This window comes from Simochromis diagramma, unplaced genomic scaffold (assembly GCF_900408965.1).
Source record: "Simochromis diagramma unplaced genomic scaffold, fSimDia1.1 OVJJ01000030.1, whole genome shotgun sequence".
Taxonomy (NCBI): domain Eukaryota; kingdom Metazoa; phylum Chordata; class Actinopteri; order Cichliformes; family Cichlidae; genus Simochromis; species Simochromis diagramma.
The window spans coordinates 1-53,896 of NW_024387340.1; the positions used below are offsets into that span (position 1 = coordinate 1).

General features: G+C 46.4%; 2 protein-coding genes and 1 long non-coding RNA gene across 6 annotated transcripts; 2 read left to right on the plus strand and 1 right to left on the minus strand.

Moving 5' to 3' along the window:
* Positions 1 to 4,714: 4,714 nt before the first annotated feature.
* On the minus strand, positions 4,715 to 17,637 carry LOC120718232 (cyclic AMP-dependent transcription factor ATF-6 beta-like). Its single transcript, XM_040006668.1, is given in 20 exon segments — positions 4,715 to 7,112; positions 7,115 to 7,233; positions 7,488 to 7,515; positions 7,517 to 7,573; positions 7,723 to 7,822; positions 8,121 to 8,188; positions 8,302 to 8,398; positions 8,541 to 8,560; positions 8,562 to 8,649; positions 9,191 to 9,397; positions 9,484 to 9,566; positions 10,057 to 10,236; positions 10,400 to 10,569; positions 10,901 to 11,065; positions 12,850 to 13,057; positions 13,157 to 13,236; positions 13,318 to 13,377; positions 13,476 to 13,557; positions 15,367 to 15,446; positions 17,158 to 17,637. Coding segments are annotated over 20 exon segments (2,139 nt in total). The 5' UTR covers positions 17,231 to 17,637; the 3' UTR covers positions 4,715 to 6,938.
* A 164-nt stretch (positions 17,638 to 17,801) lies between these two features.
* LOC120718239 lies at positions 17,802 to 21,044 on the plus strand. Of its 2 annotated transcripts, none has more exons than XR_005692430.1 (4): positions 17,802 to 18,479; positions 19,037 to 19,194; positions 19,370 to 20,318; positions 20,471 to 21,044. It is a non-coding gene; the product is annotated as an uncharacterized LOC120718239 (long non-coding RNA). The 2 variants fall into 2 exon arrangements; XR_005692431.1 differs by having other exon boundaries at positions 17,802 to 18,381.
* Positions 21,045 to 25,961: 4,917 nt separating this feature from the next.
* On the plus strand, positions 25,962 to 38,763 carry LOC120718238. Of its 3 annotated transcripts, XM_040006678.1 has the most exons (6): positions 25,962 to 27,122; positions 27,331 to 27,606; positions 28,624 to 28,875; positions 37,364 to 37,462; positions 37,678 to 37,773; positions 38,056 to 38,763. In XM_040006678.1, the coding sequence occupies exons 1-6, from the start codon at positions 27,089 to 27,091 to the stop codon at positions 38,100 to 38,102; spliced, it is 804 nt and encodes a 267-aa protein (XP_039862612.1). In that variant the 5' UTR covers positions 25,962 to 27,088; the 3' UTR covers positions 38,103 to 38,763. The 3 variants fall into 3 exon arrangements, with proteins under 3 accessions (XP_039862612.1, XP_039862611.1, XP_039862613.1); XM_040006677.1 differs by having other exon boundaries at positions 25,962 to 27,606; XM_040006679.1 differs by lacking the exons at positions 25,962 to 27,122; positions 27,331 to 27,606; positions 28,624 to 28,875 and adding exons at positions 32,045 to 33,281; positions 33,365 to 33,637 and having other exon boundaries at positions 38,056 to 38,762.
* Positions 38,764 to 53,896: the final 15,133 nt, after the last annotated feature.

The window sequence follows — 53,896 nt, forward strand, 5'->3', positions numbered from 1 at the left end:
AGAGCAGATTATATACAGATGTGCTGTGAATTATCCACAGGAGTGGAGGCGTGCTGTGACAGGGACTGTGTCCGTAGCAGAGCTGTGCTGTGTGCGTACGGCTGGAATATGAGGAGGAAAACACTCAGACTGGGAAGTTGAAGCACACGGCTCATCTCGTCAGTTCTGTTTAGTATTGAAATTAAAGTTAACAGATTTATCATTCACTGTTGTTGACGTGTTTAATGTGCAGGTTGGCTCTAACAGTAAAACCCAGAGGAAGCTGATGTCACAGATTCATATTCCCAGTATTCCCAGTTTGTCTCATCTGTCTCTACTTTAGGACAAATGCTTGCCAGCTTCTCCCAGAACCCCTGATTCACTGTGACTTTCACTCTGAGTCATCGTGTAGTAGCTGCTCGTTTCCATCATGACGCCGTATTTCAGGCTGGAATAAACGTCTCCATCCCGTGGGCCCAGCTCCGGGCTAAACTCGACCCATCCCGCTACGACTCCGGTCTTTTCATCTGCTCGTATTAAACGCTCCAATCAGCAGCAGCGCCTCACGCATCGCCACCAGAATTGGGAGGACGTTTCCAGAGGACGAGCGTGCGGCTCTGCAGATTACCGTCAAATAAAATCCTCGTCTCCTCTTTTATTTTTCCACTGCAGCTCGAACTGCTCCTTCCTCCTACATCATCATCATCATCAGAAAACCAAACCACATCTGGATTTACATCCACTGTGGGTGAAAATTAGATCGAGTTACTTCCACATTGATTAAACCAAGTGATCAAAACGACAGAGTTTCCAGCGCCGGCCCAGGCTTCAGATTACCCAGAAAACAACAACAGCTGGATGATTTCATAGTGTCGTCACTGCTGGCAGGAAACAGAAGCTGTGAAATCATCGATGGCGTTTGCCCACATGGATGCACGCACGTGCCGGCGTGACCATCAGCTACAAACATCGAGGTCCACGCCGGCCGTAGTGAAACATGGACCCAAAGGCTTTACAACACAATGTTTGGAGCATCAGGTGATCGCAGAGAGAGAACAGGCACCTCTGTGGATCCACCGGGGTCAGCTGATAATTGAGCAGGTGTATTAGTGGGAGTGACACGTGATAACTTACTGGGGAACGGGGAGCACGTGGTCCTGTCAAGGGGAAGGATGCTCGGAGGTGAATCCGTCCAGGGTCTGAGAGTCCAGGGAGGTCCAGGAGGGCAGGCTCGTGCAGAACTGAAGGTCAGGTTCAGACACGAGCCACGACAAGGGACAAAAAAGGCAACGAGGGACCAGGTGAGCGAAACAGGTAACATAGTGGATTCTGAGCCCAGGCCAAGGTAACCTGCAGACAACAAGGGCAACACAGGAGAGGCAAGACATTGAGCTAACGACACGGCGCACAAACGCTACATCAGAAAGCAGCAGGCAATCTGGTGAGGAGAGGGCTGCTGCAGCTGCTCCTTAAATACTGGCTCTGATTGTGAGCTGATGGAGCACAGGTGTGCCCGGCCCCCCGACGGGAGGAGAGCCACGCCCACCTGGGAAACACTCAGAGATCCTAGTGGTTCTATAAAGGTTTAGGCAACAAAACACACTTTGTGAGGTTCAGAGAAACATGATGACTGAACCATGACACGATGCAGGAAGCATAAAAGACTCCCCACGTACCCTAAATCATTATTATTTCAATCTGATGGCTGTTTTATGTGGACTGGTTGGTGTTTGGTCGATGCTGATGCTTCTGCACACTTTCCAGGTCTGGTCTGGATGACTGTGCAGTTACGTTCAGCCTCCTGCAGACGGACTCTGATGATTTTGTTCTGCGAGCAGGCAAAGAGAAAATACGACTTCATTTCCTCTTTAAAGCCGCAGGACCAGATTAGCACCGATTTACACGCGTCAGCTGCCAGACGCTCGCTGCCTTGTTTCCACCGCACCTCTCTTTCCTCCCCTCCTTTAAATCGCAGCCAGAGACCGTGAGCTCGGCTCGTCTTTGGCGTCTGTGGCAGGTGAGACACCTGCTGCGACGGGCAGAACGCCGGGCCTCGGGCCGTCAGCACCACGGGGTCGATGTCGTCTCGTGACACCGTGTGCGCGTCCTTGAGGTTTGCAGGAGTCCCTCATAAAACAAACTGCCGTGTGTTTTCATTCCCTCCTCGCTTCGTTCCTCTCGCTGACCTTCATATTATTGCTCGCTGGAAACACTCGCGATGGACTCGGAAACTCGGGACACCGAACTGTCGTCTTGCGTCTGGTAGCCTGATGAGTTTTTCATCTGAAGCCTCGGAGATGGACGAAGACGTCACTCGCGCCGACACTAAAACACGTCTGTCCTGGCGTCTCCGGCCTCGCTCCGTCTATAAAAGACTTTCACTCAGGACGAGACAAACTGTGCTCTGCGGTTTATATGAGCGACTGTTAAGCTGCTCCGTCTGAGGCCGGCAGCTATGATGGGATGTAGACCCGTGATCTCAGAGCACAGACAAGGATCAGACTGAATGAAATCTGGTGCACAGAGTTTTACAAACAGCACTTTGAATGAGGGGGAAGGTCAGGGCTCATCTTCAAACCTTCACAGTCTCAATGTGTTTTTGGCCTTAATGATTTTTGCAGCCCGTTTCATGTCAGGACTGCTGCTCCTCCCCGTCTACGTTCACGCCAGCACGTCTCAGTTACAGACAAAAGCTTCTGTTTGAGGGTGGAGTCCAGAGCTGGCAGCACTCGGGCCCGGGACGCTCTGCTGGAGGTATAAACTGCTGCCTGACAGGTGTGGCCGCAGGTGTGTTCACAGCCTACCTGATGCGTATGCAGGCGCTTCCCTCTCAGACATTTGGAGAAGAAAGCAGCTGAGCTGGTATAAAGAGTCGTACTTTGTGCCCGCGGCTCTGACAGTTGTTTATTTGCGTTGTGGACGTGGTGCTAAAGCTTCGGCTCTTCACAGAGCTCCGCCCCAAATGTCAGAAACAAAACTAAACAGCTGTTTAACAGCAGCGCACACACAGAGCTCTGCGACATCACCAGCAGCTTTCACTGAGCCTCAGTCCTGCAGAAACGTCTTTAAAATGTGGTTATAAACATGACTGGTGTTTGGTTCACGGCTGGATGCTTCCACGTGCTCGATTCTTTGCTTTTACGCTCGGTCACGTCCACTGACCGAGCGCGGCTCAGGATTGGATGATGTTTTGTGAAGACTTCCGTCTGGACGGCCGGCCCAAAGTCGACCTAACACAGCAGAGTTCCACCAAAACAGATTCTCCTTCAGCTGTGTGCGACTACCGCGGTCACACAACTGTCTCCCACACAAACACTGCTAACAAACAGGCGCCGGCTGCTGACGTCACCCCGAGCCAGTAAATTCTCCTTTTACTCCTTTAATTGCTGTTTGTTTTTTAACAGGCTGGTAATTACGAGTATTATGTTTACGAACAGCCAGTCAGGAAACGTCTTAAAGAATAAAGAATTAGTTTGTCCTGATTATCCTGTAACAGGGAGCCGTATATGCGAACACTGCATGTGGACGATTTTCCATTATAAACACAGCGTCTCACTGAAGGAGCAAATAAACATCCACGCTGGGACTGCGTGCCAGATAAGCCTGAAGCATCAGCACGCTGAAGTGCTCAGCATCTATTCCACGGACCGTCATGAGGAAACACGCAGCTGTACAGTAAACCACAAACACCACCCAGGTATTAGATCTGAATTTAGAGGGAAGCTTAAAAATATTTTATCTTTATGTCTTCAGATTCTTCCATCTGTAGTTTTTCACATTAACGGAACATCAAACTGACACGTTTTGAGTTTTGGTCTCTGAAACTGAGGCTAAACTAAACATCACAGCAGGTCACGTGACTGAGTGACGACCCCATGCTGCTGGAGTCTTTGTCTCCTATGACAGGTGACTTTAAGTGTTTGATTGTTTTTGTAATGTAAGCAGGCACACTTCACGTTTCAGGTGAGGCGGCCCCGCCTTTCACTACACGTGTATTCATGCCACACGTGGACAAAATAGTCCTAAAGGCTGGAGCTGCCCTGTGGAGCATGTGGATGTGGCCCTCGCTGTGCCGGAAGAGCGAAGCCGCCCTCAAAAGGATAAAAAGTAAATCAAAGAGTGACGCTGGATCTCAGACCCGCGTCCGTGTGTTAGCGACAAGATCATCTCGTCTCTTCACTGAGCTTCTCGCGCTGTGACAGACTCCGCCTCCTCTCCACGGTGAGCTCAGAGTAGCTGAGGGAGCGCCACCTCACTGCTCCGTGTCTGCGCTGTGACTCAGTCTGCGACAGGCAACTGCAGCCGTAACTGATTTACACGCTCACACAAACACTTCTGTGAATCAGGTCGTCGCTTCAGGTTGAGCTTCCTCACCTGCACAGGTAAAGCCTCCGTCAGTGTTCTTCTTTCATGGAGTGTCAGTCTGCAGCACTCTGGCGCCCTCTGCTGGATGGACAGACTTTTCTCCTGTCTGTTCCTCAACCTGCTTTCTTTTCTCCCTGACTTATGAAATTAAATGTGAACAATTAATTTTTTTTAAAATCCAGTGTGAGCAGTGAGAAAAATAAAAGTCCCCTTTGAGTCTGTGATGTGAAAGGTCAGTGAGTGAGGGGTCAGTGAAAGGTCAGTGAGTCTTCCGGCTTCCTCGGAGCTCGCAGCTCTGAACCTTCAGCCGTCTGATTCTGATTCATTTCCTGCTAACATGAAGGCAGCGACCAATCAGCAGGAGCCTGTGAAATATTTACACATTCATGATTTTATTCCCTTTAAATAAAAAAGGACAGTTTACATTTTCATATGTGCAGCTTCAGCGAGCTCACATTCTGGTTTGTACAAGAACAGGCTGCAGAGCAGACGGGGGCTCTTAAAGCGGGTCAAAGGTCGGAGTTTTGAATAAAACTACGTCTGAACCACATTTAGAATTCAAACGTCATTCTTGTGATGAACAGACACAAACCAGAACATTTCCTGAGGATTCATCTCTAAATGCATGATGTCATAATGTCAGCTGATCAACAAGCACCCCAAAGGTTCAGTAACAGCTTTCAGTGCGTTTTCAGATTACAGAAACCAGGAAGTGAAACACGAGCCGACTGTGTGTGAAAGAACCAACGAGCAGCTGACAAATCTCGTTTTTCTGCTCCATCAGTGTTTTAAAACTCAAACCACCATTAAAAGGAAAAGTTCACCTTCATATCCTCCACGTTCCTCTCTGCACACATGAAGAGTAACATCAGTATAAAAGGAAAACACCATGAAGTGAAACGACATTAACACAGGAGGAAGTTTTCCCACATGTTCACTGTAAGAAAGGCTGCAGATACTACATTTCCCATAATGCTGAGCAAACGTGACCCTGATGGGTGAAAACTTGGGCGCTTTAAACTTTTTAAACGATTGAAAATTTTGTACATACTCAAAAACAAATCACACCGTCGGCTCAGCGGGGCGGAGCTATTCTGTACATTTGGGGGTTGCTTTCATCCGCCAGGTCTCTTGCCCCGCCCTCCGTGCTCGTGGTAAACACAAGCATATGTGCACTAATGGACAATCGTCCTATGATCAAGGAGCTCAAATGGAAAATTTCAGCAGTTTTTTTCTCCTTGTGGCTCTGGATGATGTCACAAAGAAAGCATCCCTAATATGGTCATCTCAGCCACAGAAGCCCCACCCAAAATTCAAAAGAAAGGTTAAAGGGGAGTGGCCAAAGCAGCTTTTTATTTTTCCACACAGAGGATAAACTGGCCCCGTATCAGATAAAGAAGGATTATTATGAACTGTGGATCATGCAAAGCTGCTCTGTTAGAGTCTAAACAAAAAAAAGAAAAAAAAGACAGGAAGTGAGCAGAACAGGCCAAGATTTTTCACAATAAAACAAATTGTATGAAGTTTTCTACACGTTAATTCTGTACAATAATAAAGATCAAAAATCTGCATATATATCCATAAATATTTTAGATCAGGAGATAATCCCGAGTTCAGACGACCAGCACAGAGTCACGCCGGACCGTCCGACAAATACAAAATATTTTTGTTTGTTTTTTTACTTTTTGTTGTGAAAAAACAAAAATTAGAAAAAGTAAAAAGGTGACAAAATATCTACACTCATATTTACAACTATTAAATAACCGCACCAAAACAAGCATAAAAAACAAAACATTGATAAAGGCGACGGCTGACGCACGACGCAGAAACGATTTCACTGCTGTACCACAGAAATCCAAAAGTACCAAACGAGCTGCTTTTGTTTCACTCTCAGTGGATTTTTATTGGTTTGGCTTTTTGCTGGCGATATTTTAGATGCCACACCTCGCGCCGTACGGACGCCGTCACATCTTTGCGGCTCCTGCTTCATGCAGCAGCTGCCGGACTGACAGCTGCGACGCGCTGCAGCTCCTCTGGGCTTCTGTATCTCATAATTACGACTCACTAAAACGTGAAAAACACGCTGGCGCCGGTTAACGTCTCAGCGCTGTGCTCTGTGTCTCTGAAGGATGAACGTTACACTTGATCCTGTAAATGAGCTGAATTTATTCTTTAAAGTTTATTTCTGACGTTTACTCGGATCTTTCAGAGCATTAGAACGGACTTCCTGTTTGTACGTGAAAGAAGAAGCTCAGCTCGTCCTCTGTCTGAATTATGAGGTACAGAAGGCGGAGCTTAGGTGACAGATGTGTGGCTGTGGGCGCTTGATGGAGCAGCTTCTCCACGCTGCGTTCTCGCTGTTAAACATTAAAACGCAGCATGCACGCCGCTGTCGTTCTTACAAACATGCTGGCGTTTGTGGGACGTCCTCACGTTCAATTTGTTTTCTTGAATTTTCACCTTTTGGGAAACGGCAGGAAGCTCGACTTGTGTGCGGAGAGGAGCTTCCTGTTTGCTGGAGGAGGAACTGTTACCTGGTGCAGGGACAGTGAGGTTATACTTCAAGTCTTTCTCCAACCTTTAACCTCCGACCTTCAGACTCCTTCTGATTGGCTGATTAAGTATTCAGCTGTCCGTCGGCGGGCGGGTAAAGGCTGCCTCTGAGACGGAGAGGAAGAGGAGGGGTGGTGCTGGTGGCGTCCTCGGAGCGAGGTGTGGTTGCTGTGGTGATGGTTGGAGCTGCCGTGGGAGGAGGGGGGAGGCGGGGGGGCGGGTCTCGGAGCGAGGGGGGGACGGCGGACGACTTGATGGGGACGATCCGAGTGTCCATGACCTCGCAGTCGACCTGCATCATCATCTCGTAGCCCTGAGATGAGTTATAGAGGCTCTCTGAGGAAGAGGAGGGAGATGGAGGAAGAGCGGCTGGTTAATGATAATAACAGTAACCATCATCATCATCATCATCAGGACAGCTGTATCAATAAGGAGAAGAACAGCAGCTGAGCCAATGACAGCCTTTTATCTTCACCATGAGGGCGCGGCGCTCGCTGGGCCGCCGTGACCGAGTCAGCTGTGCACGGCGGCGCTCGCCGAGTGATTCACAGCTGCACTGCAGCCTGTCGCGCCACAGCGTGCACACTCACCGTTTACAGACATGGCCGGCATCACCAGGGGACATCTTGGGCCGGCTGGTTTTGTTGTGGCTGATGGCCGGAAGCAGGAGGTGATCCTGCAGGAAGACACGCCGTTTAACACGCACAGCTGTGAGAGCCTGCTGCTGTGTGTGTGTGTGTGTGTGTGTGTGTGTGTGTGTGTGTGTGTGTGTGTGTGTGTGTGTGTGTGTGTGTGTGTGTGTGTGTGTGTGCGCGCGCGTCATACCCGTCTGAACGAGACCACGTAGAACGTGTCCTCTCTGCGGTCGATGGCGTCCAGGAAGTCGCTGTAGGTGACCTCAGGACCAGGAAGCACCTGCAGCTGACTGCAGCAGGGAGAGACTCATCAGGCTGGACAGTAACCAACTTTAATGCAACAACACAGCAAAAATGTCTCTCAGCTAAAATGAGCTCACGTTATAATAAAAGTTGTTTTTTAAACAATCAGCACAAATATTTTATAACTGAGTTTCAGCAGCACAGAAACATTCAGCGATTTAAGCTTTGGATGTTTTTAAAGAATCTTTAAACGATGGTCATGTATGTCACTTCCTGTCTGACTCGCTGAGGCTGACTGCTGCACCATCAGCAGGTCTGCGCTCAGCGATGAAGAGCGCGTCGTACCTTTCTATGGAGCGGTGAGTCTGGATCGGCAGATATCTGGAGAAGTTGGTTTTCCTCTGCTGAGCTTTCTGCTGCAGAACGAGACACAAGTGACACAAACCACAGATCCCAGTGAGCTGAAGACCAACTACTGTTCTCCAGTAAAGGATTAAAACTCTGGGAGATGAAGACGACTCCTCACCTGGGCGACTTTGGCCTTCTTGGCCATCTTCGGCTTTCCGGACTTCTTGCGATCGATCTGGTGTCGATGGACCCATCCTCTCAGCTCGTCCGCCAGCCTGCAAAATTCAGAAGAAGCAAAGAAACAGAAGCAGGAAGGTTTAAATACAGCTGCAGCTCCTCACATCAGCGCGAGCCACAGCGCGAGCCACAGCGCGAGTCACAGCGTGAGCGTGGAGATCCTAACACAGTCAGACTCACCTGAGAGACTCGGAGCGGTTTGAACTGCCGGCAGTCAGAGGAGGTGAAGTAACGGTCGATGTCCTGCAGAACCAGGTCCTTCACATCACTGAACACGTCGCTCAGGTTTCTGCACACACACACACACGCACACACACAGACACACACGCACGCACACACACGCACGCACACACACACAGACACGCGCACACACAGACACACACGCACGCACACACGCACGCACGCACGCACACACACACACGCACGCACGCACGCACGCACGCACGCACACACACGCACGCACGCACGCACACACAGACACACACGCACACACACACACGCACACACACACACACACACACACACACACGTTTGTTTCAGTGTGGAGAGAAACGGTCTGATGCAGGCGAGCTTCTGTTAAACGTGTCTGTCAGCTGATAACTGTGACAGCGTGGACACTTTCACACACACCCACTGGTGTATCAGTGGGTGTGTGTGCTGCTGTGGCGGGCGGCTGGGTGTTTGGCCCTTGACCTCTCTGTGTGATAAAGCTCCGCCTCTGCTGAAGCGCTCTGTATTCAGAGCTGCTCCTGTGGTGTGATGGCAGCACAAACACTCAAAGCCGACAGTCGCAGTGATGTCACAAAACGCCGACATCAGCTTCCTCTCACCTGAACTGATACGGCTCTGCGGCGTATTTCGCCTCCGCTCTCTTCCATCGCTCGTCTCCTCCGTCCTCCTCCGTCTCCGTCTTGTCCTCCACCTCGTTGGTAAGCGGGGGCGGCGCCTGCTGGCGCTGTTCGATCTCCAGCAGCCGCCGTCCTGTAAACGACACCACGTCTTCGTGCAGACCCGTCGCCAGCTTCCTGTCTGTGATGCTGTGATGCAGAACAGAACGTGCTGATCAAAAGCGGCGCCGACATCTGCGGCGGCAAATATTTTCACGACGAGTCGCAAACGATACCTGACGGGTCCGAAGCTGAAGGTCATGAAGAGGAGGACGACCATGACGCACACTGCTCTCTTGTTACTCGCCGATTCGGCGCCCTGAAATGACACGAACACGATGAGAGAATGACCCTGAACGCTGACGCAGCAGGTCCATCTGACTCTGTTCTTATTCGTCTGACTCCTCCCCTTTTGTCTCAGTTACTTCCTGTTGGTGGTTTTGGCTCCCTCAGCAGATCATTCAGTGTCGTTACGCAGAGACGCTGCGTCTCACAGAACGTTCCTCACTCAGCAGCAGGTTGAGCGACATTACGCTGAACGCCACGCTTGGCGCTCTGATGCTGCTGCCACGCATCAGATCCTTATCACAAGGCTGAGGAATGGCGTGAAGCTGAAGAGCTGAGAGGGAAAACACGAACAACCAGAACGTCCAGCTCGCAGGACTCCACCAACCGGTGTGTCCGCTGCTGTCCTGCTGCTCCCGGCGTTTACAGTTTAACAGCAGGCAGAAAGGTTCACGCGCGGTTTCTAATCCTGATCCTCCATCAAACCTTTCACTCGTGTGTTGTGATGTTTCTTGGAGTCTCACCTCCTTCCCTGCCAGTCTCTCCCTCAGTGCCTGGTTCTCCTTGCGGAGCCGTTCGTTCTCCTGCTGGGCCTCCCTCAGCTGAGCCTCCAGGTTCTGCAGGTACTCCTTCTTCTTCTTCCTCGACTGGCAGGCCGACTCGCGGTTCTTTATCATCCTCTGCTGCCGCTTCAGCACTTTCATCTGAGGAGGAGGAGGTGGTCAGTGAGGGGAAACAGGAAGGAGGAAGTTAAAAAGAGAGGACAGGAAGAAGAGGAGGAGCCGTGTGAAAGTTGTGTGATGTAATCTGTTCACAGGCTCACAGAGGAATTCTGGGTACTGGCTGTAACGTCAGTGCTGTACTCACATCGATGTCGTTCGAGCTGTTGCCGGGCAAAGTCGTGGTCGCTGGGACGATGGGTTTGCTGGTGGGCGGGGCCGTGGGGCTGGAGCAGTGCTGGGGGATGCTGGGAGAGACGGGCTCCATTTTGACGATGGCCGGCGTGGAGCCGAGGCAGACGGACGGAGAGATGACGACTGGAGGAGGAAGAGGAGAAGATGAAGACGAATCCGCTCAGAGCATCCTCGACACACGAGAACTGAACACATGACTGTTTAGGAACGTTAACGGTCGGACTCCAGCATCCCTCCGTCATCACTCATTCCCCGACTACGTTATTAAATCAGCTGCACAAAGTGAAACGCCACGAAAAGCAAAGGCAGAAATAAATTAATATATTAACTTATAATAATAATAATAAATTAAATTATTTAGATATGAAACATAAAAGTAGATATGTATAAAAGAAACTGATGGGAAAGGAAATAAACAGAAGGATTAGTAAAGGAAGAAACAGGATGTTGTTACCAGGTCTGGTCTGGTCCATGGAGGGGAGGCCCTGCAGTATGAGCGCCTTGGCCGGCGTGGCGGTCTGGGAGACGGGGAGGGTGGCGACGCACACGGGTCGGGGCTGGATGGGGGGTTTGGTGCTCAGGATGGTGTTGGCCTTTAACGTGGCCGAGCTCGGCAAGACTGAAAGAGACAAAGAGGCGGCGTCAGAGGTTAAAACGGCGCCGTTTAACAGAGGCCGCAGCGGCGCTCACAGGTCAGACTGGAGCCTCGCGGCTCTTTGGTTAAACGACAGCGTGAGTGAAACCCGACGCCAAGGCTCAGCATGCAAACAGGACGGAGCGCGCACGCTGCAGTTAATCCAAAGGACACAAACAGGTTTGTTAGCGTGCGTCGTTTGCATGCTCGCACAGAACAACCGGTGTGGAGGCGCTGCAGAGCTGCAGAGCTGCAGAGCTGCAGGCGTGCCGTCCACAACAGAGCAGGAAATGCTCCAAACTTTTAATGACAAACTTGATTTTAGAAGATAAACACAGCAGTTTGAGTTCAATCACTCAGAAACTTCTGGAAACATATTTCACTCAGTGATGTCCTCTCGCTGTCATGGTTACCCGACGATCTGACCCTGAGCAGGATTTAAACTCCTCCGCATCCTGCTGACCGAGCGCACACACGCATACAGAGGTAAGCTAACGTGACACCAGCGTGTGCTTTCATACAGCCATCACTGCCAGGATTTATAATCCAAACCCTCTGATGTTCATTAGAGACACTTTAAGGTGAGCGGCAAGCCTCAGAGTGAGTCGCTGTGGTGATGATGATGATGATGATACACTCGCCTTTTCTCTGCCTTTAACCAGGATCAGGTTGCAGCAGATGAGACATTCATGTCTGTTGGGACTGACCTATTATGTTCAGGCTCCACCTCCATGTCGCCCAGTAAACTGAGAGCTTTCCCTTCAGGCAGAGCCCAAACATGAAAGCTCGAGCGACCCGCCGACGCTCCGTTTTCCCCACAGTTCAGATAAAAGCTGCTTTCAGCTGCTGCCTTATTCACACCGGCTCTCTGAGCAGGCTTACACCTGGAAACAGCAGAGAGCCACTGAGGCAGAGCTCACACACCTGAACTCTTTCACCTCTCACACAAAGGGCCGGTGCTGTGCTCGCTGACTCGTCCACAGCTGCTTCACACTGAAGTGCAGCTCAGAGCCAAAGTTAACCAGCACGGGAACATCCTGTTTTTAGACCGACGTGTGCAGCGGCCTACGAACAAACAACACCAAGCAGGATACAATCTGCACAGACATTCGCTCATTTTTGCAGCTCGTATGACGTCGCCTGCCTAAAAATAACTTTTATGTTTAAAGTGCAGTTATGCAAAACAAGAGACCCGACCTCCCCTATAGGTGTGTATCAGTGTGCACACACACGCACACACACCTCTAACAGCCTCCCTGCAGCGACGCTTTCTGCCTGCTGGTTATTTGTCATTACTGAACATCAGGCTTGAATCAGCAGCTCGTCATCAGCCTGCAGGTTGATGAACTCTGAACGCGTCGCTGTTACATCACTCCATGGCCATCAGCTGATCACAGCTCATTAAACTGAGAACCCTGAATCAGACTTTGAGCTTCAGATTGTCCATCACTGTGTCAAAAGGCTAAAGTCTGACCTCAGCGTCACAGCAGCTAACCAGGCGCCTCCGAGACGTTCTTCTTGTTTTGGTCTGATTCTTGGACAAAGGTTACATTTGATTACACGAAGCTGGAGAAGCAGGCCTGATGTTTCTGATGCTTCCTGACGTGGAGCATGACTCCCAGCCAGGGAAGCTGCTCATTAAGCTAACACTGGTCCTCTGTAGCCACACCTGGAAAACTTGCGCTCGTGCACCAATCACCAAAGCAACCAAACCACACCCAGCTTTCCCATTGGCTGCTTTCAGTGGATAAGCGGGCGAGCGGTCGTACCTGTAGCCTGCGTCTGTAACCCGCCGATGACCGCCGGGATCGGCGTCGTCAGCGGCGCCTGGAGCTGCGTCTGTGTCACCGCAGCAATCTGGGTTTGTGTTGGGGGTGCTGTTGTTGCTACGGTAACCTCCATGGACCCTAGAGGAGGCGACAGCACGTCTCCGTACATGTAGGGAGGAGTCGGAGGATTTTCGCCTTTAACGGTGATCTGAGCAGGAGAGAGAAACGAGGACATCTTTTTAACCGCCATAACAAACCCGTCTGTGTTCATTAGCTTTCTGTAATATACCCACTGACTGAGACACACCTGTGGGTCAGGTGGAGAGGCCGAGCACTCGGACTCGAGCGAGGACGGGGGCGAGGGAGGCTCTGCTTTCACCTGAAACACTGCACACGACAAACAGTGAAACCACAGGAAACATACAAACGATCCAAAACCCGATGAAAAGAAACCCGGCAGGGACTTACACATCTCCACCGGCAGCGGCTGCGTTATTGTCATTTCATTTTTAATGGCCGGAGCGTCAGCTTCAAAGAAAACACACACAGGAAACAGCTCATTTACATCAAACTCACACTAAACTGTGGTGGTTTAAGGTCGCCACGGTCCGCTGACCGCCATGTACCTGTGAGAAGGTTGTCGTCAAGGTGTCGCCAGGGCGACGTAGGGTTGTCAGGATCGAGGGTGAGCACGAGGTCATTGTCGAACTGGCAGAGAGAGAGAGAGAGAGAGAGAGAGAGAGAGAGAGAGAGAGAGAGAGAGAGAGCAAAGAAAGTAAACAATCAGTCCCAGCAACTGTGTGTGTGTGCGTGCGCCTGTTTAGATATCTTTGTGGGGACCAACAGCCCAAACGTGCCCATCTTCACGAGTTTGCATGTTTGAGACTTGAAGTGTGGGGTTAGTGTCAGGGTCACAGTTGGGTTAGGCATTCATATTTAACGGTTAGCAGATAGGGAACGCCTATGTCAATTAGATGTCCTCACTAAGATACCAAAACGAGAGTGTGTGTGTGTCTCATTATCACACCGCTGTCACCAAAGCAGCAAAGTGGGCGGAGCTGTGATCTGCAGCTACAACAACTCAGACAAAAACTTGAGTTTCTGTGAGGACGTAAATCTGCTGAAGCATGAAGCATCAGGAGCTGTGATGTGGAAACTCAATTCAGGTCAAAGGTCACAGGAAGCAGGTGATAAACATGAAGCAAACATTTCTCCTCACTGAGGGCCAAAGCAGCACGCCAAATATTTCCATCGTTATTTTAAGGTGGGACGTTTGCAGAAACTGTTTGCAATTCAGTAAACTTGTCGGTCACGTCCTGCAGATCACAGATAACAAAACACCAGGAAACATCCTGCTGAACCTGCAGCTTCAACCAGGAAGCAGCTCCGCAACACACGCCACGTCACCGCTGATCGTTAAAGTCATAACAATTATTAATCACCATCTGCAGCACTTTAAGCTCACAGCTAAACTAGCAAACACTGCATTCACAGCAGCTTGCTAACCAAAACAGTCATGTGTCAGTCTGTTTCAGAGACTTTTAATCTGAAGAACCAAAATCCAGAAAAACAAACTTTTACTTTGAAAGTTTCGTTTTTTTCTATTTAAAAAACAAACAAACAAAGCAAACAAAGATTCTGGTGTTAAAAAAAGCTTCTTCTGCTTTTCTTTGTCTTCCTGACTGTGCAGCTACGATGGCTGATGTAGATATTAAACATGTCTAGAAGTCTCAGCTGTTTCCCACTCTTGATGCATCTGAAGCCACAGAGGGGAAATATTCCTTATATGGAGGTCTCGGCCACAGAAACCACGCCCCTGCTCTTCAAACCTGTTTGTGGGGCAAACTCAAACTGTTCACTTCAGACAGCTTATGAACTGAGCAGCTGCAGTGAGGTCCAGTGGAAGTATAAGAAGGCTTATTTTTAAACCGTCACTCATGCAAAGCTGCTGTAGTTGAGCAAAATCAATTTATCTGTTAAAACTCAAATGATCCCTACTTCAGAAATTATTTGTCCGTTTATTCTTGTACATGTTGATCTCCTGCTATCCAGGATGTGTTTGTTTTCCTCTGGAAACGGGTCATGTGATAGTGGAGTGACGAATCAGGGAAGCAGTGCAGCAACTCGAAAGATCCAATCAGGCAGCGATCGCTGGGCTCAGCGTCGTCATTTTCATACATATCAGACAGTCAAATAATGAGCTCACAGCTCTGTGAGGCTACGCAAATGTGCCCAGCGAGTCACAGCAGGCCCGGTCCCAGAGGCAGAGCCCACACAGCCCTGCAGGCTCACAGCCGTCTTCACTGCTCAGTATCAGGCAGGTGGTTTTAATGTTGCGGCTGAACACTTTGGTCTTACATCATCTGACAGTGCTGATGATCTAGGATTAGCTGTAAGTGTAGCAGCAGAGCTACACACTGGATTTCATCACCGTGTGAAAGTGCTGGTCGCAGGGTGTCGGGTTCAATGTGAGGCGTGCACAGAAAGCAGAGCGTGAGCTTTGTGTGTCGAACGTACCGATGCGTCGTATTTCAAGCCTCGGCCGAAGTCCCCGTCCTCGCCCTCCTCCATGCTCTCACACTGGAACAGGCAGGCATCTGCAGGAGACACGAGTCCACATACATGAGAGAAAACAAAACCAGCTTCAACCACGCACACACCGCGATGGTGTCAACTCTGCTTCTCCCGTCATGCTTTCCTCACACCTCTGGAGTTTGAAGCCACATGCTGTCAGAGCAGCACTCAAAAAATCTGCATGTGACCTTTACTTTTTATGAATCCTCCAGATCTCTGCACAGGATTTGTGACAGAAGGACAGCAGCAGGTTTAAAGATGGAGGTGAGACCTGCTGTGATGGTTTGGAGACGGGAGGCGGAGCTGAAGTGTGAGCAGATGGACAGGACTAGAAATTAGTCCATCAGCTCAGCCGGAGACGGCGTAAAGTATTCGAGTATCCCAGAACTCGAGCTCAGAGACGCTACGATCACAGATTTTAAAATGATTTACTGACTAATACAGGATATTTTTGTGATTAAAAAAGATTAAATGTTCTGATAGCTGTTATCAACGAGGAAGCTGCAGAGTGCCCCCTTGTGGACAAACTATGCACCATTAACACACAGCAGGGCTGAATGGTGTTTCTCATGTCTCATCTTACTGTTTTGTCATGTTTATAGATGCTGATACCATTTTATTTTCTAGAAGCTGATAAATACACACTGATCTGTGGATAATAATAGCAGAGTTTCTCTTACCAACAAAATAAAAAAACTAAACTTTTTACACACAGAAGTTTATATTTGATGACTCCGCCTCCTGTGCTGCTGTGTGCATACTTACAGCATGCATGCACTTTGGTCAGAAATAGCTGTGTTTTACACGTTATTGTCCTTTATAAGCGTCTCTTGTTCTCAGGTGTATTCACTCTTCCTGCTGCTGCTCTGACCCACTTCTCTCAGGGGGATCATTAAAGTTTCATCTAATCTCACCTGAGATTAGATGAAACTGTATTTACCGCAGCGGCAGGGCGCTATAAGTTCTGTGGTCTAACAGCTACAATAAAACGGGTTGTAAACCTACTTCACTGTTTAACAGGCAGGTAAATCCTGGAAACGTGTTTTTTTATTTAAAAATGTTAACATAACAGACAGAGCTACATCTACAGCACGGCTGTTCTGACTGGTTATCCATGACATGTTATTCTAACAAAGGGAACTCAGGACAGCACACCCTCCACCTGCCTACACCACCTTTCTCGGGGTTATTGTGAAGCTGGAGATAAGAGGAGGCTGATGAGGTTTTTTAACCAGTTTCCAGCAGATATCGCGATAACAGCGTGCGCTGATCACGACAGTCGTGACAGCCCTCTTCCTCCCCCTGACTGCGGCTCGAGCTTTGCCCTGAAACATGTCAACAGTACGCGGTTTAATGCGGGGTTTTTAGCGGAAATGGGGGAACAACACGCAGAGGGCGAAGTGTGCGGTTAAATTAAAGCGAGCTCACGTTTCCAGCCAACGTGTTGAACACACCGGCGCGTCCGGGCGAGCAGGCTGAAGGAGGAAGCGCGTGCACAGGACAGCCCTGCAGTCGCGTGCGCTCTAACACAACCCAAAAATCATCATATACGAATATATTTGACCAGTTCTGTCGTGAACACAGATGTCACGGTGGGAACAATGAGCGCCGAAGACGCTTCGACGACCCCGTTTGCGTCGCCTCGCCTTCTCGATGCATCCACACCCCCGCTATCACGTCAGCCTCCTCTGAATGCTTCAGCCTCACCCTTAATGCTTCAAAATGCTGCCTCACCCCAGTCTTCGCTCGTCAGCAGGTTATCCGCGAAGAAGCGGCTGTCCAAGTCCGACAACAGATCCGTACTCATCGCCCCGCAGGCGGTGTGTTTGAAGAGCAGGAGGCTCGATAGCAGCTAGCTAAACAAACAGACAGATTAGCGCCTCCAGCGTCCGCATCAAGATAGCTGGGCGGTGTGATGTAAAGATATCATTTATAATTCAAACTAATCAAATATATATTTGCTCTAAATTTCCTTATTTATGTCAACTTTCTGTATCCGCTTGAACTGTAGGTCCTTCCCTTTTACGTCGCATATGACAGCACAAGGAAACGCTTCTTTTGGGCAGAGCTACCACCCACGTCTGCTAGAGAAGCCAATCACAGCACAGGGATGTGTGATTGACTAAATATTGGGCCAATAGGAGGATTCAGGGACTACTATTGGGTTGCCAGGGAGCCTATCGTTGAGAAGAACAAGTGAGGAAGGGCTTTAAAGGTGATTCGGTCCAATCGAATTGTCGTATTTTGATTGACATGTGTAGCAAGCCAGTGAACGCTAGGAATGTCAGGGTTTGACAGGCAAGGGGAGCCAATCACGGCTTGGAAGTAGAAAAACAGTTTTGGTGAACTCACGTGGATCCAGGCAAAGAGATGTGATTTCTGCGTTATGTCCAGTTTGTGGACGAATTTAAGAAGAAGCCGGTGTGCACACATAAACAAAACAACCCGCGTGGTAGTAAACGATGCTAGCGGGGCTGGCATGGGGCTCTCATTTTTAGTTTTGGGGATGAAGCGTGGGAGTCGTTACATAACAGTGCAGCGTGAGTGGGGACAAAGCGGCAGCTTGCAGCCCCTCACGAGGGTTCTGTTTTTATTAACCACGGGGAGCACACCTGAGGATGGCGCAGGTGCTGCGCGCTGCAGGGGGAAGTTTTAATGAGGAACTCAGAGAGCTGCAGCTGCTTTCCGGTGTACTGCTGTGGCTTTTATGTGGAAGGTGGAGCACAGCGCCTCCTAGTGACGCACTCGGAGCGTTAATAAAAATAAATAAAAGTTTCCAGCTGTAAAATAAAATGGTGTGTGAGCAGACATGTCAGGTGATCACAGGTGTGCTGTGATCTGCTGCAGACAAACAGGAATTTCAAAAACATGTTTTTGCCGTCTGTTCCTGGATTTTCCTGTAAGGGACTGTTTCAAGGTGAAAATGGGACTAAACACAGAGACTTTCACAGGACCAAGGTCAGTGTGACAGCACAGACCAAACACATGCACCTGGTTTTGTTGTCGCACTAAACTAACCCAGCGGTCTAACCTGTGCTGTGCACTGAAGGTCTGTGGTGAGTGAGCTCATGTGGTTTTTCTGAGAGCAAATGAACGTGCACGCTCTATTTCACAGCTCGGACTATTGAAACCTTTATACGTGCAAATGACTGACAGTCACATCACAGTAATTTTGTTGATGAATGAAATCTGGTGCAGCAGAAACGATGTATCCATTATTATAATCAAAGAATCCTAAATTTAAGAGTCTGAAAACATGGTGGTAGATGCTTCCATAGTGGAACAAGGTTTCAAACCTCTACTTGGACTAAAATGATTCTACACATGCAGCTTATACGAGTATGTCCTGTAGATCACTGAGATTAAAGTTGGTAAGGTTATGATTCATAATAAGCACCTGGATGCAGAGTCACGTGACTTGGTTTTCTGTTTCACTTTGTTGAGTAGAAATCTTTGCGTTTCTTCAGTTAATTGCTGGAAAACCAGACTCAGTCAAAGAATCAGGACAGTGTCCAACCCCGAGATCTGTGACACCAACAGAAACAATCGTACATATGTGTGTCCACCTTTAGTGTCACACCAACACTGCACACTGTGTTTTGTTGTGGTTTAGATGCTATGTATAAAAAGAGCTCACACCAGAGACCTACATATGTGACCACAGAGTTCCTGTTGTCGGCCTTTCGTGAATCATTTCTGTCCATCCTGACATGAAGGTGAACATCATCTGCAGTCTTTTTGTCTTCATTCTTGGCTCTAATGTCACTAAAGGTAAGAACTTTGCACATTTACTGAAACCAAACAGTTTAATCTGCTCCTTGTTTCACTGTTTTCATGACGGTCTGTGTTAAACTGTGAGCTCTTGGTTTGTACTGGCGGACTCTATGTCCTCTCGCTGCATCGGGCAGGTAAATGGTCAGTCTTGTTACGAATTCTGTGTTTGCAGGTTTCATCCATGAAGCCGTTCAGGAGAATCAGCAGGTCATTCTGAGCTGCCGTCGCTCTGTAAGGGGCAAAGTGACGTGGAGCAGAGAGAGTGCTGGAAGGCGGGTCGGTGTACTTACAGCTTACGGTTCCTGGAACACGAAACACGATGATCGATTTAAACATTACAGTGTGTTTGCAGACAAGTCCCTGTACATTCAGAGAGCTGCCGTCTCAGACTCGGGGACAGCTGACCGTGATCCCATCAGGTAACATCAAGCTCTTTTATTGAGGACGTGTAATTATAAAATGAGAAGGGGGAAAGAGTCCTTGTTGTGGTTTGTATATTCCAGCTGTGCATTATGCCTCCTTTATCTCTGACAGGATAGACCTATGTATCCTTGGATGTAGCTCCTCCTCATTCATTTTAGGAAATAAGACATCCTTCAGCATGAGGCAAAAAAGGGAAATACCCGAGGTGGCAGAGAAAAGCAGCGAGCGAAATAAAACAGGAAGTGGAAACAAAGAAACTAACACGTGCAAAGAATGGCTGGGGGCGAGTGGGGGAGGGTGTACTTTACTATTCAGTTGTGATACCAGATGTTTTTGTTGCACATCACACAATTCATGTTGTGACTGCTGTTATCTCCTGGTTCCACGGTCATTCAAAAACACTTTGATACCTCAAACTGCTGTTTCTGCCTCCTGACAAACTGTGGAGCTGGAAGGAAAAAGGCACCACCTCCACCACCCCAACTGCCCCCACCTCCACCTCCACCAGCCCCACCTCCACCACGCCCATCTCCACCACCTCCAAATCCAAATCCTGGTGTGGTGGATGAGGCTCTGATTCCAGATGTTTCTTTGTCTTCCAGCTGCTGATCACCTGTGTCACATGACTGTCCGCACACTGATTGGACTGCTCTGCTTCATCATCATGATCAGCATCCCTGCTGTTACCTGGAGGAAAGGTGGACGAGCTCAAAGAGCCTCTGTGCTCTCATCATCACTGTTTCAGACTCATTGAGGTGTAACATGATTCAGCTTTACTGCAGATGTTTGTTGGTTTTCTAAGGTGCTTTGTGATCATCCAACATCTTATATTCATTTCTGTCTCTTGCAGCTCGACGGGTAGAGAAACAGAAGAGAGACAGAGGAGCAGAAAGCGACCTGTGATCCTCCATCACACAGAAACAAGAGGCGTACAGACTGAACTGGGATCAGTTCACCGTCATCCAGCCACACAGCAAACAGCCAGTCTGAACATCAGAGTGACGACAGATTCTTCAGCATGTGATCCAGACCTTCAGTACATGCAAAGTATTTGCTGCTCTGCCCTCTCAACGTCCTGCAGCTCAACAGTTTCTGTCCCGTCACAGTCTCATTTCTTTGTCTTTGCTGTTTCTGGAGCTGTGCTGTATTTAGTCAACAGGCGTTAAAAACACGTTAGAAGCTCAGTTAATTTTACATGTGTTACATTCACTGTTTTGCAAATAGAGTGAGTCCATTTTTGATTTGAGTTGTTTGTGTAGATGTTGTTTGAGTAAAAAAGTAAACTTACTTTACTTTTTAAGTTCATTCTGCTGACAGGAGGCACGAAACTAGACAAACAAATTCAATAATCAAATAAATGAATGCTTTCATATTTGTATTGACCACAGCAGCCACAGAAACAACAAGAAAACAAGAAAACGAGGCTACAGACCACAGGCTGTCACAACAGGACACAGTGTCCGCTCTGACCTGTGGTATGCAAATAAGGACATGAATTAAAAACAAAAATCTCGGCATTACAACTAAAGATTACATGATTACATAAAGATTACATGATTACATAAAGATTACATGATTACATAAAGATTACATGCCGAGATTACAACGAAAGAAATGACTAAATCTATCGGTGTATTACAAATGGTAAGAGTGCAGACCCAGATGGGTTTACAAACAGTTTAAGATCAAACTTGCTCCATATCTGTTTTAAACTGTACAACCATGCATACAAAGTGGGCACCTTACCACCAACATTGAATGAAGCAGTTATTACTGTACTCCCCAAAAAAGGTAAAGTCTTGGAGGAAGTGGGATCATATAGACCTATCTCTTTATTAAATTTGGATCAGAACGTCCTGGCTGCAACACTAGCGAGTAGACTCAGTATGGTGATAGATAAACTGGTACATTCAGATCAAACAGGCTTTATACCAGATAGGAGTTCCTTTAATAATCTAAGGCGTCTATTTAATATAATTCACTCCTCTAAGGTGCAACAGGATCTACTTATACTCAGCTTAGATGCCGAAAAGGCATTTGATCATGTGGAGTGGCCCTATCTCTTAATTGGGACAAGATTTGGCCCCTTCGCCGGTTACAGGATCAACTGGGGAAAAGTGAAGTATTGCCCATCAAATCTGAAAGTAGTGAGTGGCTTACATCTCTACCATTTAAAATAACTTGTGGAAAAATTACATATCTGGGCATCTCAATAACAAGAAAATGTAGTTCACTAGTGAAAGAAAACTGTCTCCCTCTACTGGAGAAGCTAAAAAACAACATCCAGTTTTGGAGGACGCTCCCTATCTCATTTATAGGAAGAGTGAACTCAATAAGGTCTTTCTCCCGCAATATCTGTACCTGGTCCGAAATATCCCGATTTTTGCCCAAATCTTTCTTCAAAAAGTTGGATGCCATTATTATGTCGTTTATATGGAACTGGAAAACGCATAGAATAAAGAAAGAACATCTTTGTAAAGGCCTTGGAGGACTTGCACTGCCTGCATTATTACTGGGCATCAAATTTAAGAATAAGTTCCCTCTTACTTGATGATACAGCGTTACTCCCCCACGGTCTGCAGGACTGCCTTCCTTACTGTGTTGGTGGAATATTACTTCTACTCCCTTGACAAGTGCACACTATAATTATAACCAGTGATCCATACCACCACTATCGATGAGTATGTTACAGCTAACCCCTCTTTCCTTCCATCATGTGCAGACGGAGCTTTCAACGTGTGGCAGGAACTGGGAATTCGTAAATTAAAAGACTTGTATTCAAACGATGCCTTCATGTCATTTCAACAATTAACAGATAGATTTGGACTACAGCGCAGCCATTTTTTTTAGATATCTTCAACTACGGAATAATATCCGCACACGTCGTCCGACACCTTGGATAGAAGCCTTAGTGATAGCCGGGGTCCGAACAGAGAATCTCATTATTCTATGACGCACTACAGGAGATGAGTGCACCTTCAACTCATTCATCCAAAAGGAATTTGGGATTTCCCTATCGGAAGATTTTTGGCTTTTTATTAATTCCCGTCACTGCCTAATTCAGTATAAAATTGTATACAAGTTACATTACTCAAGGGAAAGACTTCACAAAATGTACCCAGACTGCTCTCCCCTCTGTGAAAAACGTATGACACATTATGGAAATGCACTTTGTCCGAGGCTTCAGGGTTTTTGGTGACATCTTCACCTGTCTGTCTAATATTCTTAAAACCAAGATTGATCCAAATCCACCAGTAATTATCTTTGGGATCTCCAAAGAAGCACAAAGCTTACAACATGCTCAAAAAAGTCTTGTGGGAGTCATGGAAAGGTCGCTAGAAAAACCGCAACCACCAAGTACCTGCAGAGGGTCAGGCAAGTCCTGAGGAGTCAGCTGAACGATAAGAACAAGACCTGGGCCATCAACACCTGCCCTGATGTGACCAGGTACCCTGCTGGGATAATAAGCTGCCCAAAGAAGGAGATAGAAGCCACTGACATCAAGACCAGGAAGCTCTTGACCAGGCATGGAGGGTTTCACCCCAAGTCCAGCACCCTGAGGCTGGTTGGTTAGTTGTTGGTGGTACTAATGTTCACGATGCAGCAGCTGCATCTATTTTTAGTTTCTGTTCATGCTTTCCTCTCTCTCAGCTTTTCAGCTCCACCTTTTCGACACTTCTTCCACGAGGGCTGAGTGGGGATGTGTGACTCAGGCAGGTGTTGATGATGCCGTGCTTCCTTTTCACATTCAGCTACACCGTCTGGACCGGCAGCCTTGTAATTTGGACTTCATCACTATGACCAAATTAATTATCACAATTATTTTCATCAATATTTGATTCCAATTATTTGTTACAATAATTATTGATTTTAGTGGCAAAATATTGCGGTGCTGTCTCATAGACGTAACCCTGCTTTCACAGCCATGCTGTGCTGCTTTCCTGCTGTTAGACAAATTCTATTCAATTTCATTGTAGCAACAAATCACAAGAGCAGGCACCTCAGCATGCTCTGTATGGTAAGATAAAGACTACACTAATACAGAGAAACCATCTGGGGCCGAGAGGAGGAAGACAGGACAAAGACACGCTGTGAAGACTGCCACAGATTAAAAATAACTAATGCAGAGAGGTCTATAAATACATAGTGACTGAACAATAAACTCCCAGTGCATCATGGGAATCCCCCAGCAGCCTACAGCTATATGTTTTGAGAGCAAAGTGCTGATATGGTACTACAAGGCCATTAAGATAAGATGGGCCTGAATATTCAATATCTTGTATGTGAGGAGCAGGTTTCAGTGCACCTGCATGATCGATGTACCACACAGCTGAGGAGTCCTCTCTTCGTCTTCTGCTGTTGCAGACATTTGAATTCTGTTGTATTCTTTACTTGCGCAGACTAGACGGAGGAAACGTCACAGTGTCTGATGGCTGTTCACACATCATCTGTATGCGTCTAAAAAGACACTGTGGTGTGCTGAGGACGTGCAAACACGACCGCACACTTCCTGTTTTCAGCTTAAAGTAAAAATAACACATGAGTCAGTTTGAGTTAGCAGAGCTGCTCTTTGAGATATTAAACAAGAAACAAAACCATCCACGAACTTTAGTTTAGCTGAGTTGTGGATGGACAGGTTTTTTTGACCTTGTATATAAAGCACCTCTTTCTCTGTGGTTATGTGTGGGCAAACCACACATAACCACAGAGTTCCTGCTCTCAGCCCAAAGTATTAGCTCAGATGCTAATCTGAGTACAGAATGATGGTGACAGTGAACATCTCCTGCTGTGTTGTTATAGGCTCTCACTGTCATGGTCTCCGTGCCCGGCCGGCCCCACAGGGCTACATGTGTTGTTTGGTTCTCTCTCTCTCTGCCTGGGCGGAGCTCACTGTGGGCTCCGCCCTTGGCCCACACACCTGTCAACAATCAGCGGTCATCACCTGGAGCACTATTTGAGGCTGGAACACAGATCCTCTCGTCGCTGGGTGATTGTACTACAGACGTTAGTGTTTCTCCCAGCTCTTGTGAACCTGTGATTCGTGTGTGACTTCCCTCACTTCTGCGACAGACTCCCCGTACCTGTGACCCCCCAGTCGTGTGAACATGTGTGAGTTTGGGCAAGAAGACGTGAGCGAGTGTGAGCGAGCTTCCCCGTGGTTCCCTGGAGTTTGGATTCCCCTCCACTGTATATATCGTGCACTGGTGCTGTGAATAAACTGTTTTTTGGAGACGCCTACGGCTCTGCGCTTGAGTTCCTACTACCAGACACTCACACTCACTGCATTTTGTCTTTTGTGTTTAAATGTGTTTGTAAGATTTAATCTATGAAGTAACTGAGGACAAGCAGGACATTGTTCAGAGGGTAATGTTTAGTTTAATGTCTAAACACGATGTGTAAAATATGTCCTCTGACTGTGCCGACTGCAATCCAACATTAACTATGTAACATGGGGGAGGCTGCGAGCTGTCTCAGCCTCCTGCATCAGCACTGCGGTAAAGTGAGCCGTCATTTGTGAGCCGCGGTCAAGCCAGCCGCCTCCTATCCGCCGCATAAATTTCCTTGCGCTTTTACACCAGTCTTTACGGTAGCGCCTTTTCGCTTTATATCCTGATTGAAAGCCTAGGAGGCGACCGTGGCTCAGGGGGTTGGGAATCGCATCTGTAACCGGAAGGTCGCCGGTTCGATCCCTGGGCTCTCTGTCCTGGTCGTTGTGTCCCTGGGCAAGACACTTTACCCTACTTGCCTACTGGTGTTGGCCAGAGGGGCCGATGGCGCGATATGGCAGCCTCGCTTCTGTCAGTCTGCCCCAGGGCAGCTGTGGCTACAACCGTAGCTGCCTCCACCAGTGTATGAATGTGAGAGTGAATGAATAGTGGCATTGTAAAGCGCTTTGGGTGCCTTGAAAAGCGCTATATAAATCCAATCCATTATTATTATTAGACTCGCGCACACGTGCACGCGCATGAACAGTCACACACGCGCGCGCACACAAATTACAATGGAACAGCCCAATACAGCCATCGTGACAGTCTGGTTGCATATTCAAAAATTCATTAAAAATCATTCTTAAAAGTTGATGCCAAGCTTTCAACACAATCCTCTTCTCGGACACCTACTTTACCTCTGGGCCAGTTTTTACCCAGATTTACTGTAATATTACTCAGAAATCACAGTAAACTCATATTCAGTGCAATACAGTCAATGCACTACAATTATGTTTATTTCAAAAATTCATTAAAAGTCATCCTGAGTAGTTGAGGTCCAACTTTCAACACATCCCTCCTCTGGGACACCTACTGTACCTGTGTGCCAATTTTCATCCAGATTTACTGTAGAATTCCTCAGAAATTAAAGGAAACTTATATTCAATTCAATACAGTCAATACAATAGAATTATGTCAATTTTCAGAAATTCATTAAAAATCATCCTGAGTAGTTGATGTACAACTTTCAACAGATTCCTTCTCTGGGACACCTACTGTACCTGTGTGCCAAGTTTCATCCAGATTTACTGTAGAATTCCTCAGAAATTAAAGGGTACTTGTATCCAATGCAGTCGGCCAATACAGTAGAATTTGATTGATTTGATGATTTTTCATGAATTTTTGAAAATTGACATAATTCTATTGTACTGACTGTATTAGATTGAATAAATGTTTCCATTAATTTCTGAGGAATTCTACAGTAAATCTGGATGAAACTTGGCACACAGGTACAGTAGGTGTCCCAAAGAAGGAATCTGTTGAAAGTTGGACCTCAACTACTCAGGATGATTTTTAATGAATTTCTGACATTTCCATAACTGTATTGACTGTATCGGGCTGTTACATTGTAATCTGTGCGCGCGCATGCGCGCGCGACTGTTCGCGCGCGTGCATGTGTGCGCGGGTATAGGCTTTCAATCGGCACATAAAGCGAAAAGGCGCTACCGTAAAGACTGGTGTAAAAGCGCAAGGAAATTTATGCGGCGGATAGGAGGCGGCTGGCTTGACCGCGGCTCACAAATGACGGCTCACTTTACCGCGGTGCATCAGCTGGGAGCTCGAGCGAGCGTATCCAGCCGGCCACAAACTCCACGTCGCTCCCTGAGCTTCAGAAGCGTCCTGAGCACGCTGCGCGTCCTGCACAGCTGCAGCTAGTTCTGTCTCACCAGAGGTTTCCACACCGTCTGGTCCATTTGCGTCTCCGCCCGACCGGTCATCTGTCCCACTCTGCTCCTGGGTCTCTGCTGCCATCAGCCAGTTTCTGATGCAGGTTTCTTTAAATCCTCTTTGTGTTTCAGAAGTCACACTTCCCTGAACGCCTTTAGCACCAACACTGTATTTGCACACGTTCATGCGCACAAAACAGGAAACACTATTAAAAGACAGTGAGAGGTGTTAAGGACGTTCCTAAATAACTCCTGATCCTCTTCTCATGAAGAAAAGATGAAGTCAGAGTTTAAATCTTTTCTGTCTGTATCAGGATGGCAGCAAACATCAGCTGTAAAGTCACTGCAGGTAAGAACCGTTTACTTTCATTCTGAACATGTTGACCTAAATGTTTAAACTTGTTCTTTACACCTTAATGATAAGTTTGTATATTGAAGCCTGTGTCAGTGGTGTGTGGTGCAGCTGATTTAATTTAAAAAAACCTCAGTAAAGATTGAATCTTAATCCAGCTGCAGCCAAATGTTCACTTATATTTTTATGATATTGTGTTTTGCAGGTTTGATGCATGAAGTGGCTGAAGAAGAGCGCTCCGTTGTTCTGAGGTGTCCTCTCTCCGAGGAGCGCAGAGTGACGTGGAGCAGAGAGAGAAATGACAGCAGAGAGGAGATCCTGACAGCCGATGGCGGACATTTAATAAGACACGATGACATCACCAAGCAGTACACTACATACCACGACCTGTCGCTCTACATTTACAGAGCTGCTGTCTCGCACTCGGGAACCTACTTCTGTGACGATAAAGCTGCTGTGACGCTCACAGTGATCCCGTCAGGTGACAGCAAACTTATTCGATTTTTCAGTCTTCAGTTGGGTTTTTCCCAACATGATGTGGATATTTTCTCAGTGCTGAGGTCATAACAGTCTCTGTGAGTCAGATGTTGCTCACATCTGAGCAGTCAGTGTGGGTCAGAGGTTAGCTTAGCTTCCCCGCTGACATCACCTGCTGGGCCAAAACTGGCTGCACTGGTGCAACTACAAAAACTGATAAATGGTTAAGAAATGACACGATGTCTTCTCCACATACCGAGAATTATTGTTATAGTAGTAGTTTATTATTAGGAAAGCCTGCTTTTCAAAAGAAACCCTTATGACGTTGCATCGTTATGTAAATTTCCTGTACATCTAAATTTGCATAATGAACGTTGGCTCACTGGTGTGGCTCTGCTGGTGAGCAGGTAACATGTGCCGCACGGCCCAAGTGTAGCTGCGTGTCTGCCACAAAAAGCATCTGAAACAGCACAGACTAGAAACGCTTTGCCTCTCTGACCGTTACATCAGCCCAGGCTTATGACCCTGAACTCAGGTCTGAATATGTGAGGTCATGTGACCATGTTTCTCTGTCTCTCGAGAACATTTCATTTTGTTTAGAGAGGTGCACTGAAGGTGGAAGACAGGAGTGGCAGAGAAGTGAGGGTGGTGCGACTCATGTATAAGGGCAGAGAGACGGGGGTGAGGTGTGAAGGTGGAGGTGGGATTACATCAGGGATCGGCTTTTAGCTCCTTCCTGTTTGCAGTGATGGAAAGACTGACAGATGAGGTCAGGCCGGAGTCTCTGTGGACTCTGATGTTTGCAGACGACACTGTGGTCTGCAGTGAGAGCAGGGAGCAGGTGGAGGAGAGCCTGGAGCAGGTGGAGGAGAGCCTGGAGAGGTGGAGGAGAGCCTGGAGCAGGTGGAGGAGAGCCTGGAGAGGAGAATGAAAGTCAGAAGACAGACCGAATGCATGTGTGTGAACCTTAGACAGGTGTGCCAGGTGCTGACCCCATAATGTTCGTGTTTACTGTGCACAGGAACAATGAGACTCGCTGTTGTGGGGGGGAGGAACGTCACTCTGAGATGCCCTCATGCTGGTCGAAGATCAGGAAGTCCATCGTGGAGCAGAAGTTTTGCTGGAAAACAACAGATAGTCTGCCCTCATGCTTCCACTGTGGGCCAGATGTTGATTATTCCAGATGTTCAGCTTGCTGACTCTGGACTGTACCACTGTGATGGAAAAGCAGCTGCTTATCTAAAAGTGATCAAGGAGGAGAAATCTGACAGCGGTGAGAATAAGACAGTGAATATAAAATATCTCATGGTACTGACCTTGTGGCGGGGTGTGGTTTGTGGCTCAGCTGCCTGGGAGGGGTGGAGCAATGGATTCAGGGTGTGGTGTCAGGGGAGGTTTACTCACACACGTGACCTAATTATCCAATCATGTTGCTGGGACCTGAGATACCTGTGTGTGACACAGAAGGAGGGCAGCTGGAAAGCTGGAAAATAAAAGACATTTAAGAAGTGCAACTCTGCTTGGCCAGATGGCCAAGCTGGCAGCCATGCAGCAGCCATGCAGCAGCCATGCAGCAGCCATGCAGCAGGAGCAGCCTCCAACCTGCGATGTGACCTGAAAAAATCTGAAATGAGAGGAGGGTCAAGTATGAACGAACGTGTCACGGTCCTGGGTCGGTGACCCAGTGTTTTGTGTTTTTGAATTATTATATAGCTTTGAGTTCATGATTTATCCCCGCTCGTCTCCCAGTTTCTCTCAGGAGAGCATCTGATCTGTCAGGGCTCTGTGTGCAGGCGGAGGGAGAGGAGGACCCTGAATACAACTCCAAACCTCAGCTTTATTGCTGGCACGGAAACAAAACATGAAGTGAACACTGAATACTGTCACAGGCATAATCTGATGGTACGACGCGACACAGGAGGGAGACACAGCTGGGAGGGATAACGAGACGGGGAGCAAAACTGCACACACTAACATAAGACAGACTTTCACAATAAAACAGGAAACCACTAAACAAAGACGCAGACACAACACAGAGAGACAGACTACACACTGAACTAAACCTGCGATAAACATGAGAACACAAAAGCTAAGAACCTAAGAAGTCTTTCCGTTGGTCTGAGGGTGGTAGCCAGAACTGAGGCTGACCTGGTCCCCTAAAGAGCAAAATGACTTCCAACCCTGTGATGTGAACTGGGGTCCTCTGCTGGAGGTGATCTCGGATTGAGCTCTTGTGGCGCTTGAAGATGAAGCGACCAAAAGTTTAGCGGTTTCAGTAGCTGTGGGGAGTTTGTCCAAGGCTATAAAGTCAGTGGCTTTGGAGAATCTATCAATTACAGAGAGAATTACGGATTTACCTGCCGAGATGAGCAAACTGGTGACGAAGTCCAGACAGATGTGTGACCAAGTGCAGGAAGGTATGGCTAATGGCTGCAGTAGTCTGGTTTTGCTCCTGGTGCAGGTCTCGCAGGCGGAGACGTACTCCCGTGCACGTTTCCCACCAGAAGTGGCGCTTCGGTAAGGCGATGGTTCAACCTGCTCTGTGGTGACAGGAGAATTTAGATATGTGAGCCCGAACGTGGGAACAAAACGGCAATCTGGAGGTTGGAGGAGGTCAGGGTTAGGGGAGCGCATCTGTAACCGGAAGGTCGCCGGTTCGATCCCCGGGCTCTCTGTCCTGGTCGTTGTGTCCTTGGGCAAGACACTTCACCTACCGCCTGCTGGTGTTGGCCAGAGGGGCCGATGGCGCGATATGACAGCCTGGCTTCTGTCAGTCTGCCCCAGGGCAGCTGTGGCTACACCTGTAGCTGCCTCCACCAGTGTGTGGATGTGAGAGTGAATGAATAGTGGCATTGTAAAGCGCTTTGGGTGCCTTGAAAAGCGCTATATAAATCCAATCCATTATTATCATCATCCCGTAGCGCCTGCCGGATGCTCTCCTCGATTCTGCCTCCCTGGCTGCTGTGTCAGTGGGGATGGTGTTCGCTCTGTGTTGCGTCCTGATGACGCCCAGTTTGAGCTCCAGTGGATGATGAGAGTCAAACCTTAGATACTGATCCATATGTGTAGGCTTACGGTACACGTCAGCTTGTAGATGTCCCCCATTACTGATGGAAATCTCACAGTCTAAGAAGGCTAACCTGCCACTGTTCATATCCTCTCTGGATATCCTCTCTGGTGAATTTGATGTGTCGGTCCACCGAGTTAATGTGATCCGTGAAATGTGGAACGTCCTGAGATTTGATTGTCACCCAGGTGTCATCCACATACCTGAACCAATGGCTTGGTGGTGTTCCAGGGTACGAGAGACAAAATGAGTAAAAAAGTTTCATTTTTAAAGAATTTATTTGCAAATTATGGTGGAAAATAAGTATTTGGTCGCCTACAAACAAGCAAGATTTCTGGCTCTCACAGACCTGTAACTTCTTCTGTAAGAGGCTCCTCTGTCCTCCTCTTGTTACCTGTATTAATAGCACCTGTTTTTGCTCGTTATCAGGATAAAAGACACACGTCCACAGCCTCAAACAGTCACACTCCAAACTCCACTATGGCCAAGACCAAAGAGCTGTCAAAGGACACCAGAAACAAAATTGTAGATCTGCAGCGGGCTGGGAAGACTGAATCTGCAATAGGTAAGCAGCTTGGTGTGAAGAAATCAACTGTGGGAGCAAGACCACTGATAATCTCCGTCGACCTGGGGCTCCATGGAAGCTCTCACCCCGTGGGGTCGATCACATGAACGGTGAGCAAAGATCCCAGAACCACACGGGGGGCGCGAGCGAATGACCTGCAGAGAGCTGGGACCAAAGTAACAAAGGCTAACGAAGCCGCGAGGGACTCAAATCCTGCAGTGCCAGACGTGTCGCTCTGATTAAGCCGGTGCACGCCCAGGCCCGTCTGAAGTTTGCTAGAAAGCATTTGGATCCAGAAGAGGATTGAGAGAATGTCATATGTTCAGATGAATCCAAAATAGATCTTTTTGGTAAAAAGTCTAATTGTTGTGTTTGGAGGAGAAAGAATGCTGAGTTGCATCCAAAGAACAGCATACCTGCTGTGAAGCATGGTGGGGACATCAGGCTTTGGGGCAACAGTGCAGAGGTGGGACCAAGTCATTGTTTTGCAAGTCTCAAGTAAGTCTCAAGTCTTTATCCTCAATTAACAAGTCAAGTCTCAAGTAATGTCAGGCAAGTCAGAGTCGAGTCTCAAGTCACTGTAAAAGTCACGAGTCTGAAACTTTGAATTTCAAGTCTTAAAAAAACAACGAAAAAAGCATGTTGCAGTTATGCTAAGTGTAAATATTAGACCATGTGATTTATAAATCTGTGTTTTTCTCAACACATGACAAAATAGTGAACTTAGAAAATATACACAAATTGTGAAATTGCACCTCTTTAAAATGCAGCTCAATTAAACCTAGCTCCAAGAATAATTTTCACCGACAGTTCTGAGATAAGCTGCATGTTATTCTTGGATGCGGTTGTAGGACCGGCTTTAAAATCACATGACAAAAATATCATACACATTAAAAAAAAACTGTATCACCAACGGAGCCTGGACAAGATTTGCTAGTTAGATGAAGTCATGAAGCACTGCCTACCGTTCTTTATGCAACTTCAACTGTTGGAAGTTGTTCCATCTCTGTCTGTGATTCTCTGCTTGCATGTTTTGCATGTTGCATTTCGTTTTTTTGTTGACTACTTCATAGTTTATGTACCTGGAAAAAATAACATTTCTGAGCGTTTTTTTTTTCTTCTTAAAAAAGAAATCTGGTTAATTTGATTGGCTGTGCTACAGCTCACGCACACATACGTACGGAGTGTGGTTGGAATAAATGGATGAATGAACTGAATTAATGGTGCACACTTTCTATATAATATGCGTGTTAAATTTTAGATTTGGGGTGAAATATCAAGTCTTTTCAAGTAAACCGGTTCAAGTCCGATTCAAGTCCCAGGTCACTGGTGTAAAAGTCCAAGTCAAGTCACAGTCTTAGAACATTTTTTCAAGTCAAGTCTAAAGTCATGAAATGAATGACTCGAGTCCAAGTCATGTGACTCGAGTCCACACCTCTGCAACAGTGTGTGAAAACCTCGCTAAGACTTACAGGAAACATTTGACCTCTGTCATTGCCAACAAAGGGTATATAACAAAGTACTGAGATCAACTTTTGTTACTCACCAAATACTTATTTTCCACCACGATTTACAAATCAGTTCTTTAAAAATGAGACGATGTGATCTTTGTCCTCATTTTGTCTCATAGTTGACGCATACCTGTGATGGAAGAACTCTCATCTTTTGAAGTGGGAGAACTTGCACAATTGGTGGCTGACTAAATACTTTTTTGCCCCACTGTAGCTGTGGCGTAGTGTGTCTGATTGTTCACAGAAAAGTAATTTTCACTTTCCAGTACAGACACAGTTTTGTTGTTGTCGGTAGTCAACAACAAATCCTGAGGAAATATTAACAGGAAACATTAATATTCATTTCCTATAAAAAGACTCTGAGATGTGCAGAAGATGTGCGTGTAAACCACACAGTTCCTGTAAACCACACAGTTCCTGTTCTCAGCAGAAACAGAAGCCTGGGTCAGCTGTTGCACAGTTATTTCAGTGCATCAGGATGTGGGTGAACGTTTGCTGTCTTTGTGCTTTTATTCTGGGCTCTGATGTCTCTGCAGGTACAGGCTTCTAACACTCCGCCTTTCATGTGTAAACAGATAATTTGGTATTGTTAGATATTTTCATAGATTATGTTTCACAGATTTAATCTATAGAGAAGCTGAGGAGCAGCAGCCCATCACTCTGCCCTGTCCTCGCCCTCAGGGCAACGTGACCTGGAGCAGAGAGACCGAAGAGAGGAAAGTTATCATACTTACAGTTTTTAATGACGGTGTAATGAGACACGATGATCCAGGAAAACATTACCATGCATTCGTGGATAAGTCACTGCACATTCGTGGAGCTGCTGTCTCAGACTCTGGAACATACCTGTGCAATAACGAAACGGCTGCAGAGCTGAGGGTGATCCCGTCAGGTAACGTCAAACTTTCACTTCCCTTTTTCTGTTTTTGAATCTTAAACCCAGACGTAATATTAGAATCGTTTTCTGTTGACATGTCCCAGAGAGGATGTGAATAACTGTCCTCTTCATGACGTGATGCACTTTAGAAAGCGCTGTTACAAAGGTAGATTTTCACTTCATTGCTCTCTACTGTAAGTCGTGCAGAGTTACATGTTGAGACTGAATCACCTCACATCTGTACAGTAAGCCAGTCAGCATAGACCCCAATGAGGACTGGACACAGAACAAACCGAGTTCGACTGTTCACGTGAACCAGCGTTTTGAGTATTTTGTATTTTCTAATGTTAGATTCAATTAACGCAAAGTTCTGGTGTTATTATTTGGTTATGGTTAAGTCGAGTATTATTCTAGTTTATGTTTAATCAATGTCCAGGTGTTCATGAGTCTTTTCCTGTTTGTGAAGTCTGATCAAACAGTGACCCCACATGCCGCTGACACTCTTGTTCACAGTCTGGATCGATTACTGCAGCTCTCTTCCTTTTGGTCTTAGTCAAAAATCTATCCATGAGCTTCAACGTATCCAGAACTCTGCTGCCCGTATTATCACCAGGACCCCTTCTATGCATCACATCACCCCTGCTCTTTTAACAGGAAGAAACCTCCGGCAGAACCAGGCTCAGGGAGGGGCGGGGCCATCTGCTGTGATTGGTTGGGGTGAGAGAAGGTAGACAGGATGAAGACATGCTGTGGAAGAGAGACAGAGGTTAATGACAGATATGATTCAATGCAGAGAGGTCTGTTAACACATAGTGAGTGAGAAAGGTGACTGGAAAGGAAAAACTCAATGCATCATGGGAATCCCCGGCAGCCTACGTCTATTGCAGCATAACTAAGGGAGGATTCAGGGTCACCTGGTCCAGCCCTAACTATATGCTTTAGCAAAAAGGAAAGTTTGAAGCCTGATCTTGAAAGTAGAGATAGTGTCTGTCTCCTGAATCCAAACTGGAAGCTGGTTCCACAGAAGAGGGGCCTGAAAACTGAAGGCTCTGCCTCCCATTCTACTTTTAAATACTCTAGGAACAACAAGTAGGCCTGCAGAGCGAGAGCGAAGTGCTCTAATAGGGTGATATGGTACTACAAGGTCATTAAGATAAGATGGGGCCTGATTATTCAGGACCTTGTATGTGAGGAGCAGGATTTTGAATTCTGGATTTAACAGGAAGCCAAAACAGGAGAAATCTGCTCTCTCTTTCTAGTCCCTGTCAGGACTCTTGCTGCAGCATTTTGGATTAACTGAAGGTTTTTCAGGGAGTTTTTAGGACTTCCTGATAATAATGAATCACAGTCGTCCAGCCTGGAAGTAATAAATGCATGAACTAGTTTTTCAGCGTCACTCTGAGACAGGATATTTCTAACTTTAGAGATGTTGCACAAATGGAAGAAAGCAGTCTTACATATTTGTTTAATATGTGCGTTGAAGGACATGTCCTGGTCAAAAATGACTCCAAGGTTCCTCACAGCGTTACTGGAGGCCAAGGTAATGCCATCCAGAGGAAGAATCTGCTTAGATACCACTGTGGCGGAGGTGTGGTCCTGGGCTCGGCTGCAGGGGAGGAGTGGTGCAGTGAGATCAACGGAGCGGTGGCTGCAGCCGGGATCGTCAGAGGAGGAGACGCTGCTGGTGGAGAAGTTGGTGCTGGAGCAGTTCGTGGAGGGGCTGCCTGCGGAGACAGTGAGATGGGTCTGGTGCCACCGTCCGGCGGGTCTGGAGGTTGCGGTCACATTGGTGGAGGACCAGAGGAGCCAAGGGAGGGCAGCTGAAAATGGGCGTGATAGAAGAGTCGCACAGCGCCTGGTGTAGCCCCACAGTTCTTGTGGTGAAGAAGGATGGGTCTATACGGTTCTGTGTTGACTATCGCAAGATGAATGAAGTGTCATGCTTTGATGCTTATCCCATGCCCCGGGTCGACGAGCTCCTGGACCGGTTGGGCACAGCCCGTTTTTTCACGACACTGGATTTAACCAAGGGTTACTGGCAGATTCCCTTGTCTGCCAATCCAAGGAAAAAACACCCTTCTCCAACCACAGCTACAGTATCTGGGGCACCACTTGGGGGCAGGCAGGTGCGTCCACAGGTGGAGAAGACTGCAGCTATCGCATCCTGTCCACGAAAGTAGGTTCGGCCAGACGGCTCCCCGGCCTCAGTCGGGCGGTGGGGGTGTATGTCCCAGGCTCAGCTGCAGGGGAGGAGTGGTGCAGTGAGCTCAACAGGGCGGTGCTGGAGAGGCAGATGAGAACACAGCTGGTGGTTTTTGGTCTGATGACGGTTTCTTCCCTTTTTTTAGTGAGACGGGAGAGGAGCGGGAAGGAGGCTGGGAACAGCTGAGACTGTGGACTGTCACACCAAACAAAAACTAGAAATAAACGTGGCATCTTGCTATAAAGAACTGTGTGTGTGTGTGTGTGAAGTGCATTTCACAACCATATTTCTAAGCTTTTCAGGGCCGAGTACAATAACCTCAGTTTGATCTGAATTAAGAAGCAGAAAGTTAGCGGCCATCCAGGTCTTTATGTCTTTAAGACATTCCTGCAGTTTAACTCATTGGTGTGTGTCATCTGGCTTCATGGACAGATAGAGCTGGGTGTCATCTGCATAGCAGTGTAAATGTATGCTATGTCTTCTAATGATGCTGCCTAAGGGAAGCATGTATAATGTAAACAGAATTGGTCCTAGCACTGAACCCTGTGGAACTCCATAATTAACCTCAGTGTGTGAAGAGGACTCTCCATTTACATGCACAAACTGGAGTCTATTAGATAGATATGACACAAACCATTGTTGTAATGTCAAGTGTGGTTGTCATGTCTACGTCTCTCTATGTTTTCCTGTTTTATTTTGAAAGTCTTGTTTCCATGTTCAATGTGTTCAGTTTTGCTTCCCTGGTGGCGTCAGGTTCATTTGTGTCAGCTGTGTTTCTCCAGGTGTTTCCAGGGAATGACGTCTCTAATTTAAAAACATGACTCCCATGAGGTGCAGATACATTTATGATGATGATGCGCTTTCTGCCTGAATATTTTCTGGTAGTGATGCGAAAAAGGGGAACAGGCAGTTTAGGAAAGGGTCCACTCATTAAACCCTCCTAACTTCTTTGGCGAGCAGGCTTTCAATGGCGTCTGGGTCTTCGAGAGCTGACTGGAGGTTTTTACAGGTACAAGAGACCTGATGGCTGGGTAACAATCCCTGGGTGGAAACCTTAAAAACCTTTTACTAAAAAGTTCACCAAGTCTGGGTAAGGGTGATATTTTTAAGGCTTCTTTTAAAGCGTGAATATGTATAGGTGTCAAAACAGATAAAACTAGTCATTGTTTGGGGGGGTTGTGGGGGCATGCTGGGCAGGAATGGCCGCTGCCGCAAAAAGAGCAGGAGTGGAGATAGCAGCACTGAGACATGAGGCAACTGGAATCAGTTTCTGGAGTTGGAATTATTGCAAATGGTATCGACAATGCTTTGTTGGCGAACGTGAGCGGATACTGGGAAAGGTTTTGGAGCCAGTGGGTTGGGAGGACGAATTGAAGAGGCCAGCAAAAACTGACCAATATTAGTTGGAAAAGAAGAGTCCTGGGCTGATTACCAACACTCATGGGGTTCTGTTATGTTTTAAAAAAATCTTTTTTATGTAAAGTTACTATTCTAAAGTACATTTTCTGTCTTTTATATCTTTCAAATGTTAAACACAGACAGGAAAACAACACGAACACCACCACCAAAAACAACGACCACTTCACTGACAACAAGAACTGCAGCAACAGCGGCAGCAGCACCTGAGGAAATCTTAGGTATGAAAGCAGTTATTCAAAGAACGACTTTTGCATTATTGTGACCAGACAAAATATTAATTTCTGAGTGTTACCCAGTGTGTTTGTTTCAGGACAAACGTACCAGAATAATCAAGTGTTCAGTTGTGTTCCCATACAGCTGAATAACTGTGTGATCAGTGACTGTAGCTGGTGGTGGATGAGGCTCTGATTCCAGATGTTTCTTTGTCCTCCAGCTGCTGATCACCTGTGGCACATGACTGTCCGCACACTGATTGGACTGCTCTACTTAATCATCATGATCAGCATCACTGCTGTTACCCGGAGGAAAGGTGGATGAGCTCAAAGAGCCTCTGTGCTCTCATCATCACTGTTTTCAGACTCATTGAAGTTTAACATGATTCAGCTTTAGTGCAGATGTTTGTGCAGCTGCACATTTGCAGGTTTACAAATATAAGTCCAACTGCATAAAAGTCTCTGAGAAAATGATCCTTTTAGTCTTAAGAGTTTCAACATGATGTTCAGTTTGTAAATTATAGAGTGAAACAGACTTTAAGCAGTTGTATGATTTATAACCATCCATCATATCAATGTTTATTTTGTGTGTTTTGCAGCTCGACAGATACAGAAGCGAGACACAGCAGCAGATTCTGATCTCTGATGCTCCATCACACAGAAGCAGGACACCTGTGTTAACTATATGCATCGTAGCTGCTCATGGAGACTAAAGACAGTGTGGCACAATAGCAAGCTACTGCTGCTGGGCTCCAGTTTGGTATAAGTGCCTTGCAGATTCAGTATGTACCGTTGTGTCCACAATTTTAAATCATTTGGAAAAAAATTGTTTGTTTTTTGTTTTTTGTTTTTTTCTTACAGATTTTATTTTGCTCTTTAGCTTCAGTACGCTGTTGGCTCTGTTGTCATGGCAATAACACCAAATTATACCATGTAAAACTCTGAATAAAAATAACAAACACACCTGCTTAAAAGTAAATGTTGCTGTTGTTGCATCCCCAAGTTGGTCTACGAGTGAGGACAGTAACATCAAACTGGCTGGAAAAACAGGAGAAAACGGTGAAAACCAAAATAGAATGGGCACTCAAGGTTTCTGGCTAAATTAACAAGACCATCAATGAAGGCTAACAAACACCAACAAGCTAACAAAGACGATCAGATCCTAACTAACATACTAACAGCAGTTTCACAAACACAGAGGCCCTGAATGCAGCATCAGTCCAGTTATAAAGGCCCTGGAGAGCATTTATTGGCTACAGGCCTCAGACGTCAGCCAATCCAGTCTTTAAGTCTGACATCATTAGCTGTGTCTGGGCCCAAACTCCGCTGCAGGTCCAAAAGTCAAACGATCACTGCAGCATCACTGAGAGTTAAAAACTGTCTAAATCCTTTCATATTTAATAAAATGATCAGTGTGGCTGCTTTAGCAGGTGCAACAATTACGTTTAACATCCAGGCATCCATGAAAACAGAATTTATTAAGTTTAACGGAGAAGTTAGCAGGAAGTTAGCTCGCTAGTTTCCATTGAAATATAATATACCATGTTCTGATTGAGGCATTTCAGAAAAAATTAAGTCATACAGCGCTGCTATCACTTCAGACATGAGTGAAGACAGAACAGAAAACAGCAGTGAGGTTTGTAGGGTTACTAAAGTTGGGCTAGTTGGTTTATAATGATGTGCTATGTGATCGCTAGTGACACAGCTATGTTAGCATAGCAGACACAGTAAAGCTGGACGATGAACGCTAACCTTTTTCCACTCTATAAAAGTTAATGTGAGGGTTCCCGATGGTTAGGGACAAATGCAATCACAGGATGCTGTAAAGTCCTATGGGAGGGTTCCCCAAGAGAGACAACCCCCTGATGATCATCTACCTTCTTCAAGATGGCGCGGCCACGTCCAGACGCCTTCCTGACCGCTCCGCTCCGACTATCCACTTTTCTTGTTTTTTACCTATTTTTTGCTCTGGTTTACATCCCCAAATCCTCTAGTCTTATAGTATACGACAGCGGATCACTTGTAAACATCGGTGCCAAGGTTGCACATCTAATCTTGGACACTTTTAAACCTGACCCTTCCTGGCCGCCAGAGATTCTACGCGGCGCGGAGAACAACAAAGGACGGGCCGCTCATCCGAGGCACAGAACAAAGAAGCGCCGGGGAAAACGCGCTGGTATTAGGAACAGACTGAGACAGCAGGCGCATCGCGCACCACTGCCCAGTATCCTACTGGCCAATGTACAATCCATGGAGAACAAGCTCGATGACCTAAGAGCAAGGGTCACCTTCCAACGTGACATGAGGGACTGCAACATTCTGTGCTTCACGGAGACATGGCTGACCCCCACCGTGCCGGACCAGGCCGTAACTCCGTCGGATTCATTCTTTGTGCTCCGCGCGGACAGAACGGCAGAGTCGAACAAAACCAAAGGTGGAGGAGTGTGTTTCATGATAAACAGAAAGTGGTGTGATGCCAGGAGCATTTCTACTCTCTCCAGCGGCTGCTCGCCACATCTGGAGTTCCTGAGCATTAAGTGCCGCCCTTTCTATCTGCCCCGTGAGTTCACCTCAGTCATCGCCACGGCGGTCTACATCCCACCCCAAGCGGACACAGGTATGGCTTTGTCCGAATTACATGATGTGCTGAGCTCGCTTCAAAACAAGGACCCGGGCGCAGCCCTCATTGTAGCAGGAGACTTTAACAAAGCGAACCTCAGACAAGTCATGCCAAACTTTTACCAGCATGTCTCGTGTCCAACGAGAGGGGATCGGATTTTGGATCACTGCTATACGCCATACAAGCAGGGCTACAAAGCTGTCTCACACCCGGCTTTTGGGAAGTCTGACCACAACGCCATCTTCCTCATTCCCCAGTATAAACAAAGCATACGGAGGGAAGACGTGACCAAGAGGGAGGTAAAACGGTGGACTGCCCAATCAGAAGCTACGCTACAGGACGCACTCAACGACGTAGACTGGGACATGTTCAGAGCATGCGCAGTCGACATCAACGAGTTTACGGAAGTAGCAGTATGCTTCGTCAATATGCTAACGGAGGAGATTATCCCCACTGCGAGAGTCACCACATTCCCAAACCAGAAACCGTGGATGGACAGATCGATCCGCACTGCAGTAAACGCCAGGACCGCCTCCTACAACGCGGGTCTCGCCACTGGCGATATGAGCGCCTACAAAGCGGCCTCATACGGCGTGCGGCGCGCGGTGAGAGATGCCAAACGCAGGTACCGGGAACGTGTGGAGTCCCGCTTCCACCAGGGCGACACACGGAGTATGTGGCACGGACTACGCACCATTACGGACTACAAAGCCAGGGACACTGCGCCGATCAACGCTGACTCTGCATTCACCAACGAGCTGAATCGGTTCTACGCCCGTTTCGAGGTTAGCCAGGCGGCTAATGCTATCTACCGCCTGACTACCGAGGACAGTGACGTCATCAGCGAGAGCCCGGTGACCAGCATCGCGGAGCATGACGTCCGAGCGGCACTGAGGAGAGTGAACACAAGGAAAGCGGCGGGGCCAGACGGCATCACCGGCCGTCTGCTGCGCTGCTGTGCTGACCAGCTAGCAGGTGTGTTCACTTACATCTTCAACGAGTCCCTGGCGAAGTCTGTGGTCCCCACATGCTTCAAAAGATCCACCATCATCCCTGTGCCCAAGAACAGCAAACCCTCATCCCTGAACGATTACCGGCCAGTTGCACTGACCTCGGTAGTAATGAAGGTGTTTGAGAGGCTGCTGAAGAACATCATCTCCTCCTCCATCCCAGACACCACAGATCCGCTGCAGTTCGCCTACAGATCCAACAGATCCACAGAGGATGCCATCGCCCACGTCCTACACACCACTCTCAGCCACGTGGACAAGAAACAGGGTAACTATGTGCGAATGCTGTTTGTTGATTACAGTTCAGCGTTTAACACAATAGTGCCCTGCAGACTGTTCACAAAGCTGAGAGATCTGGGACTTAACAGCCGTCTGTGTGCATGGGTGTTGGACTTCCTCACTGGCAGAACTCAGGTGGTGAGGGTGGGCAGGTGCTTCTCCAACAGCATCACCATCAACACAGGAGCACCTCAGGGATGTGTCCTCTCGCCACTGCTCTACTCCCTCTACACTTCAGACTGTGTGGCCACCCATGGCTCCAACACCATTGTGAAGTTTGCTGACGACACAGTGGTGTTGGGTGCCATCTCCAACAACGATGAGGCGGCCTACATGGATGAAGTGAAGAATCTGGCATCGTGGTGCCAGGACAACCACCTCCAGCTGAACGTCAGCAAGACCAAGGAGCTGGTGGTGGACTTCAGAAGGGGTCAGCACAGAGACTACAAGCCCATCATCATCAATGGAGCTCCAGTGGAGAGGGTGCAGTCCTTCAAGTATCTTGGTGTCCACATCTCCTCAGACCTGACATGGTCTGCCCACATTCAGGTCCAGACCAAAAAGGCTAGGCAGCGCCTGTATCACCTACGACAACTGAGGAAGTTCAGGGTCTCTCCAAAGATCCTCAGGATTTTCTATACAGGCGCTGTGGAGAGCATCCTCACACAGAACATGACATCGTGGTTTGGGAACAGCTGTGTGAAGGACCAAAAAGCTCTCCAGAGAGTGATCCGTACAGCAGAACGCTGCTGCAGGATTGCTCTCCCCCCGCTTCAGGACACCTACACCAGGAGATGCCGGACTAGAGCAGCGCAGATACTGAAGGACCCGTCCCATCCTGGCAACAAACTGTTCCAACTTCTGCAATCTGGTAGAAGGTTCCGCATCTTCCGGGCAAGGACAGAGAGACTCAAGAGGAGCTTCTATCCCCAAGCCATCCGTGCCCTAAACACACACACCCGCCCTCTCACATCATCTATAATTGACTGAGACAGGACTCTTCCAGACACTAAACCAAGGCACAATGTACATTTCAAATTCCTTTAATTTTAAATATGTTTATATTGTCTCCTGTAAAATAGTCAGATGTCTATTCATATTAATATACAGAATTCACCTGCTTGCTGCTACTACTACACATTCACCCAGTGTATATACTATATGTCTGTATATATATATATATTTATATATATAATGTTCTTCCTCTACACCCCCCCCCCCCCCCCCAATTTTTGCACATGTCGAGGAGCGTGTCAGCCTACATTTCACTGTGTTATACTTGTATAACTATGCATGTGACAAATAAAGAACCTTGAACCTTGAACCTTGAACCTACCTAATCACATGAGCCGTGGTGTGAAAACGGGTGTGGGTCCCAATCAGCCAGGGTTTCAGGTGAGCTCATTGTGAAACCTGGCCCCACCCTATCATGTGATTTCCTGAGGTCAGACGGCCCAGGATGTGAGTGGGCGTTAAGGCGTCTGGGGAGGATCTCAGAACTGGATTATAGATGGCAGACAGTTGGTGACGTAAACCACCGCCTCTGTTCAAAGATGGTCGCTCACAGTGGACATAGATGCTTCTTTCACTCTTTCAAACCATCTGTCCTCTCTGTCCAAAATGTGAACATTGGCATCCTCGAAAGAGTGACCTTTGACCTTAAGGCTACGTTCACACTGCAGGTCTTAATGCTCAATTCCGATTCCGAATTTCTGTCAGAATCTGCTGATTGCACAGTACAAATAAAATGTTCACGTTTCTCCAACGTTGTCTTCCCAACAGTTTCACTGACATCTACGCTGGATGGACAGGAAGCGTTCACGATGTCTTCTCAGGTGCTGATAATTGTCGTCTGTCTTGTGTCAGTGACATAAAAGACGGATTTAATGCAACATGACCATTAAAACAGCAGTCGCTTTCTAAAACATCAGATACGTATCGGATTCAGGACCACATACGAAAGTGACCCAGATCGGATTTGAAAATATCAGATTTGTGCCGTTCACACTGTCATAGCAAGATCGGATATGGGGTCAGAAAAGTCGATTGGATGTGCTTTCGCCTGCAGTGTGAACGTAGCCATAGATGCAGATGGACTGCTGAGTCTTGTCCTGTGGAGGTGGCTCTTCTGTGTTGTGCCATGCGCTTGTGAAGTGGCTGTTTGGTCTCTCTGATGTAGAGGTCTGAGCATTCCTCGCTGCACTGTACAGCATACACCACATTGTTAAGTCTGTGTTTTGGCGTTTTGTCTTTCGGGTGAACCAGTTTTTGTCTGAGCGTGTTGCTGGGTCTGAAATGCACCGGGATGTCATGCTTGGAGAAAACTCTCCTGAGTTTCTCTGATACACCGGCTACATAGGGGATGACAATGTTGTTGCGTCTGTCCTTCTTATCCTCCCTCGCTGGTGTCTGATCTTCTTTTCTGTGCCTCTTTGCTGACTTTAAGAACGCCCATTTAGGATAGCCGCACGTTTTGAGTGCTTCCTTTACATGTGCGTGTTCCTTCTTTTTTCCTTCAGGCTTAGAGGGAACATGTTCTGCCTGGTGGTGTAGGGTCCTAATTACTCCAAGTTTGTGTTCCAGAGGGTGATGGGAGTCAAAGAGGAGGTACTGGTCCGTGTGTGTGGGCTTCCGGTAAACTTCGATGTTGAGGTTTCCATTCCCTTCAGTGCAGTCCAGGAAAGGCAAACAGTTATCCTTTGTGCGTTCCCTGTTGAACTTTACGTTTTTATCCACAGCCTTAATGTGTGCAGTGAAGGATTACATTTCTTGGTTTCTCTTCAGAACTGAAGAAGCTTCTCGGATGAGAGGTGAAACGTCTTCAAGCAACTTAAAGAAGTCCAGACGCTTTTCTTTCCAAGCTCCTTAGACCACTTAAAGTACATTTTCTCTGAGCAGACATTAATGTAGCAGACCAGTGGCTGGTTTTTGCTCCTCTTCTTGGTTCAAAGTAAAACCGGAGCGCCCTCTAGTGGGATAAGTGTTTGCAGCCACATGGCTGACTAACACCAGACTTGAGTAGCATAGAAGGATTTTATCTTACCAGAAAGTTGATTCTGTTCATCTGCATGTACATCACTCATCCAGGTGACTTCTTCAATCTCAGCTGACTGCAGGTTAGCAACAGTACATTTGCATAATGACCATAACTAGTTCTTCTGCTTCCCTGCTGCTGTATCGTCCTGATGACACCCAGTTTGTGCTCCAGTGGATGCTGAGAGTCAAACCTTAAATATTATGGTTAAACCTTAAATAGGTTTCCAGTACACATCAGCTTTTAGATGTCCCCCATTACTGATGGAAGTATCACAGTCTAAGAAGGCCAACCTGCCACTTTTCATATCCTCCCTGGTGAATTTGATGTGTTGGTGAATTGTAGTACACCCTAAGATTTGATTTTCACACAGATGTGATCCTACCCTGGTGTTCCAGAATAGGATCACAAAGCCCTCTTTCCCACTTCTTCCATGTACACAGGGCTCTAGAGTGCGACCAAACTTTTCAGTGGTGCGACTAAAAAAAATTTGGTTGCACCTGTGCGACCAACTGTTCGGGTAACAAAAAAAAAAACCTGCAACCTTCCCTGTGGTCAACAACAGACACACATTGTGCCCCTATCGTGGACTACACGAATCAGAGATAGTCAGGGCGGGACCTCTCTGATTGGCCGTGGTCCAGTTGAAAGTGCAGGTGGAAGTGGGAGGTGAGTAGCTTGAATAAAGCGATATCAATTCATTAGATCCTGAATCGACTTTTAAATATAACTGTGTTTTGCCAGAAACGCCAGATTCTCAGATTAAAGCTCACAAAACCATTTCAACAACAACCAAACAGCAGATGAGAGCAGGTACACGGACTCCACACAAAGACGTAAACACAGACCGACGCATCAGAATCAGCTTTGTCTTTCTCAGCTTTCTCACCCGACGGCCCGTAGACGGACACGCTGTCGGAGCTCAGCGATCCTGATGCGTCCGGTCCGCGCTGTGATTACGTCTTTTTGCGCTGATTCTGAGCTGCAGGTTTTGTCTCTCCAACCAAAATCCACCGAGCCAGCAGCAAAAGAAGCAGCAAACTGCGCTTCACATTTGATCAATGTCGTCATGAATTTTGCTGTTTTGCTTCCACGACTATTAAAATCACACTCCATGCACAGCTAGCTCTCTCTCTCTCTCTCTCTATACTTCAAGAACAGTTTCCGTCTCCAATCTCTGTTTTCTGTATTATTCATTCGCTTATTACCAGAGGTGTGGACTCGAGTCACATGACTTGGACTCGAGTCAGACTCGAGTCATTAATTTTATGACTTTAGACTTGACTTGAAAAAATGTTCTAAGACTTGTGACTTGACTTGGACTTTTACACCAATGACTTGGGACTTGAATTGGACTTGAACCGGTTTACTTGAAAAGACTTGATATTTCACCCCAAATATAAAATTTAACATGCATATTATATAGAGATTGAAAATGTGACGTCATTCACGGGTAGAACCGCAAAGGATTCTGGGAACTCGTGGCAAGCGGTACTAGCGCACGCAGGCTTTCAATTGAAATCAGTCACACAGCGATAAAAAGAAACACAAAAATGTCAAGAAGCTGTTGTATTATTAACTGCAATAGCCGGTCGCATGACAGCCACGGGAAGCCGACGGGTAAAGAGATCGGTTGTTATCGGATTACGTCGTTGAAGAGAAATTGTTCGAGCCATGTTTCCGAAGTAACAAAGAGGCGACGGGTGGCCTGGATTGCAGCCATTCAAAGACCAAATATAACGTCCCAGAACCCTCCAGCTCACAGGTTAGTCTGCTCCAAGCATTTACACGAAGGTCAGTTTAGTAGTTAATACGTCATTTTCATAACATAATTGGTGATATAGGTTACAAGCAAGTCTGGCGCTGAACAGAAATTGTCGCTCCTTTGTTTATTGTGCATAAATAGTGAATTGTCCTGACACAATATTGCGTTTCGCTTCTGTTATTATGGTACATTGACAAAAACATATACTTTTATTCACAGGATAAAACAGTTGTTTTGTATCACTAATTGCCCAGTGCGATTACAGCATACAATATTATTGTCACTGCTACATTTCTGTAACGCGTACCAGAAATTATTTCCACTGCTAATTAATTACCGTTGAGCTCAAAGGTCCTATTAATAAACGGTTAACGAATGTGTATTTATGACGACGATTTGTGAGACTGGTAAACTTATGATACGTACGATGGTCTTTACTTTCTACACGGTGCATTTCAAGGTCCTGCACCCATCCGTCGGTAAACTGTACCTGGGCTTGTTGCAGTGACCTGAAGTTACTAAACTTCATGAGTGTATGCACTCACTCCAAGAACCGTATGATTATAAATATGCATATAAATATGCTACGATGAGATAGCTGACTTCATCTAACTAGCAAATGTTTTCCAGGCTACGTTGGTGATGCAGTTTTTTTTAATGTGTATGATATTTTTGTCATGCGATTTTAAAGCTGGTCCTACAACCGCATCCAAGAATAACATGCAGCTTATCTCAGAACTGTCGGTGAAAATTATTCTTGGAGCTAGGTTTAATTGAGCTGCATTTTAAAGAGGTGCAATTTCACAATTTGTGTATATTTTCTAAGTTCACTATTTTGTCATGTGTTGAGAAAAACACAGATTTAAAAATTACATGGTCTAATATTTACATTTAGCATATAACTGCAACATGCTTTTTTTCGTTTTTTTTTTTTTAAGACTCGAAAGGACTTGAAATTCAAAATTTCAGACTTGTGACTTTACTCGGACTTTTACACCAGTGACTTGAGACTCGACTCTGACTTGCCTGACATTACTTGAGACTTGACTTGAGACTTGAGGATAAAGACTTGAGACTTACTTGAGACTTGCAAAACAATGACTTGGTCCCACCTCTGCTTATTACCCACCAGTCTACCGTTGTTTACAGCGCTGTGGCTGCTGTCTTTTTCTTTTTTCACTTAAATGACCTCGGACAAGAAAGCCTGTTTTTTCTGTTGTTCAATACTGAAGAAATTTAAACTTTATTTGCAGAACATTGTAGAATATTTTTAAGGTTATCTGCTATAAAAAGCCAGACCAGGAAAATCTCCTTCATGCTTTTCTGTTTTATTCTCAGTTACTTTCACACAAAGGCATCTGCTGTGATGTTCACAATTCTGATGAAGTCAGTGCTGATAAATGATCAGAATTATAATATTTCTGTCTGAGGCTAAGTTGAATCGAATCGAACCCTCTCTGATATTTGCTGCTGTGTCTTGAAACAGCTACACTTAAATTAACAATCAGGCAGGAAAAAGAAGAAAAACATCTCCTTTTTTGGAGTTCATCTTACACATCAGTGGTAAAGGATGATGTCAGATTATTTCCTGAGAAGGTTGGAGTGTGTCGGAGCCATATATGCACCACCAGCGGAGTTCCTGCAGAGACCGAAGCTGTGGTCGGAGCTCGTCTATTTCTGAGTCCTGATCAGAATGCATATCTGCTGCTGCCTCTTTGCTTTTTGCTGAGCTGTAATGTTACAGTGGATGCGGACGTCTCAGTGATATTGAGGTGATCCTGCAGAGTGCTTTCATACATCAGTTTTAACACCGCTTGTTTTATTATTTTGCCCTTTGATCTACAGCTGCAGGCACTTTGATTGTCAGTGTAATGTGACCTGGGTGCTCAACCAGGGTTCCAACTTTTTAACTGTTATATAATCGTTGGGCAAGTTACTTTGAAAAAGTAATTAATTATAGTTACTAGTTACTTCTTCAAAAACGTAACTGGGTTAGTAACTGAGATACACGATTCCAAAAGTAATTAATTACTAGGGAAAGTAACTAACTAGAATATAATTGGACTTTGACTACTTCTGATGTTTCCTCTATTTCACCTTTAAAAACTGTTTACTTGTCTTGTTTGGTCTCATCAGCACAGCCTCACGTGTCTGAATCTACAGTCATGTTTTCATTCTGACAGACTGTACTAACACAACTGATCTAAAATCAGACAAAAAACACAAAATCAGAGTAGAAAAAGTTACATTTTTCGACAGCACTCTGGGCCCCTTTCCTCGTATTGTAAAACACATGTAAAAAACCTCGGTGTCTACATTGATGGTTCTTTTAAATTGAATAAGCAGGTGAGTGCAGTAGTTCAGTCCTGCTTGTTTCAGTTAACGCAGCTAGCCAAGGTAAAGCCATACCTTCCGGCTAACGTCTTTGAGCGTGTTATTCACCTTTTCCTTACTTGCAGATTGGACTACTGCAATTCATTGTATTATGGTCTAGATCAGGCCTCCATCCATCGTCTTCAGATAGTTCAAAATGCAGCTGCTCGCCTGCTAACTGGTACCAAACGGAGAGAGCATATAACCCCAGTTTTAGCTTCTTTACACTGGCTTCCTGTCTCCTACAGGATCCAATTTAAACTTCTACTTTTTGTTTTGAAGTCACTTAATGCCCGAGCCCCTCCTTACCTGTCTGAGCTCCTCTCTGCCTATGCTCCAGGAAAAACCACGAGGTCTAGCTCAAAACTAATGTTGTCCATCCCACGGACTAACCTCAAATCCTGTGGTGATAGATCCTTCTCTGTGGCAGGTCCCAGACTTTGGAATAGTCTCCCCTTAAATATTAGATCTGCACAAACACTTGAGCAATTTAAATCTTTACTAAAGACACATTTCTATGCCCTGGCTTTTAACACACTATGACCCAAGCATTCTGGTCTTATTTGAATTAGTTTAGTTATTGTTTTAATTCTTTTACTGTCCTTTTATTGTTTTTTACTGTTATTATTGTTTTACATTGTTGCTTTTTAATGCCATTTTTATATTGTTAAGCACTTTGTGCAGCATCGGCTGTTTGAAATGTGCTATATAAATAAATTTGACCTTGACCTTGGTTTTACTGGCCGATCAACACAGTTTATAAACTGGTACATGTCACCTTGTTGCTTTGTCTTTAAGTGGTCATGTGATTGACCACGACTCCTTTATTCTTCCTCAGTCAAACAGCAGCACTCGTGCGATCGTTTTGCCCCCTGAGCTCCAGCTGTTGTGCCAGACAGTGACTGCCGTCCGCGGGAGCGCGCACATTGCTTACGTGCAGTAAGCTGAACACAGCTTCAGCCGTCTGTTTGTTGAAAAATAGTAACACGACTGCATTTTAGTAACGGTAGCGGCGTTGTAACAACAGGAATAGTAATTAGTTAGATTACTCGTTACTGAAAAAAGTAACGCCGTTATCCCCGTCACTGGTAATAAGATGCACAACCAGCTGGGCTTAGTGTAAACTTCACACTAAACTAGAAGTGTCCTTTTAGCCAAACTCCATCATATTCATATTTCCTTCATATTTACTGATGATATCTGATCAGTATTGATCATAATGAACTATCAGCAAATTCACATATGAATCATAATTCTGTGTTGAGCCGTTATAACGTTGGGCTGGCGACACAGTTCTCATCTTCTCAAACTCAGGCAAGAATAAGAAAGGTTGATGATGAGACGTCTACACACACTCTAGACATTAGAATAGACACTTGCTGCTTCGGCTACGTCTCTGCTAACATGCTGATCAAACTGTTTAGCACTCCTTCGCTGTTATAAATAAACCATGTATAAGTTTGCTTCTCGAAGAAAGAACTTCCTTCACTGTGAACTCCCCGTCTGTGACTAAAAGAGTATCTGATGACTACAGTATAAACATATAAATGCACAGAGATAAATGTTTGTGTGTGAGAGTCGTTACTGATTGCACAGTTTAGTGAAAATGGAGACGTGAAAGTGAGAAACTGGCCAGAAACAGGTGTGTCGAGTTTGTAGCATCACACTCAAAAAGACAAGAGGCTGTAACTGCTGCCAAACGTGCTCCAACAACTTGCTGAGCAAAGACTGAACACTTGTGTACGTGCTACACATTTTTACACTTTGTTATTTTGGGGAATTTGGAGACAAAAATAAACTGAATCCATTTTGACAACAGGCTGCAACATGTTTCCAGTGATGTTTTTGATCCATGTTCGTTGTTGTTTTTGTCCTTTATGGTCACATTTGTGTTTGCAAACATATTTTTCACAGTAAGAGCTTCAGTGGTTTTACTAAGAATAACTCATGTGGGCAGGAAAGCAGCTTTCCATTCTGGGAGTTGTTTTTATTCTTCACTGATGACGAATGATGATTTCATACTTCAAAATAACAGGAACTATTAGTGTTTATTAACCACAAAATACCAAATATGTGACGAGGAGGTTGGTGTTTGCTGGAAGAACATCTGTATATGGTCAGCCAGCTCAGGTCCTGCTGTGAGCGCAGATAAAAGCTGCGGTCAGAGCCGATGCATTTGCAGGTATCTGAGTGTTGATCAGGATGAGGGTGGATATCTGCTGCTGCCTCTTTGTCCTTGCTCTGGGCTGTAATCTCACTGCAGGTAAGAAAAGCATTAAAATAATCCACCTCCTGCTTCTTCAGCTGGAACAGTTACCATGTTTCATCCACTGCAGCAGGTCTGCACACTTTATGGTGGAGATCAGTTTGCATAGTTGAAGCTTTATTATTTGAATGTTTTTGAATCTAAACATTTACACTGTGGAATCCACATCCTTTTGTGTAAGACAGTGAGATTAATTAAGAATAATTTGTCCTTGAAGCTCAATCTGTTGAACTTCGTGTTCACACGTTGATTCCCTCAAAACCTTTCCTTTGAAAACTGTTGTAAATACACGAGCTGTGTGTGGTTAATGTCCTCAGTGCAGCACCTACCTTTCTGCTGGAGGAGACAGCCATGAGAGCACAGGGTCTGCACGTTAGTGTCATCTCCACCCAAAGGCCTCTGTGGTTTTAGCATGAATTCTCTCCCTGGTAGATGCATTTATCTTTAGTCTGCTCTGTGAAGCGTGATCATGGCTGGATTCTCCAAAGCAGGAAGCCACAGACTTACACTCTGTCATATGTTTTGGGCTTTGAGAAGAAACATTAGAAGAGACAGACAAAAATGTAGCTTCCCATCACGTGTGTGTGAATGTGTGTGTGACTGGATGTGTAAAGCGCTGTACAAATACAGGCTTTTTACCATTTACAAACAATAATTCGTCTGTCAGTGAGCAGGAAAAGATCTGGGAGGTGTTTTTACACTTCACTGATGACGATGATTTCATTCCCCAACATAACAGGAACAATTAGTGTTTATTAACCACAAAATATCAAAATATGTCATGAGGTGTTTGATAGGAACATCTATATTTGCTCAGCAGCTGAGTTCCTGTTGTGAGCGCAGATAAAAGCTGCGCTCAGAGCCGATGTACGTGCAGGTATCTGAGTCTCTGCAGGTACAATGAATTAATCCACCTGCTGCTTCTTTAGCTTTAACCCTTATTATCCTTCAGTGTTTCCATTTCATCCATCAGAGCTTCAGCCACTAATACATGACTTTGTATTAAAATAAATAAATTGAATAACAGAAGCTTTATTGTTTTTTAATTTAAACATTTACAACCTTCAATCCACAGCCTGTAAGACTTTTATCAATAAGAAAAACTGAATAATTGTCAGAAATTCTTTATATGAACTTTGTGTCTATGCAACAATTTTCACTGAAAAGATCGTGAGTGAACTTTCCATCAAGATATGAACACAAACTGTGCGTGGTTAAAATAGAGACCAGTGGATAAAGTAATGCAGTAATGTACAGCTGCATTAAAAATAATGCTTCTTCTGCAGGAATCAAACATAAAATAATCAGAGACAAGGAGTCCGTCACTCTGCGCTGTCCCCTCTCTGTGGAGGGTAAGGTGACGTGGAGCAGAGAGAGTCGTGGAAGCAAAGCTGACGTACTCACGACCGACGGCGACGTGGACGTACGACACAGCGAGGACACGCGATTCGGGTCGTTACCTGATAAGTCGCTGGTCATCCTGAAGCCGACTCTCTCAGACTCTGGGAGATACCTGTGCAATAACGAACCAGCGGTGCAGCTGACAGTGATCTCTCCAGGTAACACCTTGATCCAGCTGCAGCACAGAGTTCAGTCTGACTGTGCTGCAGTCATCGGATTTAAGCGTTTCCCTCCTGTAATGACGAACACTGATGTTTTATATAAGCTCGTCCGAAACATTTCAACATTTTGGATCACAAAACATTTTTTGATACTGCATACTTTATTATTTTGTTCTAATGTAATTGTTTGAACCTGACTTTATTACATCTTTCAACTGTTCCACACAGGAGGACGAGAGACGTCTACGATGACTGCAGCAGAACGAGACGTGGCAGGTAGGAACATAAATCTGAGCCCTGAACTGTTTGTTTCTGATGCTGGTTTTGCACAGAGGAGCGTAAATGAAGGCTGTGATCCTGAGTGTTACGCAGGGAGGACGCTCAGAGCCCAGCTCTGATTGCTGCTCAGTCCTCTGAAGGGTGGCCCTCCGGTCAGGCCTTCTTCCTCCTCAGCTGCGCCTGTTATCAGCAGCTCACCTCTAAATCTATGCAATTTAATGGCCTGGACAAGTCGTCCACAAGGATCTGTTCATTTTTAAGGCTACCTGGAAGAACCCTCTGGGTGATGTAATGACGGCCAGGTTTTTACCATTGATGTCTCACACAAGGTGTGAAAGGAGAAGTCCACAGTTTAGACTTTTTGAACGTATCCTGTTTTATTAAAGCTAAGGTTGAGGAGAGAAAGGGTCTGAAGATGCACTGACCTCTGTGTTGTTCTCAGTTCATATATGACATGACAGCAGCGCCCGTCGTTGGAGAGCACTTTGGCGTTTGACCAGAGCGCTCTGTCCATGCTGCAGCACGTGATTAAACCAAATAAAAGGACGCTCGTCGAGAGTTTGCAGTTTATGGAAATTTGAATTGAAGTGGTTTGAAATGACCAACGTAGCAGCTTTACAGTTTACAGTGTGAAATAAAGTGATCAACATGAGCAGGATTCCTGAGAGTAGGATTGTCCATAGAGCAGCATCTGTATTTACAAAGGCAGCGGTGTGCGGAGTCCAATAGAGTTCGTTACTGGTTTGTGTGGTGGGGGGAGTGGGGGAGCTGAGTTCAGGAGTCTGATGGCTTGCAGGAAAAAGCTGTCTCGCAGGCTGGAGGATCGGGCCCCGATGCTGCGATAGCGTCTGCTGGATGGGAGGAGGGAGAAGAGTCCGTGTGAGGGGTGTGAGGGGTCACGCACGATGCAGGAGGCCTTACTGATGCAGTGTTTGTGAAAGATGCCCTGAAGCAGAGGGAGAGATGTTCCAGTGATCTTGGCAGCTGCTTTGACGATCCGACGTAGCTGGCTGAGGTCGCCGACTTTGCAGTTACCGAACCACATGGAGATGCAGCTGGTCAGGAGCTCGCTATGGTGCTCCTGTAGAACATGGTGAGGGTGGGAGGAGGGAGGTTGGCCTGTTTTAGGCGTCTCAGGAAGTGGAGGCGCTGCTGGGCCTTTTTGGTGATGGAGGTGGTGTTGGTGGTCCAGATGAGGTCGTCTGAGATGTGAACTCCCAGGAACATGATGCTGTTAACAGTCTCTACGTGG

What these genes read in the sequence shown, in the direction of transcription:
- LOC120718238 (XM_040006677.1), top strand. Translation starts at nt 27,294, where the DNA reads ATGTTCACTTATATTTTTATGATATTGTGTTTTGCAGGTTTGATGCAT. An exon ending in GCTCACAGTGATCCCGTCAG is followed by an intron (nt 27,607 to 28,623) that starts GTGACAGCAAAC and finishes TACTGTGCACAG; the next exon opens with GAACAATGAGACTCGCTGTT. An exon ending in AGCACCTGAGGAAATCTTAG is followed by an intron (nt 37,463 to 37,677) that starts GTATGAAAGCAG and finishes TTTGTCCTCCAG; the next exon opens with CTGCTGATCACCTGTGGCAC.